This window comes from Nyctereutes procyonoides, unplaced genomic scaffold (genome assembly GCF_905146905.1).
Source record: "Nyctereutes procyonoides isolate TBG_1078 unplaced genomic scaffold, NYPRO_anot_genome, whole genome shotgun sequence".
Taxonomy (NCBI): domain Eukaryota; kingdom Metazoa; phylum Chordata; class Mammalia; order Carnivora; family Canidae; genus Nyctereutes; species Nyctereutes procyonoides.
In genome coordinates, this window is record NW_026575046.1 from 1846745 (window position 1) to 1917577 (window position 70833).

The window sequence follows — 70833 nt, forward strand, 5'->3', positions numbered from 1 at the left end:
CCAACATACAGAATAACACCCAGTGCTCATCCCGTCAAGTGTCCCCCTCCGTGCCCGTCACCCACTCACCCCCACCCCCCGCCCATTTTCTTAATAGAAGAAAAGTATCTGGGGACTGACGCGATGGGGGTAGGGGAGACACTGCAGTGTGCAAAGGGACAGGGAGCTGGGATGGGAGCTCTTTGGGTGACGGAGGAGGTGGTTTTCTCCACCTGCCTCTTCTCTTGGGCAACACTGTTCCGGTGTAGTGCCAAGGCCGGCCTGCTCCTTCCGATTCGAGTCCGATGCCTGGTAGTAAGCACGTGTTTGCTCGGGGCTCCCGGCTAAGGTTTTACTGGACGGAAAGGGGAGGCTGGAGCGGGGAGGCCTGGAGGCCCGGCTCTGCCCCTTGCTCAGCATGCAGCGACCCAAACTGGAATTCAAAACCCCTGGTGGGAAGGAAGCTGGGCCCTGCTCTGGAGGGACCGCTCAGATTGTGTGAAGGTGCTGCAAGGTGGGCGGCGGCAGGCTCGGGGGGCCCGGAGGGCCCGCTTCGGGGAAGATGTGCCCCATTCACGCCTCCCACAGCCACTGCCTGTGAGACACCCCGACCCACAGCCAGAGGCAGCTTCCCTGCAGGATGTGCTCTTAAGACACATCGAGTCTTTTCCAACTTCATGCTCTTTTAAACCAAGGTTTCCCGACCTTGTCATTACGGGCATTATAGCCCGGATAATTGCTGGCTGCGGGGCGGCTCTGGGGGTACTGGAGGGTACTGGGCAGCGCCGGTTTTACCCGTTAGGTGCCAGTGGCCCCTTCCCGTCATACCGTCTCCCCGCAGGCCTCTGGGTAGGACCAAACGTTCCCTGGAAGCCGAAGGGCACCTGCAAAGGCAGTTCCTTCACGGGGCCGTGTGAACGGTGAGGTTGGGATGGGGGGGGCATGAAATACATTTACAGATGTCCGCATCCTCCTTTGATTGAAAGTCACACATGCATTTTAGGGGAAAAAAGCTGCACACGTTCAGACGTAACAGCACACCCGCCTTTATAACTCGCAGTTTGCAGGTCAGGCCTTGCGCACGTCTACAGCCGCCCGCTCACCCAGCCGGTGCTTCCGGCTAGAGCCGCGTTTCCCGGATTCTCTGTGTGGGTGTCACGGTGGCCTTGGTGGCCTTGAACAGGAGCTGGCCAGAAGAGGCCCGGCCACGGCGGCCGGGGTCACGCGGGCCGCGCTAGGTCACCGCGCCTCTGTCTCACTCACGTCGGTCTGCATCTTTGATGTGGGATCTCACTCCCTTTTCCCACAATTTAGGAGAGAAGGAAGGGGAGGCGAGGCAGACGCCGGGCCCGGCTGGCTGATACGGGAGCGGTGGGCGAGGTTTGGGGGTGAGATGAGGTCTCCACACGAATCTGTTGTACACGCCTCACTTGACACGCTCGCTAACAATCTGGAAGGCCGGACACCGGAGTTCTTGGAAACTGACTAGTAATTTAGGTGACAGTGTGCCCACTATCTTGCAAGCAATTCTTTGGCGAATCTTTTAGGAAAGATCAGTGGTCACTGCATAATTTGTCTTTCTGATGAGTATTTTCGTGATGCACGTTATGCTCCACTGAAGCAAATTATGCAGGCAATTGAAAATGACAATAGAATTCATTTTACAACCCAGGAAGTGCAGCTTTGTTTATTAAGAATATATTCATTCCGTTTGGAGAGTGAGGCAGTTTTTATTTTCGTGTGTGTAATGTCGACAGGTAATGAAATTTGTCACAGATTCACTTTACCATATGCGTCCAAGTCCATTAGTTCATAATCTAAGCAGCCAGTGGCATCCACAGTAGTTAATGTTAACAATTTTCTCAATTCCAGAGCTTCAGATGCTTATTCCTGAAGTCCCTGAGTGAGTTGTTTTTAAAATTTTTTCAAGAGCACGCACATTAAAAATGTAAGATGTTGGATGAACGAGTAAAACTCAGACTACAAACGTCACCGTGTTGGATTTTATGTAATAACGGATTGAGATGTGACATTTTGGTCACCATTTGATGCATGTCGACAAATTCCGAGATCAGTGGCACTATCGGCCCATTACGTCATGATTTCATTAAAGAAAATTCCTAAAAAAAAAAAAAATCCTTGAAGAGGACAGCGAAATCTGATGGGAGACCACACTGAGGAGACACACTGTCGCCTTGGCGTGAGCCTGTACCTCTATTTCTATGGTAACCTGTGATCTGCTTTCCAGTCACACCTTTGCAAGGCTGGTTTTCGCCCTCACGAACACTGCGCCAGGAGCACTGGAGGTGAACAGACCTTCCTTCCTATGTCGTCTCTTTGTGGAAAAATCGGACAAAGGGAAAATAGAAGGTAATATTCGGAGGCTTCTCATGAGAACACAATAGGGACGGACGCTCACTAATTTTCAGATGACTTACACGTCTGAAAGATCGCAGAGCTAAAAACCGAATATTAAAGAAACAACTACTCAGGGGCCCTCACAGATCCATTCAGTGGATGTCTTGGGCTTTAATGAAATTGCAAATGCTCATCTGATCTGATAAAGTAAACACTTAGAGGCTTGCCCAGGATGGTTGAAAATTTTATTTTGGTCCAGCAGTTCTCAACCTGGAGTGATTTTCGTCTCCTGGGGGTCGTTTGGCAATGCCTGGAGGCACCGTGGGTTGTCACAACTGGTGTCCTGTTGCTGGGGGTGGTGATGGTACTGCGCGCGCGCGTGTGTGTGTGTGTGTGTGTGTGTGTGTGTGTGCCCGCAGGTGCATACTCACTACTGACAACTAGTGGGTAGAGGTCGGCTGTGATGCTCCACATCCACAAGAGCCCTGACACTACCCCTTACCCGCTCCCGCATCCAAAATAAAAAAATTACCCGCCCCAGACAGGAGGCTGAGAAACTCAGCATCCAGCCTCGGGGACGGGGGTCCCGAAGGAGGCACGAATATGGGACATACGACATCACTGAGCATAACCGTTCAGAGACATGAAATGCTCGGGAGACACCCCCGGTAGCAGTCCTCTTCCCTGTCCTTGTACTGCGCTTACTTCTTTGCTATTTCACTTAAAGGGCAAAGAAAAGAAAAGAAAGGGGGAAAAGGAAAAAGAAAGTACCCGGAAACAAACAAACAAACAAACAAACAAAATCACCGTTTTTTTCTGACGGCCTTTCGGTTACAAGGCGAACACTCCCGGCTTGCAGGCCTTCGTCCGTTGTGGCCGCCTGGCCCTGCGCCAGCAGCCTCGGGCCCGCACACCCGGCAGGCACAGTCCTGGTGGACCCTGGCGCCCTGCTTGATTTAACTGTAAGGTCCGATACGTTTTTTTGATTTTTCCCCCTGTTGACTGAAAAGGCACTTACCTCCCCCAGTTGCCTGCGGACGCACCTGCCTGTGGCATCCTCCCCTAAGGACCGAGGCCTCTCCCTCCCTCCCCGGGCCTGCGAGGACGCGCCGCCCCGCCCGCGTGAGGAGGGCGCCGCGGGCTTCCCGGGGCCGCGGGTACGCCCAGGCCGTCCGGGCGCAGCCAGAGGGCGCCAGCGGGCCGCAGAGAGGGGCCCCCAGGTCCCGGCGGCCGCGGGCAGGTGACGCGCGCGGGCTTTTGTCTGAGGACGCGCAGCCGGGGTGAGCGTCGCCGCGCCGTCTCCCGCATCCGTCCCCGCCGACAGGTGAGCCAGGTGGGTGGACGTCCCCGCCCCCGCCCCCGCCCCCCGGGCCCCCGGACCCCCGGACCCGCCGCCGCGCGCCACCGCGCAGGACCCGCCGCTGCCTCTGCTCGGCCGCCGCCTGCCCTCCGCCCACAGCATCCTCGCGGGGCGCGGCGCCCACCCCCCGCCGGCGCACCTGGGCCGCCGCCCTCGCCCCGGGCCGCGCTCGCGGACTCGCCCTGGGTCGGCGGCCCCCTGCGGCCGCGCGGTGCCCGGGTCGCCCTCGGCCTCGGCCTCGCCGCGCGTCCAGGCGTGCGGGTGTCTGGGTGTCCGGGTGTCCAGGTGTCCAGGCGTCCAGGTGTCCAGGCGTCCCGGTGTCCAGCTGTCCAGGCGTCCGGGTGTCCAGGTGCCCAGGTGTCCGGGTGTCCGGGTGTCCAGGCGTCCGGGTGTCCCGGTGTACAGGTGTTTAGGTGTCCGGGTGTCCCGGCGTCCGGGCGTCCAGGCGTCCGGCTGTCCAGGTGTCCGGGTGTCCCGGTGTCCAGGTGTCTGGCTGTCCGGGTGTCCCGGTGTTCAGGTGTCCGGGTGTCCGGGTGTCCCGGTGTCCAGGTGTCCGGGTGTCCCGGTGTCCAGGTGTCCAGGCGTCCAGGTGTCCGGGTGTCCGGGTGTCCAGGCGTTCGGGGCTCCTGCGGGCGCGGCGCGCGAGGGTGCGGGGGTGCGGGGGTGCGGGACGGGCAGCAGGTGCAGGGGGCGCCGTGGGCACCGCGGGGCGGGTGCGGCCAGTCCAGGGGGAGACGGAGAGAGGGAGGGAGAGGGCGAGGCAGAGGCAGAGGCAGAGGCAGAGGCAGAGGCAGAGGCAGAGGGAGAGGGCGAGGGCGAGGCAGAGGGGTGCCCACGGACGCGGGGCTCGGCTCGGCTCGGCGGGGGAGGGGCGCGGAGGGGGGCGCGCGCAGGCCGGGGGAGGGGCGCGGAGGGCCGGGGCCGGGGCCGGGGCCGGGGCCGGGGCGCAGGGGAGGCGGGCGGGGCCCGGGGCGGCGCGGAGGGGCGGGGTTCGCGGGAGGCGGGAGGCGGGAGGCGGGAGGCGGGCGGCGGGCGGGCGCCGGGGGAGGGCGCTGGGCAGGAAGGGGAGGGGGAGCGCGGGCGCGAGCGGCGCAGGGGCTGCGGCGGCAGTAGCGGCGGCGGCGGCAGTAGCGGCGACGGCGGCGGCGGCGGCGGCGGCAGCTCCCACTCGCTCCTCGCTGCGGGCTCGGCCGTCGAGCCGGGACTCAGCCTCCGCCCGCGGCCAGGCACCCGCCGGCCACGCCCGCACCCGCGCCGCTCGCGGCACCGCGCTCCCCGGGGGCACAGCACCCGAGCCGGTAAGAGGGCGCCCCTGGCCCGGGCCCCGCGCCCCTGCCCCCCGCGCCCCTGCCCCCCGCGCCCCTGCCCCCCGCGCGCCCCTGCCCCCCGCGCCCCCGGCCTTTGTTCTCTGGACGGCGGCCTCCGCGGGGCTCCCGTCGGGCGCGGGGCGCGGGGCGCGGGGCGCGGGGCGCGGGGGGCGCAGCCTGGCGCAGGGGTGGGGGGGGGCGAGCGCGCCCGGGGCCGGGGGGCGCGCGGCGGGGACCTGTCGGAGCGCCGCGGGGCCGCGGGAGCGGATGTCACCGGCCGGGGAGGGGCGCGGGGCGCACGGGGCGCGGGGCGCAGAGCGGGGCGCGGCCCCCCGGGCCAGGGGCGGGCTTGCTCGGGGGCTCCCGTGGGCGCCCCGGGGAGGCTGCGGGGGGCGCGGCGGGTGCGGCCGACAGCGGCAGCGCTGCGCCCCGACGCCCGCCCCGGCTCCCCGCGCCCGAGGCGGGGGGACTGCGGGCCCCGGTGGGTGCGCCCCGGGCCCTCCGGGAAGACTCGCCGAGCGCCCGCCTCCCCGGAGACGCCGCCGCCCCGGGCGGGCCTCGAACCCGCGCCGCCCGCGCGACCGCCCCGCGGAGGTGGGCGCGGCGCCCACGGGTGCAGCCCGGGCGCCCAGCTTGGGGGGACCCGCTCGGGCTCCGGCGGGGCCGGCGGCGCGGGGGGGGGGGCGGGGGCCCCCCGGGGTCGCCCCGGGGCTCGGGGGCCGGGCGCTGCGGGCCGAATGAATGAACCGGGGCGGTGATTACCTATTCCTTTGTCTCGGCCTGGCGCATGCGCCGGAGAGCTGGGTGTGGAGGCCCCCGGCAGCCCCAGCCGAGCGCCCCATCACCCACCCACCCACCCCCTCCGCGCGCCGGGGAACAAAGGCGTTTGCCCCAAATGTTGCGTGAAACCCCTGGACGCAGAGGACCGGGGCTCCGCGCGCGCGCGGGTGTGTTTCTTCTTTTTCCAGGTTGCCTCTCGCCCTTGGCATTCTTAGTGATGAAAAATAAGATTATCCTTGGTGCTGAGAGCAAACTGTGGATTATATTCGTGACCGAACACTGATTTTCCTTCCTAGCACTGCCCATTGTCCCCCCCCCCCCCCCCCGCCCCCATGGCCTATTGCACCGCAGTGATGGAGGCCCCCTCGATTTGCATCACTTAACCATTTGACAGATTTTTTTTTTTTGCTGCTGGTCCTTTGATTAAGGGACGCTGGTCCCCAAACTGACAGCGGCTATCGGCCCCTAGTGTCACTACTTGGAAGAAATTAAGACATTTCTGGCGCTTGTGGGAACAAGATGGCCTACAGAGCGGAGCAGGGGGAAGTGGTCACCTTGTCAGAACCCGAACCCAGTCTGTTCTTCTCTGGATTCCTGCCTCATTGTTTCACTAGGGATCCCAAAAGGCCAGCCCCATGGAGAAGGGAATCACGGATAGGGGAGGAGGAAGAAGGCAACCGGGGCTGCTGGGGTAAAGATGCTTGACTGGATTCATGATGCTTCCTTTTTTTTTTTTTTTTTTTCTTTTTCTTTTTCTTTTTTTGGCAATATCTAACAGAAGCCATGATACACGTACCTTTGATGGCTGATTTTCTTCAAAATGATGTATCATCCAGGTTATGGCCATTCAGACTTCTTTTTGACTTTAGGGGCTACTTTATTGTACCATCCAAAAGGCCACTTATGGAAAGAAAATAGCTAAATGCCGTGTTTTTGCAATGGCCCATTACAAATTTTCTGTTTAAGTATTCTCGGCACACCCTGGCAGGACAACATGTGGCAGGAAAATGGAAGTCATGTCTTTTGTTCCTTTTAATAAAAGGATATTGATACTGATCACGTTTAATATGGCCGGGCCCATCCTTGAGAGGGTAGCTGCTGGTACCCTCTCTATTCCTTAGTATTGAGCCGCTTATTATGGTGTCGAGGGCTGTCTGCAGGTTTTTTCTTTTTTTTCCTTTGAGGTTATGTCTTTTGAGGGAGAGGTGAGTTGGAGTAGATGGGCTTTGATAGCAAATATATACCAATATGCCCCCAATTCAGTAAGTCTTAGTTTTTAAGCAAGATAATTTTTAAACCGGATTTGCAAAAATCATCAGTTCCCTTACTCTTTTATCCAGCTTGGTTTTTGGCAGTCCCTGGCAGGTGGAGAAAGGGAGCTAATGGGCCTTCCGACAAAAGGCGCCCGCGATGAGCATATCGCAATGGCATTTTTGTCTCTTAACTGGTGCTCGTGCTTTCATTATGGCGTGCGGAAGAGAACCTTCTCTCCTGCTGGACCACCCTAATTTGAATGTCCAATGGAAGAGCTCTAAGGGCTTCAGCTGCCTATCCTTGGGCGCATCTCTACAATCTTACTGAATTTACCAGAACACGTCACAGGATAGCGTGAGATGTGATGCGTTCCGTCTCTTTAGCTTTTGTGGTTTTTGAAACAAATTTACATTAAGAACACTTTAGAAACCATTTTCGCTTCATGGCCAAGATAAGCAGAGTATGAAAAACTGACATTTGGGGGAGTTCTAGTCACTGTAAAATGGATGTCTGGGTGTTATACACAGTAGTTTTGTAAAGACTTGCAAAATCCAAGACTGTTTTTTAAGGTGCCATGTCTAGACACACATGCTTACACACACATATGTACACACATACACACACGTGCTTATATGTACACATGCAATAAAAAATGAAATCTTACTGATGATAACGAAACTAAGTTAGTTGTGTAGAATATTACTCAATAGTGCTTCGTGTCGGTCTTTGGAAAGTAATCAATTTTGTTCTTTCTAAATATATGTGCGTACATGGGGGCGTCTAGCTAGGGTCCTAAGAGGCTCCTTTCCAGTTTCTAGCGGTGTAAAACGAATGGGCTGCTCTGAACGTCTCGGATTAAGATGTCCATTTACGGGTTTACAAACTCACGTGAGGCACTCCTGAACTTTAAAAGCTGTAGTGAACGATGCTCACAAAATAAAGGACTTACAAAATTGTTCTGTCTTTATTTTTCTAATCTCTTGTTAAAATCGTGTTTTGAAAGACATCCCAAGAAGGCCTGTCAACTCTCCTGTGTCAGAAGCAATCGCTTTTGGTGTCTGATTCTGTTGAAAGAAATGCCCCGATTTGCTTAGGCCTTTATGTTGCATGTGGTTGGACCTGCCCGATTGACCCCTTCTGTACCAGGGATCAGCGTCTTCGTGATCATTTTAGCTGGTGAACGGGAAGCCGGGGGGCCACTGAGGACACTCTGAGATGTAGACGAGCTGAAGTTCTCAGGGAAATGGGTGCAGCATCTAGCATTCATCAGGTCTGCTCGACCACCCTTGGCTTTGAGGTTGTGAATAGCCCGGAATTGTTTTCGAAGAGAAAACCCTCTGTGTGTCTGGGGCAGGCACCCCGAGGCACAGTGCAAAGTGCCTGGGTTTGAAAAATCCCTAGACTCCGTCCGGCTCAGCCCCGGTGGGCAGACTACTGGAGGCCTCCGTGAGTTTCACTACTTCAGTTGTAGGGTTGGGGTAATAATTGTTCATTTTCTCACGATACTAAGGACCACCCATACGGCTGAACAGCGCAGAAGCACAATGACTGGCTCTCCGAGGCTTCCTGACCTCGCCCTTGCACCTCCGCACGGTCCGCGTGATTGACGCCCTCACCCACTCTGTGCGTGGAGCTGCAGTTGTGGCCCGAGCTGATTAATCAAGGCCTCGGGGTTTCAGGCTTAGAAATGGGGTAGTTCGCTTTCAGAGACGCTCAGCTATCATAATTGCTAACTAGTGTCCTCCTACATGTGCGTATTTGACATTTAATGAGACCCTGTGGGAATTTGCCCAAAAGTGGATTGGACGAAGCCAGGTAGCCACCCTCACTGAACTTCCCAGGGCCGCTTACGTAACTCAGGAGGTGGCACTGACATTCTTTTGAGAAAATACAGGGGTAGTCCTGAAGCCCCGACGCCGCGGCCTGCCAAAGAAGGGTCTCGGTGGCAGGCGCTTCCGTCCGCCACTGTTTCTCTAGACAGACACCGAGGTTAAGTGTCCGCTGAACCTTACGAGAGCAAAAGATGAGCGTGTGGCATCCAGTTCTTACCAGCTCGTAGGTAAATTGTGATCTTGAGAAGACTCGGGCCTTAGCGACGCTGATCCAACAGCATTCTCCTCCCCCTGGACGTCAGAAATGGGGTGACGTGGAGGCAGAGGAGTCCTGTCGTGCATTTTCCTGCTTCTGCAACCCGAGGATTTAAATAACTTTAAAAAATCAGGCTTTCCAAAGGCAGTAGATCTTTTTTTTTTTTTTTCTTCAAACAAAAACAGGGAAAGCAGAGAGTTTTTGGACTAGCCAAGGCCATCGGTGAGGGGAGGTTGCAAGCGAGCAGGTTTCAAAGTCTAGGAATAAATTCCTGAAAGCTTTGGAGGCTTAGAAATAGAAACCATCTGCATGCACACCAGGGGCCTGGGGCATAAGGAAACATTTCAAGATATAGAAAAAGGGCGTTTCGTGGGGAAGGCAGTGCATTCACACCATATTTCCTCCTTATCACTTAAACATTTTATGAACTTTGTTTTTGAATCGATGATTTTTTTCTTCATTTTAGAAAGAACTGGGTTTCATCGGTTTGTTGCTTAAACTTGTAAATACACATTTCAGCCGTCGCTTGTACATTGTGTGGGGAGTATGATGCCTAGAAAAGCCTGATACGGAGGGCGGGGTGTGGTGGACTTGGACTTGGGGCCCGTCACTGGGTTAAGAATCCGGTCTCTGCTGTGTGGCTTTCTCGGCAGATTGCTTAGCGTCTCTCTGTGCCTCCGTCCTCATCCACGAAATGCAGGTTACAGCTGAGTCTCTGCAAGGATTAAGTGCAGTCGTCAAACACCCAGGACACTGCCTCACGTATTCTGTATGTCTCTGTAAAGCACATTCACCATAAAATGGTGAGAGAACCCGCCTTCCCCTCCGCCTGTAGCCATTCACGTGCTCCTTTCAGAGGCCGGGGCCCTGGGGCCTTGGGTGCAAGTTGGTTGAATGTAGAAGTACGAGGTTTAGGAAGACCCTCCAGGTGTAGCCCTGGTACCTTGAATAGGTTGCCAGGGCACTTGTACTCGTTTCAAAAGTCCAGAGCGGGTTGATTAGTACAACCCTAGCCTCCATATGGAACTGATATTTAAAAAAAAAAAAAAAAGAAAGAAAGAAAAAGAAAGAAAGTCCTTGCCAGTTCAGAGACCTTCGGAGAAAGGCTTACTGTTTTGATAATGTTGAGATCTGGGTAAGGCTGTATGACCTGGGGAACAGACATAATTCATTCAGATTCCTGAGCCTACTAGCTTCTGTGGTGTCCTGGATCCAGATGCGTTCGTTTGCATTTGAAAGGAGTGTCTTACTAGTAAGTCATTAGGACTAAGATTGATAGAAACCGCTCTTGATATTTGAAATTCCGAGGACACGTGGTATACACTTGCTTGTTGCGCACATCGCCACCAGCCTATGCCAGGAGTTGAACTTTTATTATTCAGGAATGTAGAGGTCGTCACCTGTTGACAAAATGCTTGGAATTAATTATCCCCATGGAGACCTTGGTCACCCTGGCTTCTTAAAAGCAAAAAGGAAGTTCATTGGACTTTCAGATATTTGGGTTTGATGGATCCTGGAATCAGTTTGAACCTTTCAGGTATTTAAATTGGTGATCTGCCCAAGTGATTTGTATTTGACCTTCTGGACACTGAGTTTTGCTCTTAGGTGAAGGTAAAGTCATTTCCATTTTGCTTAAATCATTTTCTTTTCTTTCTTTCTTTCTTTCTTTCTTTCTTTCTTTCTTTCTCTTTCTTTCTTTCAAGGATTTATTTATTTATGTATTTATGTGAGAGAGAGAGAGCGCGCATGTGCACCCAAGCCGCGGGAGGGGCGGAGGGAGGGGGAGAAGCAGACTCCCCCTGGGCAGCAAGCCCCACCCAGGGCTCCATCCCAGGACCCCAGTCATGACCTGACCCAAAGGCAGGCGCTTAACCGACTGAGCCAGCCAAGTTAAATCATTTTCTAACGGTTTTTAAAACAGGTTTTTGAATCTTACAGATGTAGGAGGGAAATTGTATTTTACTTTATCTGTCAGGTATTCACCATAGGAAACGTTTCGGATAGGGATGTTGTATCTTTTAAGTGTTTTCCTCTATGAAAGTTTGGGTATTTTTTGTTGTTGCTTAATCTGGAGAAGTTAAAGGATGAGATTGGACATTTGTTGATATTTCCTTGTATATCCTATGCTCTAATTGAATTTTATCTCCTCAAACAAATTGTAAAATGCATCTTACCCAGGCGTAAGTGGAAAATGGAGGGCTCAGTAATGACCATAAGATTGTAGGGCTAATAGAAAGTCATAGAATTCACATCCATATCGATGGCCCTGTTCTGCTCTCTGGTGCGACACTGTGTTTTCCATGAGCCTTGGCCATTTTGTCTGGAATATAATGGGTGACCTTCTAATAGATTAGCATCTTTGATATTCATTTAGAGAGAGTTGATCCTAAGTTTTTCAAGAAAAATTACTTACTATAGAAGGGATTCAATGCAGAATAAATATTGAGTCAGTACATACGTTAAGTGACCTGCAGATTAGAAGTGCTTCTTGTCATAGTGAACTTGGCCTAGTGTCCTTAAGTCATCCTTTTCTTGGATGGTGATGATGATGGTGGTGGTGGCCGCTCCGAATAAGGACTCTTAGATGGATATGGCCTTGGTTGTTCCCTTTGCTTTCCTCAATACACCTCGCAAGGGGAGATACACACCTAGATGCCTTACCTGTAATTCGCCCAGTTACTAACCAGGGATGCTACTTGACCTCCTTCCTGCTATGCACTTAGGGTCGCCCAACGAGAAGCAAACTGAGTCCTATCGTTGTGAACCCATTTTCATTCTGCCTCCATGTAGGATTCATTTGCAGAAAATTGGTGACTGCTTTCAAATACCACCCTAACTCCAGCCTCAATCTTTTGTAAATACTTGTGTCATCCTCCCAGAATGTTTGAAAGCTCGTGACCTAAACAATTATTTTTGGAACTCAAAAGGATCTTAGAAAAGTTGGTGGCTTACTCAAAGTCTCATGAGCTGGTTAGTGGCCCAGTGGAAAACCAGGTTATTTCCCAATAAAGCCTCCCTGCTGCTGCCCCTCCCTTCTGTGGAATTGAGTCAAACTCTTACTCAATGTCTGTAACTTAAATTCTTACCATTCTTTGACCCTGGTACCATTTTTTGAAAATCCAGTCCTGATCCTGTATGCCTCTCCCTGCCGCCCTCTCCTCTGCACAACGAATCTCTTCTGCCATTGATGGGGACCACTGGTGCCCCTTATCTGTGGTTGGTACCTGCTATGGCTTTACTCCATGCCATCTTTCCCCTTCAACTTACCTCGCCCCTCTTGCATTATAGGACGTGACTTCCTTCACATGCCAAAGCATTTATGGCACGCATTAAAATAACGTTGCTTATAAGAGTAAATTTTGGGGTCACATCTTTGCTTTCTTCCTCAAATGAACAGTGGTGCTGGCTGGGGGCGGGGGGGGGGGCGGAGCAGGTGCTATGGAGTGAGGGGACACATTGGAAAAGAAAGCCAGTTGGCTTTAGGCTGGTTTGGGGGCTGTGAAGTGGTGCATAGCCCAGTGCTGTGCCCCAGGAAATGCTCAGGGAGGCCCTTGGAAGATCCAGGGTGTCGTGGGGAAGGGTGGACACCAGCTCTTCCGTGGATTGCTGAGGTTCTCTGGCTCAGTGGTTTGAGAGCTGCGTAAAGCCCGAGGTTGAATCTTTTTTCTTTAGAATTACCACGGATAGCACCGGGGCCGAGTTAGAGGATTTAAGAGAGCTGCAGGTTCCTGAAGTAGCCGTTAAAATACGGCCCTTAAGGCCTTACGTTGTTAAAACACACTGGAGAGCTTAATAATCGGGTATTTGGAACTTATTTGAGCACTGTGAGTTGTTTGTGGGCATTCACACTTGGAGAAACGGTGGTAAGTTTACTTTGGGTGAGATTCAGTTTTAATTTCATATTTAAAAATGAGCTAGACACTCCGGTAAGTTCACTTTTGATGAGATACGGTTTTAATGTCATATTTACAAGGATCCATCTAGACGTTCCAGTAAGGGGAGAGCAAGCGTCGACGAACGTACGTTCTTTCCAGGGAAACCTGCAATCCGTGTGACTTCACAGTTTTTATAAATGCTTTTAATTATTACCGCTTTGTAGGTCAGAAATACATTCCTAAAATAAATCCAAATGGAAACTTCTTTTTCAAGTTTATGAAGAAACACGAGAGAACAGCCTTTCCTGGTTGAGCTTTCTAAATTACAAGTTTCTTGGACGGCTTAGCAAACCGATTTTGCACGGAGCCACCTCATTTACCTGTCGACACACACCCTCTGGACTAGACTAATACACCCGCCAAGTTATGTAGTAACAGGGTCTAGTTGGGGAAACATTGTATCAAAAGAGACAATAAGAGCAACCATCTAGTAACTGTAAGAACATCCCTATTTTCCTTTTTTTTTTTTTGAATTTTATTTATTCATGAGAGACACACAGAGAGAGGCAGAGATACAGGCAGAGGGAGAAGCAGGCTCCATGCAGGGACCCCGACGTGAGACCCGATCCCGGGACCCCGGGGTCATGCCCTGGGCCAAAGGCAGATGCTCAACCACTGAGCCACCAGGTGCTCCAGAACGTCCCTATTTCTCAAGAATATATAGAAGAAAGGTCTTCCTGGGCCTGTGGAGTACTGTCCTAGCTTCTCTGAGCTTGTCTTGAAAACAGTAGGGGCTGAAGGGATGTTTGCCTCTGGCCTTTACAGATGTTCTCAGCTGTTTGGATGCAGAGTAGGGGCGTCTGTATTTGCCTCGGGCATCTTTGAGCCGAGATCGGGAGAAAGGAAAATCTAGAGAAATCGGTGATGTAGAGGTGGGAAGATGAGAGGTGACTTTCTGCCCTCCTTCATCCTGCATCGCATCAGGAAGGTAGGGTGCGGGTACGTGACCACGTCGGCATTCACTACAGACATTCATATGATTAGAGAAGGTGGTCTGGAATCTTCTCCAAGTGACTCATGAAAGAATCTCAACAGTTGCTGGTGACCCTGGCTCCTGGGGCTTCTCAGGATCTCCCAGCCTCAGTGAATACCGCCCTGTTGACAGGTCAGGTTTCCTCAGTAGCCCTGGTGATCTTTTGTCGAGACCTCTAGTCTCGAATTCCCAGGGCTCACCCAACTGGACTTGGGAAACCTGGTTCTAGAATTTCCAGGGCTTGGCTCTCAGACACATGGTAACAGGTGTTTGTAGCAACGTTCTCTACAAGGTTGTTAACGCAAGATGAATAGTGGTTTCTCAGGTATGTGTTTTCTTCACGCGACCGCCGTCTGCAAGTTACTTTTGTCCCTCATCCAATCCAGTGCTTGGCTGATGATTGAGAAGTTTCACGGAAGGTCTCGCTGGTGTAAGAAATAAAAACATTAATAGTTCACTCCATTTCCCTCCTTCCTTTCTGGTCTGACTGGGTTTGTTCCCACCATCCAGAGAGTTTAGCTTTATTTCATCTGTCCTGGAGTCTCTTGGGTGGGTGGCCATCCTAGGAGACCCCGACTGGCCACAATGCAGACAGAAGTGACTTTAACACAGTGGAATTCTATTACACAGGACTTCACTAAGGTAAGAGTGAAGTATTCCAACTTCCATGGTAGTTGGAATAGGGAATGGAATTAACGCGGTGGGAAAGGAGCTCTCGTAATGTTTCTAAGATCTTAGGTTCAGCATTCAACCAACTCTGAAGCAGAGAGTGTAACAAAAAGTGAATTAAAAAAAAAAGATTTTATTTATTTATTTATTTATTTATTTATTTATTTATTTATTTATTTATGAGAGACACAGAAAGAGGGAGAAGCAGGCTCCCTGCGGGGAGCCTGATGTGGGACTGGATCCCAGGACCTGAGCTGAAGGCAGACGCTCAACCACTGAGCCCCCCCAGGGGCCCCAAAATGTGAATTTTTGTAAAAGTGACTCTAAATGTCCATCAGCTTCACATCACCCCCTCCCACCACCACCACCACCGAAACAACAGTGTTAATTAGCCCGTCCTGCTTACAGAAGGCCACTCTGTCGCACTTTGAACTTGAGTGCTGCCCATGGTAACACAGTCTTTGACCGAGGCCTTGCTTCCAGCAGCAAGCACCATGACGTTAGCAGGTGCTGCCTACAGGGAGCAGTTGGCCCCCTGGGACAGGTGTACTCCCGTTCCCCCTTTAACTGCTCTTCTTCAAGCCAAGAGCCACTGCTTGCAGTTCTCACTTCTGAATCGATGCCCATTGGCTGGGCATAGGACCAAAGGAGGACCTTTTGTCACTCCTTTCTATAGTGAGGTAGCCAAGAATCTCTGATAAAAGGCAAGGAAGTCCAGAATGATGTAATATTGCGAAAAATGTCACTGCTGTTTCTAAGAGGAGTGAAAAAAAAAAAAAACCTGAAGCCAGTTTTGCGTTGGGCCGGATTCCTATTGGAAGAGGGTGTAACATGGGGAGTGGGGGGAGGGTTCTGCAAAGCCCAAGCCAAGGCAACCCAGACCCTTGGGGCATTGAGACAGTTGTTAGTAGCAGCAGTGCAGAGCGCGACCAACCCAGCAGGCCCTGGCGTGTTGGCAATTGTTTGCATAGTTTGCCCGGCAGAGAAATCATCTCACTGCTTACACAACTGTTTTAGAGGATTAAAATGCACGGTGGTGAGTGTGCGGTTTAATTGGCATTCCCATTTAAACCTGGTTCTGAGAACGTATTGAACCATCGCCCTGCCTAATTAAGCGGTCTGGTCCTCAGGGGGCCGGGGGGAGGGGGCACCTGTGAGCAGTGGCGTTACTTGTTAAACGGAGGTTTGTGAAACACTTCTGAAAAGGATTGGAACGGGCCGTGCTTGGAGGTTCTTGTTCGGTAATTTTGCAGCTGGGTTTCTGGCCGGAGAGAGGGGAACACCATTCCTTTCTGTTCTGGGCATATCTGGATTCCCCTTGTGTGGGCAGGACTTCTGGTAAGTAGAAAAAGCAAGCAGAACCGCATTGTTCTGGGTCAGCCCTCAGTGACCCGTTGTTAGTATGCCCGCTGCTCCTTTGTCCTGGTGTCTGAGTGTGAGGAGGGAGGGACGGGGTGTTCCTGTCTTGGTCTCCTGGGGCTCCCACTACACCACTGTCTGCATGGCTGAGACAACAGAAATTGATTTTCTCATCATGTACGGGCCTAGAGGTGCAAGATCAAGGTGTTGGCACGCTTGGTTTCTTCTGTCCCTCTCCTTGGCTTGCGGTGGCCGCCTTCTTGCTGGGACTTCTTGCATCTGGTGCACACACCCACCCCTGGTGTCTCTTCCTGATTTCTATAAACACACCAGTCCTGCTTGATTAAGGTCCCCCTCCTCATGGCCTCGTGTTACCTGAATCATCCTCTTGGAGGCCCGGTTTCCAAATAGAGTCACATTTTGAAATACTGTTAGGAGGTTAGGGCTTCAACATATGAATTTTGTGGGAACACAGCTCAACCTGTAACAACTCATGCTCATTCATACTAGGAAAGGTGGTCTATGGTGAGGAACATTCCAAAGTCCCGTGTGAAAAGCTGCTTCACTCGCCCTGCCCCTCAGAAGAGGGTGGAGAGAATCGATGGTGCTTGAGCCCCTGGTTTGGTCCTCACCAATCCATGCGGGACAAACCCAAGTGCCTCCATGTGACATGAGATGCAGGGAAGTTAATTTCCCCCCAAGATTCACGTCATTAGAAAATGTCAAGCCTGGCGTAAGGTTCAAAGTCATGTTTTTGTGGCTTCTTTGGACTGGGGATGGCAAAGGGTGTAGGCAGGTACTGTTTGCTCCCTTGTTGTCATGGTGGACATTGGTACCTGCAAGAGGCCTTGGAATTCTCGACACCGTGCCCTGGGCAGTTGCCACCAACCGGCAAGTAGTAGTGTGTGGTGAAACCTGGGTTGTACTCTGGCATCCTGTTAAGATTCTCTGCCCCTGCCCACTGGCTTTCCCATGTGCAAGGACATGCACATACCGAAATATTACAAGAGCACGAACAAAGGACGTGAGAGAAAGATTTACTTAGTACAGTGTAAAGAACTAGCTAGTCTGAGTAAATGAAAATGGAGTTATTTGGTGGTAAACCCTCTTTAAAAATGTCTTACCAAGGGCCCCTGGGTGGCTCAGTGGTTGAGCATCTGCCTTCGGCTCAGGGCGTGACCCCCGGGTCCTGGGATTGAGTCCTACATCGGGCTCCCTGCATGGAGGCTGCTTCTCCCTCTGCCTGTGTCTCTGTGTCTCTCAGGAATAAATGAATAAAATCTTAAAAAATTTTTTTTAAAAATGTCCTACCAATCGTGACAAATGGCAGAGAGACCTTATTGTAAAGGAAAGAGTGGAAAAGATGTGTAGGCTGATTTAAAATCCTCCTCTAGCATCATGGCTTCCTGGTAGGGATTCACCACGCGCAGTCTCACCATGGAGCAGGTTTCCATGGCTGGAGGTGTTGGAAGATGGGTTTTAGCAAAGGCAAGTGTGTGAGAAGCAGTTAGAGTTTTGATGAAAGGTTTACCTAGCATGCAGTTGGGACACTAGGGAGTGGACGGTGAGAAGTGTGAGGAATTGTGTCAAGTCTTGATGACTTCAGAAATCAAGGCTAATAAATTTTGGGTCTTTCCAAGCAACGAAACAAGTACTGATACTTATGGGATTTTTTGAGGGGCATTCTCAACAAATGTGGATGTGGGCATATGCCTGTGCTTAACACTTTTGAGAGACTTTCTGAAAAAGCAATTTGCAGGGTTGGAGGGTGTCCTCTGGAGTGACTCACCCATTGCCTCCTTGTATTTCAAATTTCAGGTCATGTCATGTTGTGTTAACTATGGCAATAAAAATATTACCTCATTAATCCACCACGAAATTGAATATAACAATTCAATTTTACTACACCAGATAAACCACAGACCCTGAAATAATTGAAAGTTGGTACTATTTAGTGTCTTTTATAAAAGCTTATACGTGGTCAATTACTTTCTGCATAAAATGTGTTGCAAGTAATAGGATTTTTAATTTTAGCTCTTTAATTTATGCAACGTCTATTTTCAAGCTGATGTCCATGGTCCTCATTTCATGCTTATTCTTGGTCAATCCTTTTTCCTCTGATTCCCCAAAACTGGGCTCTTCCTGGTGACCCAGCTCCGTAAGCCTCCCTTGTCATTGTCTCTCTGTATGTTCAGTACCCTCTGCTCTAAGCCATGAACCTCACAGAAGCTTCTAAGGCTTCTATTCCTCTCCTTGATTACTGCCCTAATACCCTGCTACATCCCTCTACCTAAGACTTTATATCATGACTTTCTGGTCCACTTAGAATAAAATATAAAAATCCTTGCCAATCTGTAAATTCCTGCACATGTATCTTCTAGTTTCCTCTTCAAACTCCCTCATCCTTCTCTCTCGTCCACCCTCGTTCTCTCAAGGCTGCTGCATGCAGGCTCTTGCCTACTGTTCCCTCTGCCTGGAATACTCTTTTCTCCCACTGGCCAAGAACCCTTCAGTTAAATGCCACTTTCTCAGAGATGCCTTTCCTGCCTGTCCTCACCTTGTGTAGCACTTGGCATTTTTGTTCTTGCATTTATCAAAGCGGATGTGATTATTTGCTGTCTCCACTCCTCTGGATGAAAAGGATAGAAGGCGGGAGCATATTGGTTTTTTGCCCCTTCTCAGTGTTCTTGTAGGACGGTTGTGGTGCATACCACGCTCGCCACGCTTCACAGGGTGCAAGGTTGTCTGTTGTTCATTCTATTCATGGGGGGCCCTCATCTTTGGAAAATCACTTTTGGCAGCTGAAATGGCTTCCATTTATGGACACCAAATTTCACCTCAGGGTTGTGCTTACTATGAAGATGAATATGGGGTGAACTCCAATTAGTGTGATTATTCTGTTTCCAGGCAGTAACTTTAGTAGTAATTGTCCTAAAGCCCTGAGACATTACCAATAATTAGTACTAATGGCTTATACATCTAATCTTCCTCCCTAGGTAGAGTCTCCAAGGAAGAGTGAAACTGTATTATTTGTGGGGAACAAGCACTGTTACACTATGGAATCTTTTCAGAAATAAACCACAGCGAATGGAGGCTGGGGCTGATTTAGGTTCAGTCCTCACCCTTTCCTTCAAGTTACCAGATATCATGGGTTCAGACTGGATCAATCATTATCGAACGACTTCACCCATGCATTTTTCATAAGAGCCTTTGTGAGGTTGGGCGTGGTAGGCCCCCAGATGCCATGTGGCTTTAAATCTTTACACATTTTGTTGGTTATAACAAAGTGAAAATAAATTTGGCCCAGGTTCTGTGCTGTAACCACTTATTCCAGCTTGTGCATTCCTCCAGGCCTGGAGCTAGCTAGCTTCCTTCATCTTTGGGTGTCAGTTTCTAGCTCAGAACCTGTTGGTTGCGGAAGGGGCCGAATGCACAGAAGAGCATGTTCCGTTTGGCCATTTGGCATCATTCTGTACAAATTAGGCCTATTTTGGAATGTTGTTATTTGCTTTGCCTTCAAGTTCAGGCACCAGCTGATAATGAACCTTTAGCAAAGGTCATAGTGTTTCCTTTAGGGGGCGGGGGGCACATCATTTGTGATTCCTCTCCTCCTTGTTTTCATACACTTCGTGATGGCCAGCATTCAACTGTCATCGTCTCCTCCCTGAGCATTGTGCTTTAGTTTGAACCAAGGCGATTAGAGCAATAAATACTCTCAGTGTCAATTCTGAGATCTCTCATAGATCTGTGTCTGGTTTCCTAAAGCCAAGTCTTAGTGATGGAATTCTTATGAAGTAAAAAAAAAAAAAATGCTTCTAGTTCTTTACGTTGATACAAAATGGATTTCTGGATCAACCTGTATGTAAGAAATAATAATACAGGGTTTCAGTACACCTGTATCTGACCATCACAATTCACTCATTCTAGATAGTGTTATTTTATTTGCAAAATTTTTGTTATAACAGGTTTCTTTTTTACACACTCAAGTGTAGTTATAGTTGAGATGATTGGGATCCTTAATGCTACATTTGTGAGCTGAGTTGGGGTCTGAGACCATGCACATGATTCATACCCAAAACACTTGCTACTTATACTGACTGTTAAATCAATACTTCGTCTTTAAGTGGTCTCATTTTAAATGAATTCAGTTTATGGGTTAGCCAGTGGCATTCTCTGCCACCGGGACCTCCTTCCCCTAATGCCCCTCATTCCAGGCTACAGAAGGGCACTTCCGTGTCCATCAAAGAAGTTGGCCATCAGGAAAAGGGAGAGAGGGCAGCTGTAGGTTGTCCGATCCATAGGGTCAACCCAGGTTGGTTTAAATTGAGTAGTAGAATAGAAAGGGCAGTGATACCTCTTTACAGTTAACTTTTTTATTCTTAGGAGGCACCATTTAGTCTCCCTAACTTCATATTCTGTTTGGAAGTCTTGGCCTCGTTGTAGGTTAGGTACTTGGAATATGTAATTAGCTGGAATGACATGGTATTGATGGTTGAGCAGGAATTTATGACACAAACTGGATGACTGATATGCCTTTTGATGTGTATTTCCAAGCAGTTTACTGGATGATATTTTCCATCCTTTATTTTTCCTTAAACCCTCTGATGTGACTTGCATTAAGGAAGCCCACGCAATATTGCTGTAGAGGTTTAGATTCAGTCATCTTCGAATTCTAGGAACATTCACCTGGACCTCTATCTTCAGCCGTTATGAGCACGTGCTTCACCTCACCCTCTTCAGTTTTGAAGATTATTCTATTTCTGCTCCATATGTCATTATTGGGGTGGGTGCACATGAGGTACACTCACACATTTGCAGCTGTAAGTAAAAAAAAAAACAACCACACATCATATAGTGAAAAGATACAAATACGGCTTTTGTGATGAATGTATCCTTTATGTAAAGATCTGAGTCAAGACTAAGCTTTTTTTTTTTTTTTTTTTTTTAAGACTAAGCTTTTTAAATGTAGTTCAAATGAGCAGCCAACGTGGGATCTTTCTGTTGTTAAATGCAACGTGGGGAAATACAAACCACATTAAACCCTGCAGAATTAATGTTTGTTTATTGAATGAGCTGGGAGATGCAAAGACTGGTGGTTGCCTTCCTTTAAGGAGCTTCCAGTCGGTGACAGCAAACAAGCACACCAGTAATTACAATGAGACAAGTGTTGGCCTCTCATATATGGGAGAGGCATCGGCCCGAAGATAGCCATCAAATTAACCACCTGGATTGGATCAGTCATTGCTTCTGTCTTTTCTCTGTTCTACTGTAGGTCAGATGACCCCCCTCTTCACTTGACTAAGCCACGTGAGATATTCCAAGTTCAGTTGGCAACTATTTTAAGAGTTTTCTGTGACTATCACTTTTGAGATATTCAGGACTGATTTTGTTTCATTTAAAGGTCTTAATTATCGGATAGAAAAGCCATTGATACAGCTTACATTTCCATCAGAAACAAAGCACTTTAGGGATGAGAAATGGAAGGAAGGGCCTTCCAAAACTAGTTAGTAATGAAAACAGTGAGAATATACATCGCGTCTCTGCCACACGGTGCCTGAGGGAGGACCTCTTGGGGAGATGTCCGCACCAGGTGCTCCCTCCTGGCAGCTTCGCTCCCTGACAGGGTCCTCGGCTGGAGAGAATGACGGAAGAATTGCTGTTTCTTCTGTCTTCAAGATTCTAAGAAAATCTCACAATGGTTTGCAGGACCCTTCAAATCTTTATTCTAGGGAGGCTAACTTCCTGAATCTAAAGTGTAAGTGGCATTTGTCCTTCATTCTGGAGAGAAGTGTAATCGCTAGGAACACGAATTGGGGGTGCATGGAAATGACTCCGAAATTAACACATGACATATGATGAAAAGAAGCGGTATCTCTGGGCAAAGAAAACGTTTTATTCTGATAAAATCTGCTTTGGAAAATGTTAATTCCAGAGCCTCTTCTGAATTGGGTCAGTTTGCAGCGCTAACGTAGATAACATATGATTTTTCCTCAGTGCTTTGTTATGGGAATTCTATTTTCTTCCATATCTAGTCCCTCTGGCCCAAAAGTGCTGGATTCTCTGGACTCTGAGGTTGCAAATAGTTTACAGAACAAACTGAGACTCTTGAACATGATTTTTTTTTTTTTTTTTTTTTTTTATCTCAGCAAGCTTAGGGCAAGTGTGGTTGCCAATGTCTTCTCGTTCCTCCAGCCTTCCGCTTCTGGTCAGATTTGTATTATCTGCCATCCGTCCTGGCTGACTGGCAGATGGTCATTTCTCATGGGAACCCTGTCTGCTCAAGTGTGGGTTCCCTAGAACGTCAGGCAGTAGGTGGCCGGAGTAATTCCTCAATGTGAATCGGTGTATTAGTCCTTGAGATTATTCTATTATTCTACCTCTCAAAGCAAAAATGACTTCTCATTACAGGTGTTAAACCAGTGAATACATCGGTGGTGATCTTGGGCAAATCATTCAGAGAGCTAATTTCCCGGCTGGTAAATAGGAAATTCCCTTTGTGTTGATGTTCCGGCCTAAATAGTTAAATGGCTGCTGAGTATATTCTGCAAGTATGTCTTACGGGTTTAGTTTTCATGTCATTGTTAAACAAAAACAAAAAACCCAAATATTTTAATACTAAGAATTAAAGATTTATAAGACCTCAGAGATTCTGATATTTAAAGGTTGAGTAGTTTAGATGTGGTTCATGCACATGTTTAATTAGATCCATATTTAAAAAAATTTTTAACAGGCAGTCTTGATATAAATAAGTCCCAATTCTGTGTATCAAAAAAGCTGGTGTGTTGCTGTGTAATTCCCCTGAAATTTTCAAAAGCTCTGGAATTTTTCTGTAGAACTTGAAAGCTTGTTCATGGAATCTTCCAGCCCATACTGCAGTAAACACCCAAGGATTCTTCACGAAAGTGTTGAAACAAGGACTGATAGGGCTATCTGATTAGGGACATGAAGAACCTTCCTCTGAGCTCACCAGGAATGCTGCTCTGGATTGAAGCACAGGCTGCAGTCCTTTGCTCTAGTGACTTGGAGAGCTTTCAATCTGGGGAAGGACAACCACTCAAGTCTGTGGTTGAACTTGCAGGCCTTTCAGGTGTGGACCCGTGCGTGGGAATGAGGTATTTCAATGGGGCTTCCATCCCCTAACTGGCTGGATGTTCCCTGATGTTGTGTTCTCAAGTCAGAGCACCTGTGTCCCCAGCCCAGAGCACAACACAGTGTGTGTGTGAAGAGGCTGCATAGTTATGTGAATGCTTTCTGGGGGGGGGGGGGGGGGATCAGTGTCTTTTCAACTTGGCACTTCAACTGCTACTATATTTGGTTTTTGACTTGAAATATTTTTTGTCTATTATCTAGGTGCCTTTCTGTTTTCTCTGTATTGAAGTTGCTTTTTTTTTTTTTTTTTTTTTAAAAAAAAAGAACAGCACTGGACTTTTCCTTCTTCTTAAAATCTTAACAGATCCATTCGGTTCTCACCATTTCAGCCTTCTTACACAGGAACTGTTTTCAACCAACTCAATTGACATAGTTGTCAATTTCTGAGTTTTTATTGAAACCAAAATTAAACTTCAAAGACACTGAAGAAGCTTGAGTCTCCCGTCTCTCCCTTTCAACTAACACCTACCAATGTTTATCTTGGGAATGATTTGATGTTTATTTGATGAAACGTGTAGTTAAGTGTTAATGGAGATGAATGTCAAGTTTCAGAACGGTGTGCAGAAACCTTTAATATTCCGTGTTGAGCATTTGATGCTCTGTGGTCAGGGGTTTCTGTGGAATCCATGAAAATGAGGAGAAATGCTTGCCTGGCCCCCACGTGGTCTCAACTGAACATGCCTGAGGGTGACCATGGCCCTTTCCCATCAGACTTGGTTCACCTTTTCCTCTTTATCCCCCCCGTCACTCTGCCTGCCTCACATCATCTCCAGCTTGTCATCCTATTTCCTAGTGCCGGGAACTGTTCATAATTTCTGGTAAATATCTGAAGTGTGACATAAATGATATTGCTATTTAAACATGACTCATTATGAATTGCATTTAAATATTGGTGTGACAATGACTTTTCAAAGAATACATGGAAATTTCTGTTTGAGTATGAACTGTTAATCATCTGCTTTCTGTTCAACTTTGGTAAATTTTTGAGTATCTTTCCACTCAAATGAGGAGTGTCTAGTTCTGATAAATGCCTAGGAAAGGAGGATTGGCTTCGTTCTTCTTCATTTTATCCATATAAGAAGCCAGTGGGGTGGCTTCATCCAATAGAATATATAAATGAGTTGACATAAAGCCACGTACCTCCTTCGTACCTGGATAACCCATCGACACACGACTAAATATTGCACATGGCATATTTAGCTCCTTCTGGAAGAAGATATGGCATATATGAAAAGTCTTCTCGCTCCCTTTGTTTTTTCTTGATAAACCATTTTTGAAGCCTCCAGATTCAGGATCCGAATAAACAGGTCAGTGTTGGTACCTGTAGCAGAAGGCCGTAGATTTGGTGATCATTGTTGACCTCACACTCATCCTGGGATGGGATGAGGGATGGAGGCCTCAGTGTCCCCAGGATGTGTTTAGGTGGCCCAGGCGCTCAATCCAAATTACAGCTTCATTCATCTCCCTTCCAAGGCCTTGCAAAGCAAGGCTGATTCTCATGAGGGCCCAGCTGGGATTTCGGATATGCATGGCATATTTGCGTCTCCTCTCGTCCCCTTACGGTTGAAAATCCAGGCTTCAATTAGTGAGGCAAAACTCTTCTAGTTTGGATTCCCTCCAAATCTGTGAATACGTACTTATTGAGAATCCTTTTTACTACTAACTACCATGGTGGCGGTGAAGCCTTTGGAAGTGTCATTCTCACCATGTGATGATGTTTGCATTTCCTCTTTCAGTCTGTAGTCCTGTAGTTGGAACTGTTAATAGAGATGTAATTTCAAAGACTCCTAAATAAAAAGCCTGGCTTGATGTGATTTCGGCTCTAAGCTGACAGCATAAAACCATCATTACAGGGAAGACAAAACTCTGCAGAGAGTTCATTTTTTAAATGATATTTTACAACATTTTATATAATCTCTTTTAATTATGACACAACCAAATAAAACCTTTTGGTTCCTGAACCAGGCTTAACTAGGTGCCACGCAGGCAGTGCTCCCAGCTTTCCAGGGACTGACATTCTAAGGTGGAGCAACCCGATGAGGGGGGTGTTGTTGTTATCCCATTGTACAAATGATGAAATTTTGACACAGAGAAAGAAGTAAGAGATTTGTGGCCACTGTGACTTTGCCCCTTCTTTGGTCCACATTCCAGGCTAGTAAGTTCCCGGAAGCATTCCCAGTCAATAGGAAAAGTTACCTGTTGCCTCCAGTTTGGGTAACTTTTATTCAGCTTCATTACTTAAGCACTGTCCATGGGCTGCATTTGCTGGAAGTGAACTAGATCCTGAAGCTCTCATAGATCTGCCCCAGAACTCGAGCAGAGCCAGGGCACATGGCTACCGCTGTGTCTGAGGGCTCCCGAGGGCCACTGGTGTCCCCGATGCCCCCTGCCCTGGCCCCTTTGTCTACGTGATGAAGGGGTGTCGTGATAGATCCACCTGGACCTGGGTCCTCACTTCACACCTTGTATGTGTCTACGTTGGCTGGAGCCAGTTCCTCCACCCTCCTCAACTCCAGTTACTTTTGTGTCTAATTCACATGAAAGAGGTCTAATTCCAGTTATTGTATGGATTAGCCAGGCGGGGGGGGGGCACACGTGAAGATGGAGTGGTGGTTACTGTTATTCTTTCCCATCTCATCTCTACATCTCTGTTTCCTTAGAGCATTTATGACATGTTGTAAATCTTTTGTCCATGAATTTGTCTTGCTGATTCACGGACAGTGTCTTATTGTGAGATCTTATTGTTGGTGAACTTGTCTTATTTGTGCATGACTCTTAACCATCTCCCCTGTGAGCCTGTAATGTCAGCTGTGTGCTACCAGCCCCAGCTGTTCCATGTAGGGCTCAATTTCCAGCATCCCATACTTCGTATGTCTTCAATGAATATTTATCCTCTACCCACAAAAAACAAAGCAGTAGAGCTCTTGCCAGAATGTTCATCAGGCACACTTTCTCCAGCGTAGTATGTGCTGGGTACGATGTGCAATCAGGTAAATTTAATGCTTTGCCAATATTTGCTTATACTGTTAACTGAAAAACAGAGTTTGAGGTTTCTTTTCTTTGTTTTTTAAAATATTTTTATTTATATATTTTTATTTATTCATGAGAGAGAGAGAGGCAGAGGCACAGGTAGAGGGAGAAGCAGGCTCCCTGCAGGGACCCCGATGCGGGACTCGATCTCAGGACCCTGGGGTCACAGCCCGAGCCAAAGGCAGACGCTCCACCACTAAGCCACCCAGGCATCCCAAGTTCGAGATTTCTAACTGATATTTTAGGTTCTCAAACCTAAATAGAGGTTAAGGTTCTATTCTATGGGAATCTACATGTTAAATATTTCCCATAGATACCTTCTTGATAAGCAAATGTACATTACACCTTCCCAGGGTCTGGAGGACGGAGTAGTAAGATGAAAGGTTGGCCCAGCAGTGTGTGTGTGTGTGTGTGTGTGTGTGTGTGTGTGTGTTTAACAAGTAATTTAATTCATGCCAGTATAATTGGATTTATGCTCATGAGTGATCTGCTTTAACTTCAGACTCAATTTTATATAGTTGTCGCTGCTGTTTGCTTTGTGTGTGCAGGTAAAAATTGTAGTGAAACTTAAGCATGAATAAATTGTAAGAGTGTCACCTAGTATCAGGAAAACACATGCTGGCTTAGGACTGTGTTACCCGCGAGTATCAGGGGACCTGTGTGGTGCTTGGTAACTCCTGCGGTCTGGGGTTTGACTTTGCATCCTGCGAGTCACCTCTTCAACCTGCATTTTAGGGAGGAGAGAACTCATGGTAAAGGGGGACTCCGGGTTCCCCTCACACACACTACGATTGTCCATACTGTCTGACCCTAAGGGGTATTTGAACTTAAGTAGGACTTGATAGGAGTATGTCATGGGATATATATTTGCACTGACGTGCATTGACGATACCATAATTACAGTTTTTAAAGAGGTAGTTAAATATCAGTGTGGAAATAAGACATCGCCCCCCATAGTGGCTATCAAATAAATTGCGTTAAACTGTGTTCACGTTTAACATTTTAAATTATTAATATTAAAATTATTTTAAAATTAAACTGTCTTTTTTTTTTACGAATTATTTTTTGTTCCCTCATTTTGAAGACGGAGTGTATTTTATTATCCTTGTTGATGCTATTTTTGCCTCAGTGGAGCTATTCCATTAACACTATTTGGTTTCACTATTACATTCTAATTGTTAATAGACATTGTGTAAATGCGAAATTAAATGCCAAACGTGATACTTTGTGAATAAATTTATACAAATCTGTAAATACCACTTTGCCTGTATGAGTAATTCCATTTCTTTTGTAAACATTCTCACCTCAGAGATTTAATGTATAAAATTCTGAGATTAATGATAAATAAATTGTATGATTTTATAGGCTTTTAGAAATTATTAGGCTCTGCCTAAAAAGTTACAAAGTTGCCCCCCCCCCCAGGGAGGGGGCAGAGTATCTCCCTTACTGTTAGAAAAATACAGAGGAAACTTGCTGGGGTGAGAAAAGACAAAAATACAGAAAGGGGTAAGGGAGGGAAGAAAAGAAAAGGAGAGAGAGGAGAAATTGAGATCATAGGGAATAAATTCATTGTGTGGGGATAACTCAGCTGGCATCAGGATGGATTATTTGGAAGCATCAGGATTCAGAAGGGTGTGTATGTGATGCTTGAGCTTGTGTTCGCTTTTGCAGAGTTGAAATATAAAACTGGGCAATTTAGTGAATTACCAATAAGTTGAATAGTATGAGTGACACGTGCGGACAGAGAAAAAAATGTCAAGAAGAGTGTAGAATGGGAAAGACATTTTCTAGAGTTTTTCTAGAATTCTTGGAAAGGGCTTCAGAGTAGAGACCATCATACTCAAAAGTATTTGGAGGACGGGGCCCCTGGATGGTTCAGGTGGTTAAGCATCTGACTCTTGATTTTGGCTCAGATCATGACCTCAGGGCCCTGGGATCCAGCCCTGCATCGGGCTCCACACTCAGTGGGGAGTTTGCTTGAGATTCTCTCTCCCTCTTCCTCTGCACCTCGTCCCGAGCATGCTCTCTCTTTCTCTCTCAAATAAATAATTACATCTTTCTTTAAAAAGCATTTGGAAGAGGTCTTTTAGCCAGAAATAATCACCATAGCTTGTCCCAGCATTGAAGACAGGCTTAGCGTCTTCAGAGAACAGTCTCAACTGTACTGACAAGAATGGAACCCTTCTTGTAAAACACCTCTGGGAAGGGTAGGGATTCTAGATCGCCGCGGCCACATCAACCCTGAAAACTATATTGAAAACTGAGCCGCCATAGATGGCGATGAGGGGGAGCCAGTGGGACTGGTATTTCATCAGAGTGTGCATTCTAACAGAGCAGCACGGAGATTCCCAAATCCACGGCCCTCGGATGCGAGTGTTGTCACGTGGACAGTGGGGGTAACACTCATGCCAGGTGGCTACCCTCCATGCCAACTAGTGGACTTGGAAGGCGATTTTTAGATTTAGAGTGGGGTTCTGGTTATTATTTCAACTGTTGTTAATAAATTCGAATTCTGCTGAATAGGACGTATATTAGAGGAATGCTACTGTGCGGGGTATTTGCAACTTAGAGGAATCGTAAAGAGGAGCCTCAGTGAATTGCCTGTTTTCACAATTTGCTTTACAGACCCCTCCATGAAAGACCTTTTCCCAAATTGTGTTTTTACTCCCCACCCCCCTCACCCCGGGTCTCTGGGAATCTGAGCTCTGGCAGCAACCGTGGAGGAGAGGCACCCCCACTGCTGTCTGTCATCTTGCCTTACCCTATAAATGTTGTTTCAATTTCTGAGTGTCAGATTCTTATACTTGGGTTCAAGGTCTGGATGTGGATCCAACAGGCTTTGGATCGACAGCCCTGCAGATGCTCGAAAGGATGTGGATCCCAACTGCATACACAGCACAGCCAGGTCATGGTGATGTTTTCTTTTGGTGCCAGGAAATGGAAACCCTAAATGTTACTGTGTCTTCATCCAACTGTGAAGACATAGTCGAGTACCAGTTGTCCAATGGGTGTGTGTCCGTAGACTCTGCTCTGCAAGTTGCAACTCTTATCTGGAATCCTCCTTCAAAAGGTGCGCTGGGCTGGGAGCCACCTTTGATGTGGTCTCTGAAGTTCCTGGCCCAGCACGTAAGCTGGTCTTTGACGGAGTCACTCCTTGGTTAATTTTAAGAAAGTGTACCTCTTTCAGTGTAAGACAGTGGCCAGAATTAAGCACGTGAGAATGGCAGTCTAAATCCATCCTGGCACGGCCCATGTCCCAGATTCAACTTAAAAGAATCGGTAAGACTTTGTGTTATGAGAATCAGGGGATAAGTGCACTGCAGAGGATTTGGAACATATTTAGCATTTTTGTGGTCTCTTTAACAGTGCCTCACTGTTTCCTGGGGGAAAGGCATTAGTGAACAGGGAAACTGTGAATCTCTGCAACTGGGCCACCGTCGAGCTCTCTTGGCCACAGACTGGCCAGTGCCCCAGGGTCATGAGTCTTCCTTTGTCTTGTTCTCAGTTACTTAAGATTGTCTCAGTTCAAGCTGATGAGGGATATTCTAGACCTGGGGTAGTGAACAGGTGGTTTGACTCGAGTCAGTACTGATATTGTGGGCCGCCTGGCGCCTGGTGGGCTCAGTCGGGAAAGCATGTGACTCTTGATCTTGTGGTCATGAGTTCAAGCGCTCCATGGGGTGTAGAGCTAACCGAAAAAATGTGTATGTATAAAAAAAAAATTCCAGTAAATATATTGTAGATGGTTGCCCATAGTCACAGTGTTAGAATCCTCCCTTCAGCTGTGCAGCGGCCTCTCTGGCTCACACTGAACCTTCAGCCACTGTTTGGGAACTGTGGGGATGGCAAGACCAGGTTCCTGCCCAGGGTTTGTTCCCTGGAGAAGGTGACCAAGAGGTGTGCCCATCAGAGCAGCCTCTCTTGGGACCTGGTTCTGCTGCCACTTCAGCAGGATTATTTAAACTTAAGTCCAGCTTGGGTTGGACATAAGCCTGGGAAATGGTGCTGCTTAGTGATTGTTACGGTAAGGACCGTGCTAAGGACAGTGTGACGTGTGCTCTGCAGGGTAAGGACCGTGCGTGCTCTGTGGGGTAAGGACGGTGTGCGCTCCCCAGTTAAGGATGTTGCGTGCTCTGCGGGGTAAGGACCCAGTGTGTTCCTCGGGGTAAGGATGCTATGCACTCCGCGGGGTAAGGATGATGCGCACTCAGGGTAAGGACCCTGCGGGCTCCGCAGGGTAAGGACGTTGTGTGCTCCTCGGAGTAAGGATGGTGGCGCTCGCCAGGTTAAGGACAGCGCGCGCTCCTCGAGGTAAGGACGGTGCACACTCAGCGGGGTAAGGATGCTGTGCACTTTGTAGGGCAAGGACGCTGTGCGCTCCACGGGGTAAGGACGGTGCCCGCTCCTCTGGGTAAGGATGGTGCGCGCTCTGCGGGTTAAGGACGGTGGGCACTCCCTGGGTTAAGGACCGTGGCCACTCCACCAGGGTAAGGACGGTGCGCACTCAGCGGGGTAAGGATGCTGTGCGCTTTGTGGGGTAAGGACGGTGCGCCCTCAGCGGGGTAAGGATGCTGTGCACTTTGTGGGGTAAGGATGGTGTGAGCTCTGTGGGGTAAGGACGGTGCACACTCCCTGGATTAAGGACGGTGCGTGCTCAGCGGGATAAGGATGCTGTGCGCTCTGTGGGGTAAGGACGGTGCGCGCTCCCTGGGTTAAGGATGCTGTGCGCTCCATGGAATAAGGATGGTGCGCGCTCAGCAGGGTAAGGACGGTGTGCGTTCAGCGGGGTAAAGACGCTGTGTACTCTGTGGGGTAAGGACGGTGCAGCATGGGCTCTACGGTGGAACGTTCTCATTGTGTACACTTGAGCATCAAGGTAGCCAAGTTGGGGCATTGACCAGGTTCGGTCGCCAAGGTGTTCTTTCAAACCCAGAAGCGAGGAGACAGTGTGTTTGTTGCACTTGTAGGACGTGAGTTGCTTTCAGCCCAGAGGATGGCACAGCATCCTGAAACAAGCACGTTAACGGGTGCCCCCATTAAACAAGAGGACACTGGGTGATGCCCTAACATCTTGATAAAAATACAGGCCACACTGCAATTGTGCTTTTTAAATAACTTTTAAAGTGTTTTTACAGGGGCGTGGGGTGGGGGGGCTCAATGGTTGAGCATCCACCTTCGGCTCAGGGCGTGATCCCTGGGTTGTGGGATCGAATCCTGCATCCAGCTCCCTGCAGGGAGCCTGCTTCTCCTTCTGCTTCTGTCTCTGCCTCTCCCTCTGTGTCTCTCAAGAATAAATAAGTAACATATTTTAAGAACAATAACAAAGTGCTTTTACATATTGTTGCTGCTTGGCTACCTTGTTCTAGTCATGTACCACCTCTCCACAAGTTCTAGCATCTCTTAATGATGGAGTGCTAATACCACATCATATTAGACTTGAAAATGCTCACACTTGAAATTAAATACATCTTACATTAAGGATAAATCTACATGTGCTGACTTGGAGGAGCTCGGTGGGACATCTGTCTGAGCCCATTCGGGCAGCTCTAACAACAGCCCCGGGAGCAAGTAGCTTAAGCATGAGCATTAATTTCCCTCAGCTTTGAGGTTGGGGAGTCTCACATCAAGGCACCAGCAGGTTTGGTGTCTGATAAGAGCCCTCTTCATGGTTGATTGAGGACAGTGTCCTTGCCCTTATCCCATGTGGTAGAGGGGGCCAGGTGCTCCTTGGGGCCCGTGTGAGAAGAGCACTGATCCCATTCATCAGAGCTTCACCATGGGGACCTAACACCGCCTCCTGGAGGCCCTCCCTCCAGGCACCATCACACTGGGGATGAGGTTTCCTTATGAGAATTTGGTGGGGCCGCAAAAGCATCCAGTCTGTAACAGCACGTAAGTGTTGACTCCTTAAAGTCTGGAGCTTTTTTTTTTTCTATTTTGGAGGCTCTATTTTCTTTCTCGGAGATCTCTAACTTTTGGACTTTACTGGGCCCTTGAGAGCTGACTCCCTTGGCCCATGGCTGCAGGGCCTGCCGATTAGAAAATGTCCCCTCACAGGCCTCGCCTTGCCTCACCTCTTGGTGGGGGGATCTGACCTGAACTGCGGGGTCAGTCTCACAAAGCCTTGTTTTTTCAGCCAGAAGAAAATCCAAAGATATTTCGGATAGGTGCTCCTCTCTTGTTGGATGTGTGCATGTGGCCACAAGTCAGTTTCATCCCCTTGGGTGGCAAAGTCCAGGGTCTGGGGCATGGTCGTCTGGGCTGGGGAGGGCGGCTAGCAAAAGGCTCCATAGCTGTGCTTTACGGACATGGAATTTGAAAAGCCAGACTCAGTTACTAGCTCCAGAGACCTTTTTCAATCCTCTTCAATCAGGGTGAGGCAGTTCCCATCATCTTTTCTTTCTTTCTTTCTTTCTTTCTTTCTTTCTTTCTTTCTTTCGGGTGAGGCAGTTCCCATCATCTTTTCTTTCTTTCTTTCTTTCTTTCTTTCTTTCTTTCTTTCTTTCTTTCTTTCTTTCTTTCTTTCTTTCTTTTCTTTCTTTCCTTCCTTCCTTCCTTCCTTCCTTCCTTCTTTCTTTTCTTTTTTCTTTTCTTTTTTCTTTTCTTTTCTTTTCTTTTCTTTTCTTTTCTTTTCTTTTCTTTTCTTTTCTTTTCTTTTCTTTTCTTTTCGGTAAAGATTTTGTTTGTTTACTCCCTGCAGGGAGCCCTATGCGGGACTTGATCCCAGGACCCTGGATCACACCCTGAGCCCTGAGCTGAAGGCAGACGCTCAACTGCTGAGCCACCCAGGGGCCCCCCTCCTTTTAAAAATCCTACTTAAAATCACCTGTGACACAGTCTCTTCTTGAGTCTATGCATTCAGTGTAGACTCTCATGTTTTCTATATAAATGGCTTTTTTCTTGTAACTAACATTTCTCTGTCTTTGCCTGCTTTGTACCTTCCTATTTTGTTAATTTTTCTTAAACCCACAATCTGATTTCTTTTTTCTTTCTTTATGTCTTTTTTTTTTTTTTGACCATCCCTAAGCCTTCTCATTTGCATGTGTTTTGAGGATTCTGTTTACTTTGACTGATTGCTAAGACTTGCCTGTGCTCTTTGGTCTCCATACTAACAGACACCCATGCCAATTTGGTGTTTGTTTCATTGACTCTAAAATATCACTTAGCTCTTTACAAAAACTGAGTTTTATAGAAAATGTCTTCTTTGATGCATGTATCTCTTTTGTGACATTAGCTGCTTCACAGGAGGTGCTTAAACATCAACCTAATTTTTGTTACTATTTATTTTTCACAGCATCAGTAATATTTTTTTGTGGTGAATTCATTGAACAGATTCGGTATTTTCAGGTGCTACCATACTCTGACCACCAGTTGTTGGGAAATGTATGTGTTTGAGAGATGGCAGGGAGGGGAGTCCCATGAATAATTTTATCACCACGTGTTGAGATATTTTCACCTGAATTTTTTGCTGCTTGAAGAGTGGTTTTGAGAAATTTCACTCTGGTAGAATTGGGTTCTTTTGCATAGATAGAGCAGAAAATTTTAAATTACAATGGCTTAAATGAGAGCGAAGTTTGATTCTCTTTTACATAAAATTCCAAAGATGGGCTCCAGGGCTGATGTGGCGGTTCTGTGGGGTTTCCAAGGTGCCAGGCTCCCATGATTCAGCTTTCCTTCTCCGTGTGGATTTCTGCCCTCATGGTTCAGGATGGCTGTTGGAATGCCAAGCTCTCTTTCTTCAGAAGTACCCAGAACACTTGAGGCCGTATTTTGTCTGCCAGCACTTAACTAGTAATGGAGTTGGAATGGAGTTGGATACCAGATTGGTGGTGGTTGCAGTGGTGTATGTTGGTCCACAAAACGTCTATACGTCTGCCTGGGTGGCAGGGGATGGGGTAGGGGTGGTTCTAATGTCGGATGGGAATATGGGAAAAGGAGTAGGTTCAGGTAGGTGGAAAAGGTGGTGATGAGTTCACCTGGAGGAATCTTGAGTTTGAGGTACCCAAGGAATGTCAGGGTTGGGTCCGTAGAATAGCACAGCTTACCTGAGTCTGTAGCCCAGGAAGTAACAGTGGGTAAGCTTGTGTCCACAAGACAGAGGAACCCTCAGCATCCCAGAAGGCTCTCAGGACTGTGCCAGCGAGTGAGTCTCCCAGGAAAAGCAAGACAGCTGAATTGATGAGGACCAAGGGTGATACCTCTGTGAACCTTAGAAGGAAGTCCTGAGCAGAAGAGAGAAACTTAGGTTGAGGCTTGAAAGTGAGAAAGACAGGTCTTTGGAAAATTAGAGGGAAGCCATAGCTGTGTTTTCTCTTTTTGTTGTTGTTTTTTTAAATTTAATATAATTTTTTTAGAGGAGCAGGGAGGGGTGGAGGGAGAGGGTGAGAGAGGGTCTTAAGCAGACTCCACAGCCAACACAGAGCCTAGTTTGGGGCTCAATCTCATGACCCTGGCCCAAAATTGGACGATTAACTGACTGAGCCACTCAGGCTCCCCAGTGGCTGTGGGTTTTTTAGCTTCTCTTTCACCATTGGACTATTGTTTGATATTATGGAAGCATCACAAAGATGAGCATTTTAACTTCAGAGAAGGCTAGGTGTGATGTAATCCGAAGGGCACCACAAGCCCATACTGTCAGTGCAAGAAGCACGTTGAAGTCTTTGTTGTCTCATTAAGTCATTAATAGGTCTTCTCAGTAAATCTTCTCTCACCCTGAGGTATTATTATCACCATCTCATGCATATGAACAACAGGCTTACGCGGTTAGGCAACACACTCTTTGCCATGCAGCAGACGGGGATAGGACTGTGGCTTGGAAGCCTAACGTGTTTATTGTTTCCGTTATTGGTTTATTGGTTTATTGGTTTATTGGTTTTGTGCTTCAGCTTCCCGAGAGGTTCAGTGACCTGTCAGGAGTTTTTGACTTGGTAAATACTGTGTTAACACCACAACCTGAGGCTCTTTGCCCTCAAGTGGTCAGAACACACAGAGTAAGCGATGACAAAAAAGAAAACGAAGAAGAAGACGACAAGGACGACAAAGACTATCTTGTTTTCCAATCTTCAGACATTCCCATGTGACCATCTTCTTTTCTGATAATATTATTGCAAGCCAAAAAGTGCCTGATTGATCTCTGTGGCATCTCTTAGACTTGAATCACACCTTCATCTGATAGTAGGCATTAGGTCACTGGTTGGTGTGTTCCTCTAAGACTAGACAGGGAAGAGATCCGCAAACTTTTCCTCCAAGGATCAGACGGTAAATGTTTTGGGCTCTGTCAGCCGTGCGACAGATAGCAGCTGTGGTGCAAATGGATGGGCTGTGTTCTAATTAAACTCTATTTTCAAAAACAAGCAGGTGACCCAGTTTTGCCAACTCCTGTTCTGGAAGAACAATAAATGCCAGAATTTCTGTGTTTAATTCTGCAAGTAAAATCATTTGACAGAATTGTGGATGTAGTGAGTTATTCTTTTTGATTTCCGGAAGTCAGAAAAGTATTTAGCTAGTGTTGTTTTCAAAATCAACTGTATCTCTGTAATGATCTTTTCTAAGTGTAATGACAGTAGCTGGGGGAGAAGAGAAGAGATGCAAAGTAGGAAATCAGAGTCCCTGTTTTGTTCTCTCCTATTTTGTCCTATGTAGTCTTGATAGAATTCTGAGCTAACCAGCATCCTTCCAAATGTCTCAAAATAATCTGTATTTTCCAAGTCAACCCCATGATCACCAGACTGAGACTTTTGAGTTGTTCTGATCACCATCAGTTTGCACTCCAACCCCTAGTGTTACAAGCTGGAAAGAGGAGAGTTGGATACACACACTATTGGCAGGTTCTCATGCGTTTTATTTTTTATTTATTTGTTTGTTTATTTATTTTTTAAGATTTCATTTATTTATTAACGAGAGACACACAGAGAGAGGCAGAGACATAGGCAGAGGGAGAAGCAGGCTCCTGCAGGGAGCCCAATGTGGGACTCGATCCCAGGTCTTCAGGATCACACTCTGGGCCCAAGGCAGGCGCTCAACCACTGAGCCCCCCAGGTGTCCCCCTGCGTTTTATTCCCCAGTGGTAAGAAGACTCCAGTGCATTCAGGAGGCTTCAAAGAACAGAAAAACCTTCTACATTAGCTCACCTGGTATTTTTTATTTGTATCCCGCAGGTCTGCAGGGCTATGTTAGAAAAGCATTGCAAAGTGGAATTCACATGTTGGTAGTTTTACAACGTGTCCAAATCGCAGATCTTTAATTTATACCATAGTTTAGAGTTTTTAATTTGGACTAGACTAGAGTCTTAAGGGAAATTGCTTTTTCTCATAAAAGAACAAACTATAAGAGGACATTAGCATTTTGTATGCAAAAAAGTGCTGATTATGACAAACGAGCATAATTAATTTGTAAAGACTCCTAAGCAGATTCTTTTTTTTTTTTAGCTTTAAGTTCTCATTTATTTGTCATAGAGCAAATTTTTGCTAAAATAATTAGAGTTCACTTTTTATGTTCCTTTAAACGTGCCTTTCCCTCCCAGTTAGGCTGCATGCATTACAGTAACACAGGATGGCATCTTTTTTTTTTTTTTTCCAGATTTTATTTTGAGAGTGAGAGCTAGGGCAGGGGCGGAGGGAGAGGGAGAGAGAGAATCTCAAGCAGACTCCACACTGAGGATGGAGCACAACTGGGGCCTTGATCCCAGACCCTGAGGTCATGACCTGAGCCAAAATCAAGGTTTGGACACTTAAGCGATGGAGCCACCCAGGCGCCCATAAGGATGGCACCTTTAGTACCTGTACTCTCACAGCCTTTGAGTGCTGTGTGTCTGTGTGACCTTCGGCTTCTGCATGACTTACAGGACATAAACTATTTTCTCCTTGTGTAAAAGGTCCAAGTGCCTGGAGGGACTGTAAGACTGGGTATGGGCGATCGTAAGAGTCTGTGATAATCATGCATGACAGTCAAGTTCTGCTAATCCTAAATCAAAAAACCATTTAGCCTCGTCTACTTTCAGAGCTACCTTACAAGTGGAATAGATCTGTGTGAATAAGTAAAATGAAATAATTCAATAAAAACGCCCAATTTGCAATGAAACTCCCTTAGATAGTCAAGAACTCAGTGACCATTTTGAAAAACTACGTGTATTTCTCAGATTTTAATTTGATGAAGAGTTGCAAATCCCACATTTGAGTTGTCACAGTGTGAGTCATGTGATCTAGAATAATGAAGTTTTTTTCATCCGTCATGCTTGTACTGATTCCTAAGACATTTAAGACTTAAATTAGGTAAGGGGTTCAGTATAAAGTGGAGAGACGAAATCCTAGAGCACCATCTGTGCTGGGTGCCTTTATTTCATATATGCCGGGTTGGCCAGCCCGTTTCATTGACACTGAACAATGTTCTGACAACTGATTTTTATTTTAATGGGTGATCCCTCTTTTTATGCGTGGTCTTAGGTCCTTTTAATTCACACTCTGCGTCTTTTCAGTCTTCCAGCTGGCTAACGACATGGCTTTGATTTTTATTTTACATGATAATTTATTCTCATCTTTTATTTATATGTTTACTTATGAGGAACCGTTGTTCCAAACACATAGCTAGTTAGTCCTGGACCTGTGAATTTTCTATGTATTGTATCAATATCTTAGATGTCTCAAATTTTAGAGGTGAAGTAGCTGAGTCTGTTTGTTTTATAGAAAAACATCGTAGGTGCAGAGATGTGAGGGGAGGTGTCTAGTCAGCGGCGGGGGGGGGGGGGGTGCTGTCCTAACGAAGATTCTCTTTTCCTTTGATTCAGCTTAATCTATTTTAGGTTCCATGTTCCTGACATAGTAAAATAATCTGCCCACTTAATACTATAATAAGTTTGCTAGGATTTTCTCCATTAAAACAGACTCGTGAGTCATAGTTTAGCATTACCTCCCAAGCTTTTCTTGTATAGTCTCCTTATATCTAAGAGTCCTGTGGAATCTGTGGTACTAGGCCAGGCGAAGGCTGCGTGGTGTTTTGAAATCTCTTACCCCACACTGATGCCTAGTGTCAATCAGGAAGTGTTGCAATTTGTAACCCACTGCTCTGGATGGTGTCACAGGGTAGGAAGCTGTGGGAATGCAAGGTGGGTGGCAGGAAGGAGCAGTAGAACTCTCAGAACCTTTCCTGAGGCCGAGTTTTGGCAGCTTGTGTAAGTCAGGTGGGTTTTGTCATGTGAGATACGTCTTCTCTCTCACTTCTGCCGTCTGTTTTAAATGGACATATGTTTGCCTTTAATTTTCTTACCAGGGCAGTGCACCTCTCCTCAAACACGTCTGTCAGAACTTCAGGACTGCCTAAGATGCACACCATCACTGGGGTATTCCATTTAGCAACGTTCTCCAGGCCAGAGCAGGTTCATGGACATGGAACTGCAGACGCCCACGTAGGAGACATGGGTTGAGTGCGTAGGATGACATCCTTTGCCTGTTCATCGGAAGGAATTTGTGCCTGATTGAATGAAATCTTTAGGTGTCTGGTCCCAGCTCGACTTCCCACCCTTGCCTTTAGCACACCTCACGTTAGCGACTTTCACCTTGTTCCACATCTTAGTGCATAAAAAATTTGGAAGGCATCCTTAGGAGAGCCCAGAAAGCCCCAGAAAGACAAGATTTGGGCCACCCCCTATATATTTTCTGCTCTAACTCTTGCAAAATAATTGACTGTTTATTTTAGTGCACTTGTTAAAATTGCTTAAGCCACGCTGTCAGAACCCAAGCCTCCAGGCCAGCGTTTACTTGCTTGTTACCTTTGACCATGTTAAGAGGTGTGGTGTTGCTGTGGTGGAGACCTGCAAGACCTCTGGACCTTGAGTCAGCCTAGGACAGTGCCTGGATGTTTGTGGTGGTCCCGGAAGAAATGTGTTAAGTGGGTTTGAATGCTCCATACAATCTGATCCAATACGCACACGATTATTGTACATTTGTTCAGAAACTACAGATATAGACCTAAGGGATGCAGTGATATAGTCACTTACATCACAAATGAAATAACCAAGCCTTGGGGAATTAAAAAAATGGCTTATCATAGGGGCTAGTAGTGGCTCTTGATGTGAAATGTTGGGGTCTGGGAGCAAACTGTCAAGAAAGAATTCTTCAGATGTCTTTGGCGCCAAAAAAGGTGATTTTATTAAAGCCGGGGGACAGAACGTATGGACAGAAAGAGCTGCCCCAGGGTTGTAAGATGTGACTGATTATATACTTCCAAGTTGAGAAGGATGTAGGAATAGCAGAAGTCTCCCAAGAATTTGGAGGCAAGGGTTCCAGGACTGTCATAGTCATGAGCCCCTTTAGACCAAGGAGCTGTAAATTGTCAGGAAGTTTATTTTTTTCTTTAAAGATCTTATTTATTTATTTGAGAGAGAGGGAGGGAGGGTGTGCACAAGTAGGGGAAGGGGCAGAGGCAGAGGGAGAAGCTGACTGTGCTGAGTAGGGGCCCCGATGTGGGGCTCCATCCCAGGACCCTGGGATCATGACCTGAGCCTCATTTTTTCTATATTTCTTTTACCTTTTCTCCACATCGGCCGTAGTGAGATTCAAACCCAAGTTGAACACATACTGTTTAAGATTCACGTTCACAAAATCATGCAGTTACTGATGTTAGTTCCAAGGAGAGTGATTGGGGTGAGTTCTGTTGTGGCCTGAACAGCCCGAGAGGGACTGTCCTGAGGCCTAGTGTAGGTGCTTGGTTTTCAGTTCACACATTGGGAAGGTATTTAGCATTTGGTCAGCAGGCCGGTAGCAACGTGATCTTGGTGTGGCTTGGAACGCAGCGAGTTGCTCCCTGATTCCAAGAAAACTGCTCGTGGACTTGGGCAATCAATTTTTTTGACTTGCTTTTTCTAAGCCTATAGGAAAAAATAGAGAAATGGCTGACTTCTTGCCTACGTTTTATGCTAAGATTAAGGAAGGATATGTGGTAGTTCTTTACTTTGTGTTTGAATATATTACTTTATAGCTGTAGATGGAAAATAAAATATTCCTAGGAAAAGGGTTTATTGATATTTCCATTTTAAAACTATCCTTGAACTCCAAAACAAGTGAAATGGACAAAACCGAGTATTGTGCGTGGCCCTTTGCCACAGCCTCCCAGTCTTACCTAAAGCAAGTAAGATGGAAATAGAGTTTGGAAAACTCTCTCTCTTTCCCAAAGTTTCTTTAAAGCACATTTCAAGACATTTTGATTTTTTTTTTTTTCTGGAACATTTTCCCCGTATATACTGGGCTCACTTAGTCATTTGGTGTTCCTAGTTGGCATTCATCTTTTCTCACCAGGAGGCATCTGTTCTTATCATTGTAAGGTTTTGCACATTTAGTAACATTTACTTGCTCTTAAAAAAAAAAAAATCTACAGATTATATAATAAGTATTGCAGGCTTTAATCTAGGATTGAAATGTTAAGGAAAATGATTATTTTGATGGTAATTGAATCAACTTCCATTCGTTGGGCCATTTTGAATGCGGTGGGTGATCTGTTCTACCTCAGTTTACTTCATCTTGAAATTTGAAGTTCCCACCCATGACACGTTAACGGGCCGAGAAATGGTTTCAGGCACAGAAGTTTAACCGGGTACATTTAAAGCTCTAATTGGCTAATTGGCCTCGTGGACTGATGCCTGAGGGAGGCAGCGCCCCATCTGGCAAGGGGAGGGGAGCTCCAAGAAATCCTGCAAAACGGAGGGTGTTCCTAGGAAGGAGGGTGGCCGAGGAGGCCCTGGGTAGAGGAGGGAGGCTGGCCTCGGGTAGGGGAGGCTGGCCTTGGGTAGGGCGCCTGGCCTGGGGAGGGGACAGCGGCTGCTGGGGCCGCTCGGGAGGGCTTCGCTGAAGTCCTCGCTGAGGCCAGCGCCCGTGTTGCTAGGGCAGGTGGGGGCCGTGGCTGGGTTGGGGGCTCAGCCCCGGGCCCGGGCCTTCTTTCTAACCGGGCAGGGGAAGGTGGCTGCAGATGGCCTTCCCAGTGCCCGGCCGCCTGTGGTCTCCCTGCGGAGCTGCTCAAGGCCTCTGACACCCCCACTCCTGTTGCCCGGGTGAGAGCGAGCAGCCGAGGCCCGGGGGAGCCACCAAGGCTCCGGAGGAAGGGGGGCCCATTGCCAGGGGGTCACGGTGGTGCTCCTGCAGGCAGTGTGGCCTGGGGGGCTGCGGGCCCAGCAGGCACCCGAGGCCCGGGGGGGTGGGCAGGGGGTCCCCAGAGCCACCGCTGGCCTAGTGCAGTGCCCCCGGCCGAGCTGTGGGCCCGGGGCCTTTGCAGCAGGGGATCCCCGTGCCAGGGTGTGCACCCAACTCCCGTGCAGCTGCCAGTGCTGCTCCTTGTGTGGCTGCCCCGAAGCCGGGGGGGGGGCAGGGGGTGAGGGCCCCGGGGTGGGTGGTAGCAGGTGTCAGGATGGAAAGTGGCCGATGGTGCTCAGGGGTGGGCCACCGGACAGCAGAGCCGACTGGGCCCTGAGCTGGGCCGGTAGCTGGGGGATGCGCCCCCCGGTTGGATGCAGCGAGCTGTCCTTCCAGCTTGGTCCCAGCCCTCAGGCCGCCAGGAGCCACCCTGGTCTTCAGGACTCTCACGGTTCGCTTTTCACGGATGCTGCAGAAGCTTGCCCTGCCTCGGTGGCGCTGCGCATTCCGGGCCACACTGCTCCGTGCGTGGCCCCCGAGCCACCGCCTTCAGCTCTCACAGGGTCAGCTGGTGGAAAAATAGGGTTTGTGGTTGTTTTTTTTAGGACCCATAAAGGGTCTGGAGATAAAAGACCCAGGGACACTGCTCAGGGCGTGTTGAGAAATTTCAAGAGCCAGGTGGCCATTCCTAAAAGGGGGGGACCGGGGTGCATTACGAGTACGTTACATGTCACGCTGTGTTTAAAACTCGACACTGTAGGGGCCTCTTGAAAACAGCCACCGCGTAGTGTCCGCCTGTGGATTTAATACGTTCTTTCTTAATTCAGCAGAGGTTTCCTAAACCTTTATTTGCTTTCTGGTAGGCCTAACACCAAGACAAAAAGCAGATTCCTTGTTTAAAAAATCAAGGGCATGTATACAATATTTTAGGATGGTTTTCATCAAAAATGATTAAAATATGAAATTGCTTCGGGGCTGGAGATACTGCATTCAGTACCGATGCCAGAACCACAAGGTACGTTAAAATGTCAATATGGGGCAATTTTAAATGGTCATAAAACGTGTGAAGCAGCCCTTCGTGATCAGAGATGGAGAAACTGGCAACAAGCTGCAGTTCCTCCCCGCGGAGGTGGACCTGCTGCCCGCGCCTTGGCCCTTCGTCCGTCTGTCCGTCCGTCCGTCTTTGTCCAGCGGGCAGCCCCGAGCAGTCGGTTGTGGCTGCAGGCCCAGGAAGGTCTGTGTAGTTCAGCAAGAAGCAGCAGAAATATCTCCACTTCTAGAAGTCCTCCCCCAGCCCTGTGCTTTATTTAATTCTGTCTCGAGAGTCTGAAATTAGTTACCGTGATAGGACATGCCGGTCTCCCGGGTCTGTGGATGGGAGGAGTGGTTCTGGAGTGATCTTAGCTTGCATTTCCCGAGCTGGTTGTGGTTCATGTACTGGCTCTTACTGATTAAGCCGACGGGTGATCCCTATGCAGTCGGATGTCAGGACGCTGCATGTAAAGGGCCGCTCGTTACGTGCACACAAATAACGACATAAATGCACAGCAGACTCCGAAAGCACATGTGACTATTGACCAGATTAAGTAACACGTGTTCTGATAGTGTGGGCTGCATGTGGCAGGATGCTTTAAACAGGAGGGGAAAAAAAGACCCTCTGCGTTCAGTCAGCTTTATAGTCAAAGACAAGCTTAACCGTCCTCTGTGGTAGCGTTAGCACCGTCATCAATTTGGTTTGATGGGTGAACGGACAATCGGTGGGAGGTAAACTTTGAAAAACTGGTTTCTACATTACCTATATAAAAACTTCAAGAATATCTTGTCAGTATTATTGCAGTGACTTGTGCATCCTCCTCTTTAATTATGCCATGAGTCCTATTGCCGTAGAATTTGCCATCCTGGGTGATACCTGGACCTTGGCCATGTCTCATTTAATGGAACGGTCGTGTCAGTTATAATTGTGCGTACCTCTTTCTACTGTTAAGTGACAGCTGAGTTTATATGACGGGATTTACACTCATGGTTCTTCCATTTGAGAAGTTCATACTTTGGAAATCACATATTTCAGTGTGTGCTGGGTCTGCAATCTTTATCGAGAAATGATCGTGAATTAGCAACCCAGTATGAAATCTTTGTTCGGGGGTTTTCAGATACGTGTTAAATACACCTGAAGAAACTCTTTAGGTCAATGCTCAAGGAAGGCAAGATTGGTTTTACTGCTACAACTGCCCACCCGGTACACCAGAATACGACGAGCTAAGCAACGGTGCTACTGACCACTAGCCACAGATGGACGGCCTCCTGAAGGCTCTAGACCAGATTGCATGATCAGGGAAGAGTAAGTGTAGAAAAGTAGTTCTTAAGAATTGGCGTCCTCCTTATACTTACATGGAACGTAAGTATCTAGAGACCAACTGGCTTCCCTTTAATAATGCAGGGAACCTATTTGCTTTACTTTTGCACATCAAGTTGTTCCACAGTAAGACCTCACTGGGGTCAGTGGTCAGTGGTCACCCTTAGCATCTTAGTTGATGAAATGTCTTTTTCCTCCTTGCCCTGGAGAAATCCTAAGTGTTGTGACATGAAAGAAGCTAAGTGATAAAATAATAAATGACGTAGGTAGATAGGGACCTAAACTACTAAAAGATAAGCAAGTGTTTCAAACGTTCATGATTTAACATTCACTACAGAGAGGTCTTACCGAGATCGTAGCGAGTCTTTGTTCTGGAATAAATCCGAGTTGACCACACTGACCTGGAAGAAAGTGATGTGGGTGCGGGGTCTGGGCACGCCCCTGACTTAGACTTGCCCTCGCTCCTTCCCCTCCCTCCCCATCTGTATGGTAAGTAAACTTGGCCAAGCTCGACTTCGACTTCCGTCCTGAGTTTTCCAGAACCTTGAACCATCAGTGATGTCTCCTCCTTGTTTCTCCTTTAGTCCCTTTCTTTATTCCTGGTCTCTTCCCATCCCCCATCCATATTTGCAGCTCTTCCCAACTCTGTCTTGACAGCGTTGCAAATTCTTGTCTTGACTTTTGCTGTTGCTTTAGCAACGCTCTTTAACACTGACCGTTGTGCATATGCTCTGGCTCCTTTTGCACTCCAAGCCCTCTTTAAGGGACACTGTCCTCACTCTTCTACCTGAGTCACTCCAGGGTCAGTAGCTGACAACTCCTCACCAGACCGGATTGCACAATTTCTGTCCTCATCTCTCCTGACCTCTTTGCAGCAGCATGCACAACCTCCACGCTGCCTCCTAAGACCCTCCCTTGCTCAGAAAGCAACTTTCTGAGACACACACTTTTCTTCTTTCCCAGCTCCTTTAAGAGCTCATTTTCCACTCCTGCCACCTAAACATCAACATCCTAGTAGACAACTTTTATAGATTTATATTCCATCATCCCTCCCTCCAGGTAAATACATCCTCCCCTCGCTCCTAAATCTCGAGGGTTTTCTTGCAATCTGAACTAGACCTTCCTGTTTTTCATGTACAGACTTTCTACTTTCCTATTTTTGTCTACGTGTAGTGTCGCCGTCTTTCAAGGCAGTGGATCATGGTGGCTGGGGCCTCGTGTAAGAGCCAGCATGCGTGGGCCCCATGTCATCTCCAGGCTAGTAGTTGCATGAGCATCCTAGGTGAATATACCTGCAACACGCCTTCGTGTCCTCGGGGTAAAGTGAAGGTAGTAACAGTTCCTTCCTTGTAGGATTGATGAGGCAGGTCATGAGTTTAATACGCCTAAAAGTTAAGTGGTAAGAGTCCTAAGCAGACTGAGAACGATGTAAGTTCTTTCCGTATTTCTACCATCTCCGATCCCGTCTTTTCTATGAAACTTTCCTGATACCCTGACTCCAACTAAAGATAATCTCTTTGGGGGAAAACTATGATTTTTCGCTAAGGACACTTAACTTACTCTCATTTTAATTGTCTCTGTATGTCTTCTCCCCTGTCAGGCTACTGGATGTGTTTTGCTCACTTGTCCTGTTCATGGCTTGTTATACTTGTACCCACTTAAAAAAAGTTGTCTTCCCATTAAGATAGGTCTGTTTTCCTAGAATAATTTCTGAACACTTGAAGTTCTTGAGGTCACTCTGCATGTTTGTTTTTTTTTTTTTTTTTAAGATTTTATGTTTAAGCAGTCTCTGTGTGGGGCTAGAACTCACAACCCTGAGATCAAGGGTTGTGTGCTCCACCGACTGAGCCAGCCAGGTGCCCCTGTCTGCTGGGTTTTTGCGGAGAGATCCCCAAAGATAACTTGAGGATGCTTCTGTACTTCATGAAGGAGAATAATAGAGACGTCACTTGTGGTTCATTTTCATTTGTATCAGAGACCTCTCTGATTTTATAGATCTAGTTCTTCTTAACTCTTTGGGAAAATTGGGTTGTAGAAGTATGAGTGTGTCTGTCCTTTTTTCCAAGTATTTCTTGCACATTTTCATAGTATACTTTCACAGTGCTTTTTATTATGACAAAGGGATAAACTCTCTTAAATGTTTTAGAAACTTAGACATGGGTTGACAATTCTTGCTACAGTTCCCTCTCCCCAAGGGACATTCCCATCCCCTCTGTGGTAGTGATCTTACAGTTGCTGACTAGAGAAGCTTTGACTCAACCAGACACTGAGAACAGTAATTCCAACAATGGAAATCATCACCAGGCATTGATAAAACCTCACAGCAAATCACTGCGACCAAGCGCACTTTGGTAGGAATCCCAAAAACACATGTCGGCAATAGGATATTCATTTCATTTATTTCTCTTTTAGAATAAAAGTTATAACTATTTAAAAGAAAAGGAGTAGTCGTTTGTTGATATCAGAAATTGTTGGACTTAACTGCCTTCTTTCCTCTGTTCTTATTGAATATAGCTTTTGGGTTTTTTTGTTTTTAAACATTTTATTTATTTATTCATGAGAGACACAGAGAGAGGCAGAGATACAGGCAGAGGGAGAAGCGGGCTCCCTGCAGGGAGCCTGATGTGGGACTCAATCCTGGGACCCCCAGGAATACACCCTGGGCCAAGGCACGTGCTAAACCGCGGAGCCACCCAGGGATCTCCTGAATATAGCTTTTGAATTTGTTGTGTTTCTTCATTCTTTGTAGATTCTTTCTTAAAAGGCCAATTCTACCCCCAGTCTTATCCTATCGTTTGCTTTGGCTTGGATGTTTTTGTGACCAGAGTCATTATAAACCCAGTTGGTCTGGTGAAGAGTTTGTTTGCAGATGCAATTCATGAGTCAGTTCTGACTTTATAGATTACATTAAAAAAATCAATAATGGATCACTTTGTTTATAAACCTGTTGAAGCTTTGCAGCCCTGAATTCACAATCGCTTGTTCAAGGATACAGTTCTTATGCTCCGGCTGTACATTTAACTTTTTCAGGAAACATTGATTCATTCTCAGCATCCTTGTGAAGCAGATAGATTTTCTTCTGATTATAGAATGGAACCAAAATCACAAAGAGACTGCGTCTTGCACTGATCGCACCATGAAGCAGCAATCAAACCAGGAATAACACTCCAGTCTCTGACGCACGCTGTGGCATGTTCATGTTGTGTTGCTATATATGTGGAGTCATCGTCTTCATTCTGTGTAATCTGTTCGCTATCATCCTTAAAAACTCCTTTGCCCTGGTTCTAGGTAAAATGGTTAGTTCATCCAGATTGACATTTTCAAAATCAAAACTTGACAATGGATGGGACCTTTGGATGATTCAAACTGGCCTATATAGGAAGGTGCCTAGATATTATTAGCACAGAGAAAGAAGGCATAAATAGGAATAGCGTGTGAGGTTGTAAATATAGTAACTTTTGGATCATATGGGAGAAATTCTGTATTAGTCATTTTTTTCTGGTTTGGTTTTATATGCCAGTTAAGTATACCAGTGATTTTCATTGTCACAGAATTGTGTTGTTCACTGACCGAGTAACAAAAATGTGCTAATATCCTAATGAGAAATGGAACTGGGTGATGTTGTGGAGTATGTAGTGATTGGTGAAAGGGTACAGTGTATGGTTGTGAGGTAGTTAACGCCTGGAAACTATGTCATTATGCAAGGTTGCATTTGCTGAAGTGGGGCAGTGCTGTAACTGGGGCTTGCATTTTTGTTCCAAAGACTCTGGCAATGCTAATGGATAGAACCAGCACGGTGCTGCTGAAATAAAGAATCAGCCATCACAAGTGGTAATTCTCTGCACATCAGCACATCTAGAATTCGGTACATGGACAAAGATAGATATTAACATTGAACTCCCAATAATTTTGCTTGCCACCGAGACACAGATGGGTTCTTGAGAGCTATTTGGAGGGGCCTGGGGAGCTGAAGAGGAGATTGGGAGACCCTGGCTTCCAGTTACAGGTTGAGGGAGTCTCAGGGATGAAAGGTACAGCGTAGGGAATACAATCCGTGGTGTCAGCAGCGTTGCGTGCTGACAGGTGGCAGCTACATTGGTGAGCACAGCATAACGTACAGGCTTGTTGACTCAACTGTGTCGCAGCCCTGAAGCTAATGTACCAGTGTGCTTCAACTACCATTAAAAAAATCATCTGGGAAGTACGAGGCAGGAAACATATTTTTCAATTTAAAAAACTTTTAAAAATCTAGCAAAATAGGAAATCTTCCCTGCTACATAGAGGAAGAAAGCACAGCCTGGGAGAGAGGAGGTTGTCTGGTGACACAGGTAATCAGCAGAAGCAGACTCCTTCCCCGGTGCTCCCCTGAAGACACGCAGATTCCTCAAATCCTCCTTCTCTCCATTTCTTATCACCCAAGTCTGTTTTGATGGCAGTAGGACGATGGAGGTGAGAGGAGTGTCCTGGAAAAAGAAAGGAAAAAAAAAAAAAAAGGCGAGCAAGCCATTAGGATGACCCAGTTCTCCAGAGGGACTCTCCAGGGTGGCTGGTGGGCATGCTCCTGAGACCTGCCTCAAAGGATTGAAATCTTCAAGTTAGTCATGACAATGCCGCTGTTCCTTCTACTCAGACGTCCTCTTGATCCGACGTTTCTCCTTCTCTCTTTCACCTGCACCCCAACCACACTGTTCAGTAAGTATTGTATTTTGGGGACTCAGGAAAGGCAAGTGTGAATGATAGTGCTCCCAGAAGCCCCACATTTCACTGCCAAGCCAGAGGAACAACTCCATAATGGCTAAAGTAGCGTCCATAGGTGCTCTCCAGGTAAGCAGGCCTCTGCCTTCCTATGTTTGAAAACACTGGCAGTTTTCTCGACTGAAGTTGAAGGCCATCGAGGTGTTTTCACTCGTAGCAGCCTTAGGGCTTGAGAGTCCCTGCTCTGAAAGGGGGAGAGCTGTCTTCTGTCTCTGGAGGCTACTGAGCATCAAGGAGCTCCCCCACGCCACAGCAACTGGCGTCTGCCAGCCTGGGCTCCTTTCTGAGCACGGGGAAGGCAGGGTGGGGCAGAGCACCACGGGCTTCCTATTCCAGAATGCCACTGCCTTAGCTTTGGTGCACAGTGGAGTCAAGGTGTGACTCCCCGGAGTGTGAGAGAGATTCATTCTTCTGTGCCCTGGACAGGTCCTGCTGGAGAAGCTTGCAGGAGGGAATCTTGGGCTTCCACTGTCATAAGTTAAAAATGGCAGAAAACGATTGGGTCTGAGGGAGGAGTAGATTTCCAGAAGGATCCATGTACGGGAGGTGGAGAGAGACTTTACTCAAAATGAGAAATGTCCTGTGCCGCCTGTCTCATTCAGTCGCGTGCTTACTTTCTTGTTGATGTGAAGCCGATGAATCTTTGCCCTTACAGTGTGTAAAGTCACCATGACCTCACGCTGATGTTACCAAAGCAAAGTTGACATTTAAAACCTATCACTAGCCTGGACTCTTTCCCAACGCACAGACTCCAAATAAAATCTTCTAAAGTGTGGCTTTCTGGGGCACCTGGGTGGCTCAGTCGGTTGAGTCTCTGCCTTCAACCCAAGTGACAATCCCAGGGTCCTGGGATCGAGCCTCGCATTGGGCTCCCTGCTCAACGAGGCATCTGCTTCTCCCTCTGCCTCTCCTCTCCACATTCTCTCTCTCTCTCTCTCTCTCAAATGTAAATAAAATAGGTTTAAAAAAATAGAATGTTGCTTTCTGATAGCTTTGTAAAAATGGTGATACGTCCCAGTTTTGTTTTGTGTAGCTTCCCTGTGACAATAACTGTAGAAATGAATTCTACCTTGATTTAAAAAAAAAAGTTATTCATGAGAGATGTCTCAGGTAAACCTGTTTAATGAAGTTCTGAACATAGAATCTAAAAAGATACAGACCTTTATGAACAAGTTGGATTCTTTTTTTCCCCCCTTGGAAGAAATATTCCATATTTCTGTGCTCAGCTAAAGACAAAACAAACAAAAAGTGTCCTACCCAAGTAGACGGTAAAATTGATGGATGACAATAGTGCTTATGTGTTAAGCTCTTTGGATTCCTCAAAAGAAGGAAAAGAGAAGGAGTCCTTTGCGAAAACCTTCAACTTTGGCAAAATTTAGACCATTTTTATGGTACTGGGCAATCCATATTTATTCTGTCTCAGGAATTTAAGCCACCTTTTCCCATAAAATTCAAGATACTGTTTTTTCCCCCATGAGAAGATCAACCTCTAGGTAGAAGCAAAATTGTCCTGTGAATCTCAAATGCCGATTGCCAGCTCTTGGGTTTGAAGGAGTTTGTGGTTAGGAGCTTGAGAATTTTAGCACTTAACTGAAGAAGAAGTGAATCTAATCACTGCTTAGATAATTTTTCTCACCCGTAGCAAGTGGGTGTAAGCTGGTTTCTGGCAGACAAAATAGACTTTGTCAGGAGGCCACACATGACTAAGTGCTTCATGTTAGTGTCCCATGAAACAGTATAATCTTGCTTTAGAAAGAAGGCAGGTTCCCCATTTACACAAAGCGGTGTTCCTGAAGGCTTTGCAAACACCATTGGTGCTCTCTGCTAATTCTGGATGAGGCATTTAAGTCACTGACTTTTTTTTTTTTTGAGTGTTAAGTGGATGAATTGTTCTATTAAATTGGACCTAAGAACTCTTCCTTCGTGGTTTTTCTCAATATTTCTACACAGCACTAAATGGAATGTCATGGTAGCTTGAGGGACTTCTGAAGGATCCTCTGTAGATGGACTTAAATTCTATTGAAAAGATAGTTTAAAAATATTTTTAGCAATGCATAAAAAGGAAGATGGCTAGCCTTTGTTTTTAGAAAATGCTCCTTCTTAGAGTTTGGCATAGGGCAGATCTTGGCAAGCAGGACCACCAATGGTTGGTAGATGACCCATCAAAAGTAGGTCAAGGGAAACAACTGAGCATCTTCTATAAACACAACACCACAGAATAGTTCTGCATGAGCAAAGCCAAATAAATGTAATTTTTCTGACAGTTATGTCTGCATCTGACATGTTTTCAGAGTTCAGGTCCAGTCCCACTCATTACCTATGGAGCTGATATACTCTGAAAATGTTTCCTAAATATAATTGAAGGGGGGCCTGGGTGGCTCAGTTGGTGAAGCATCTGACTTTTGATTTCAGCTGAGGTCATGATCTCCGTGTCATGGGATTGAGCCCCATATTGCACTCCTTGGTCAATGGGGAGTCTGCTGGAGATTCCCTCTCTCTCTCCTCACTCCATGCACCTCCCTGTCTCTCTCTCTTTCTAAAATAAATAAATCTTAAAAAAAAATAATAATAAGTGTAGGGACACCTGGGTGGCTCAGTGGTTGAGCATCTGCCTTTGCCTTAGGGTGTGACCCTCGGGTCCTGGGATCCCACATTGGGCTCCCCGAAGGGAGCCTGCTTCTCCCTCTGCCTGTGTCTCTGCCTCTCTCTCTCTCTCTGTGTCTCTCATGAATAAATAGATACAATCTTTTTAAAAAATAAAAAAAATAAGTGTAATTGAAAATATCCAAAAATATTTCTTGATCTTTAGATGTTTTATAAATTTTTATTTCTAATTTTTAGCCAGCTTCATGTTTGTCAAAATTCTGGTACATTTATCATACATTAGATGTACAAAGAAATCCAATTGCAGCAGTAAACCAACTGATTGTCAGTGTCATCATCAGGGTGCAAGATGGGGTAAGTTTTTTGTGATGATCCTTAGCAGGAATATAGAACTGCATTGATTGTCTTAGTCTGTTCCAGCTGCTCTAAGAGAGTACCGTGGACTGGGTGGCTTCGACACAACAGAGATTTGTTTCTCACAGTTCTGGGGGCAAGGAGTCCAAGATCAGGGAGTAGCATGGTCAGGTTCTGGCTAAGGCCCTCTCTGCGGTTGCAAAATGCCGACTTCTTGCTGCGTCCTTACCATTATGGAAGGGGTGAGGGAGATCTGTGGGGTCCCTTTCATAAGGGCACCAGACCCATTCATGAAGGCTCTACCCTCATGACCTAAGCACCTCCAGTGGCCCCGCCTCCCCATACCATCAGCTTGGGGATTAGTTTTCAGCTTAGGAATTTTGGGAGGACACCAACATTCAGACCATGATATTGACCATACACATTTTCCACACATAGCATTTTGTTACGTCACAAGCATTCATAAAATACACACACACACACACACACACACACACATCGCCTGCCCCCCGCCCCCGAGAATGAACTTTAAATATCTTCATTTTACTGAATAGGAAATTTGAGACCCAGAAGGGAAGGTGATTTGCTCAGTGGTAAGCAAATTATTGACAGCTGGGGACCAGCACTCAGCACGCTTGCCATTTTTAGCAAACTTCATACTGAGTGCTAGGTGGTTTGTTTTTGACACATATTAAAGAAATTCATAATTTATTTAACTTTTTTCTAGATGACATTTTGTCCTCTGCCTTTCTGCCTTTATTTTCCCAAAATGAGAGACTAGATTTTAATTCCGGAGGCTGTGCTGGTGATAGATTGGTTTGTTTTAAGGTAAGAAGATTTTTCAGTGCCGATCAGGAAAGTTCTGGATGAGCTGATCATATTAGAGCTTGCAAGAATTGTTGTTTAATGAAATTCTGGGGGGAATTCGGCTTGTACAGAGGTGATTTCAACCCCATGTATCTGGGGGTTGTGCGTACAAAATAAATATGACTTAGGTGATTTTCAGTGGCTAAGAAGCATCTTCCGTGTGCCCTGATAGGCTTCCTAGAGTGGAAAGTAAAAAAGAATTGGGAGAACTTTGTAGGGGAGGGCATCTCTGTTAGAGTATGTTGATTACAGCAATTTCAAATTTCTTGCCCTTAATCCCCCAGAGAAATTTTTTAATGTAAAATTTAAGCTCTTAAGGGTTCATCCTTTTTTTTTTTTTTTTTTAGGTTTCAAGATCTATAGGATCACATTTTCTTTTTTTTAATGGATAGATGTATAGTATCCAATTTCCTAGTTGAACATGTAAACAGGATTTTGTTTTATAAGAAAAAAATACATGTCAGCTTCAAGACTCAACAGAATATTTGTTTTGGAGAAATAATTAATAACCTTATTTTTAGGCCATTTATTACTTTCCTTCATATACTCATTTGAGGCCCAAACCCATCACCTTACCTTGCCTGCCTCACTAGGGAGTTGCTCTTTTATGTGCTTTTCTCCCTCTGAAGGTGTTAGAGAAACACACCCTTGGAGTTTTCATGAAAGTTCATGAATACACACTATTATTTATTAGGAAAAGTCATTAGCTGCCAATAAACAGAGACACTGAGTGTGTAGTGGGAGGGCTGTGAGGTCAGTGTCAGGAGGTGGTGGGTGTGGAGGCCGCCCCTGAGATCCCTGACAGGTGTAGAGAGTGCACCACCACCACGGTCCCTCCTCTGACCTTTCATGGCCTCCCTTCTGGCTTCCCTCTTCCTGTTCCAGGTTGCTTTGGCCCACGAACAGCGCTAGAGTCATCCTTTCTCTCCTCTCATCACCGAAAAGCAGAACTTTAATTCTTCTGGGGTATTTGTGTCCAACTAGGGAGAGGTTTGGTTTTGTAAGATTAGGGGAATAAGTCACAGGACAGCTGTGGGAGATTTCAAACACTATGTTAGGACCTTCATAGGATTAGAGTATTGGCACTTTATAGGAGAAAAGATTCCTCTGCAGAAAGTTGAAAACAAGCCAGGGGGGCTGGGGCATTTGACGGTGTTACCTCCCTTCGTAAGAAATGGATGTTTAGCTGAGATAAGGCATAGACCCAAGTTTTTGGCCTTTCACATATATAATAGACAGTAAATGAGTTTTAACTGCAGATTTTGGGTCTGTCGTCATCCTGATGACTGAAAGGAAAATGATTTCTTGCTATAATAGACTCTTAAAGTTTTAAAGAGTCTTCTGTACATAAAACACTCGGATCAAAGAAATAGACCCTCTAACTATTAGAGCATGGTGACAGTATGGTGACAAGAGCTAGCTTCTCTTGCACACACACCTGGTCAGCAGGAGCCAGCTTGAAACACACATACCAAAAATCTTCTTGAGATGACTTGAGAGATCTCAAATCTTTTAAGATGACATCTCAAAATATTTTTAAATATTCTTTTAATTACAGGGCTTCTGAGGCCTGATTGCTGAGCTTGTGTGTTTGAAGCCCATGTTCTGCTATTCCCTTGGGGTTTACAAGCCCAGAACTACCTCAGAATTGGAAAATTAAATGATGGGGAAAGGAATTAACATTTATTGCAGACTCATGAAATGTCAGATGTTGGCCTGATGCCTCACATTAAATTCTCCTAAGGTTGGCATTTTTTTTTTTTTAACAATACAGGAAATGGAAGGACGATGAGGTTAAGCCACTTGCCCAAGGATTCCGGGCAGGTGAGCTGGGGAGGTGGGATTCATGGCAACATCTTAGGAGTCAACCATGACACAACATGCAAACACTCCATGAAATAATTCTTGTCCAGAATTTTCAGATTAAACACAGCCGAGTGCTCTCTGTGTTGTTGACTGTTACTTTCTATGCCAACATGAAGCCATAAATCTATAGTTTTGGCCCTTGTGACCTCAGATTGTAATGTTAAAGGACAACTCTGGAGTTTGCTTCCCTTTGACATATTTAAGCCAAGAGATCTACAGCAGTGTTTGATTATTGCATCAGCACATGGCGCTTAGCTTAATGCATCGGCGTGGGGCTCAGTTTTTAATGACAAGTGAGTGTCCCAGATGTGGGGAAATGCAAAGGTGGTCTTAGCCTTCACTGTAGCTCAGACTTAGCTTTAAATGAAGTGATTATTTGTTGCTGGGTTTTTTTTTAACTTTTTTTTTTTAAGCTTAGATGTTTCAACTTAAAACTTTCTACGTCAACTAATTTCTTTGAAAATTAGAAGTAGCCAATATGAGAGAAATAATTAAAATACATGCCCAGCGTTCTCCTTATTTGTTAAGGATCCTGATACAAAGCTTCACTGACAAATGGGACCATGAAAAGATTAGGGGCAGAGAATACCTGAAGTTCTGAATTTCATCATTATCTTGATGACATCTTGAGTTCTGAGTCACCCCATATCTGCATCAACCTTGTGACCCAGGGTGGGTCACATTCCTGAGACGAGCTCTGTCCGGTTATCAGCTTGTTTATGATGTTCCCTTTGATCTCCTGGATGGTGCCTTTTCGCCTTAATTCTGTTGGATTTGACCTTTTGCTTATAGTACTGCCCCATGAGCTAGTTAGAATTTCCATATGGGTAAAAGGAGGATGCTAATGGTCTATTTACTCCCTAATGGTAAATATCATTGAGAAGATTAAATAAGATCATTGAGTAATGTGTTTAGGATTAGTTTAGGATTAGGGTTTTGGGGGATCCCTGGGTGGCGCAGAAGTTTAGCGCCTGCCTTTGGCCCAGGGCGAGATCCTGGAGGCCCGGGATCCAATCCCACATCGGGCTCCCGGTGCATGGAGCCTGCTTCTCCCTCTGCCTGTGTCTCTGCCTCTCTCTCTCTCTCTCTCTCTCTCTCTCTCTCTGTGTGACTATCAGACTATCATAAATAAATAAATAAATAAAATTAAAAAAAAAGGATTAGGGTTTTGCTTGACACTCAGGAAACCATTAATAGATTTTTAAATTACAGTTAATTTGCCCCTGTGCATATGCAAGGCTTTCATCCACATTGTCTTAGGAAACAACCAGACTACCCTGCTTTTCTGGGGTTCTGGTGGATTCTATTAGCCTTCTTCCTCCTGTACCCCAGTGTAACAAACACAAGAAAGTTAGCAAAAAGTAGGGGTGTTTATTAACTTGGTGTTTGAAAAACAAATAGGGATGGAGACTTTCTTACGTACAACTTGATTATGTGCATGCATTTCCTACCCAGAAATGAATCGCAGCTGGGCTGAAAGAATAGAAAGTGGCCCTGTGTTTCAGAAAACCAATTTTAGTAACACAGATTTTAGGTTTGTAAACCAACATGATTTTAAGCCTCTGGGGATGACTATATAGAATTTCATGCTGTGTGTGTCAGAAAGAGGCACTCCTATGTTCTGTTCAGAAGGCACACCGCATTTGTACTCTGTCTTCTATTCTGTAATTTCTAAGTTGGTGTATGGGTTTCTATTATAGAATTGGAGAATACATAGAAAAAGCAGAGCTGTCAGGTGTTTTGTTTCTTAGCTCTCACCTATTGTACCAAAATACATCTCGAAATATCAGAGCTGGAAGTCCTGCACACTGGCTGGTTAAGAACTCAGAGTCATAAACTACAATTGAGAACACTGGTCCAACTTCTGTCTTTATATTTTCATTTACTGCTTTGTGATTGCTTATGTGATTAAAGTATATTTAATTGTATTTCTACCGCCGTATATATTTGCCCCCCACTTCTGAGGGAAAAATAGCCAAAAATTAAGTCAAATAGAGCCCAGTGGATGTCTGAAGTGGGGTGACCAAAGCCATTCGTTTTTTAAAAGAGATGTGTAAGAGAAATTCTTTCCTAACGTAATAAAGGCCTTCCTTCAGACTAGGAAATTATTTCGGTCATCTTTCAACTTATTGCTTTTTTCTTCCTCCAACATGAAAGACCTTCCAGACAGGAAATTCACATATAGGGTGGAAATGAGCAGATAGAGACAAATTTTGACTGAAGAATAGTGTTCTCCTACTCAACACCCAGCTTTTAAATAAGATAAATGTAGATTATTTAACTGCCCTGAATCATGGTTCAAAGAACTGTAAGGAATAAAATTTTCTGTTCTAAATGAATGACATAAAAAAAAAAAAAAAAAAAAGAAAAGAAAAAAGTGACTGGTCAATGAGAACTTTATCATTCAACCCAGAGTCCTTCACCTGAGACAGAACCAGGTCACCTGTGACCTGTACATTCTAACCCCCACTAGGGCCGGGGACAAGGCTGGCTCTCTCCTGGACTTTTGGATTATTGGGATTCGTTTTCATATCAGAGGAGAAAAATTAAGGATTCAAATACAGTTGTAGTTTCTAATGCCAGAATCAAAGGCCTCCAACGAGTTGAGGACTTTACCTGGAGTAGAAAGTCTGTTAATGACCATCGAATTAGTTTGAATTCTAATCAGGTAATTGATCACGAAGGACATTTTTATATACTACAGAAGTCTTTATTTTAAGCCAAAAAAATCTCAGAAAGCAATGAATACAGGTCTGACACAACAAGCTAAATGTAACTGGAGACACTATCTGTGCTTTTCATTTCTTAAGCGATAGTTTTCCTTTATCTGGTCCTGCTTAATCAGGAAATAGGCCCAATACTACTTGCCTTTGGTCTTTGAAGATACGTGTGCTTATGTGGGCATATATATGAGTAAGGGAGTTTCAAAGGAGTTTGTAGTGTGAGATTATTTTCTAGAAATTTGAGATTTGTGCTTCACTACAGCTCTGCCCTTTCTCTGGAAAGTATGTTAAGATGATGAAGCCTTTTCCCAGCTCCACCACCATGTGAAATGGCTGCATCTGCCATTTTGTGCACGGGTGCTCAACACCTAGTCCCCAGGCTGTTGGTCAGGAGGCACATGAGAAACAAACACTGCTCCACCTCTGTTTACCATCGATAAGCTTAGTGTTTAATCGCGGATTCTCTGATCTCGGTTGATTATTTCCTCAACTTGCTGCAAGGAGACACTGGATCACTGAGCTCTTTACTTTCTATCTTTCTATAATTTTCTTTTCTTTCTTTCTTTTTCTTCTTCTTTTTTTTTTTTTTTAGAATTTTTGATTGTAGCAAAATACAGGTAACGTGAACTTTATTTTATTTTATTATTTTTGTTTTCCTGGTAACCATTTTAAAGTGTAGGCTTCGAGAGCATTCTGGAGTCTTTATTGGTGAACTGTGGCCTCTTTCACTTTTCCTACTCAGAGGCAGCGTCGTGGTCCATGATGGCTGCTAAAACAAACTACCACAGACCAAGTGGCGTGTAAATCAGAGTTTATTTCTCCCAGTTCTGCAGGCTGGGAAGCCCCAGGGGAAGGTGCAGGCACATGTGGCACCGGGGGACCGTCGTGGGCGCTCTGATGCCTGTGCTGGGTCCAGGGACCTCTAGGGAAGGGGGTCCCTTCCGTGCTGCCCTCTGTGGGGGTGGGGGTGCCCCATTCACGGCCTCATCACCTCCTAAGGCCATCACCTTGGGGCTCAGGATTTCAGCCTTTGGGGGTGCCTGGGAGGCCCAGTGGTTGAGCGTTGGCATCGGGCTCAGGGTCGAGTCCCGTGTGGGGCTCGGGGTGGTGGGGGGCAGGTGGGGGGGCAGGGGTACGACCTTCCCTCTGTGTGGGGCTGGGGGCCGCGGGGGCAGGTGGGGGCAGGTGGGGAGCAGGGGCCGGACCTTCCCCCTGCGTGGGGCTCTGGGCGGCGGAGGGCAGGTGGGGGGCAGGGGCACGACCTTCCCCCCGTGGGGGGCAGGGAGCATGACTTTCCCCCCGCGTGGGGCTCAGGGCGGCGAGGGCAAGTGGGGGCAGTGGGGGTCAGGAGGCACGACCTTCCCCCCCCCCCCCGCGCGGGGCTGGGCGGTGGGGGCAGGTGGGGGGCAGGGGCACGACCTTCCCCCCGTGGGAGGCAGGGAGCATGACTTCCCCCCCGTGTGGGCTCAGGGCAGCGAGGGCAGGTGGGGGCAGTGGGGGTCAGGAGGCACGACCTTCCCCCCGCGTGGGGCTGGGGCGGGGCGGTGGGGGCAGGTGGGGGGCAGGGGCACGACCTTCCCCCCGTGGGGGGCAGGGAGCATGACTTCCCCCCGTGTCGGCTCAGGGCGGCGAGGGCAGGTGGGGGCAGTGGGGGTCAGGAGGCACGACCTTCCCCCCGCGTGGGGCTGGGGCGGGGCGGTGGGGGCAGGTGGGGGGCAGGGGCACGACCTTCCCGCCCCCCCAGCCACGAGTAACCCCTCCTTGTGCCCTGTCGTGTTCTGCTGTGTTACAGAAACTCCAAGATGGGCGGTAAGCTGAGCAAGAAGAAGAAGGGGTACAACGTGAACGATGAGAAGGCCAAGGACAAGGACAAGAAGGCCGAAGGGGCGGGGACCGAAGAGGAGGGAACCCAGAAGGAGAGCGAGCCCCAGGCGGCCGCCGAGAGCGCCGAGGTGAAGGAGGGCAAGGAGGAGAAGGCCGACAAGGACGGGCCCGACGCGGACGCCAAGCCCGAAGACAAGGAAGGCGACAAAGACACGGCGGCGGCCAAGGAAGACGCCCCGAAGGCGGAGCCCGAGCCCACGGAGGCGGAGGGGGCGGCCGACGGCAAGGCCGAGCCCCCCCAGAAGGCTGAGGCCGAGCCGGCGGCCGGCGACGCCCCCCAGGCCCCGGAGCCCGAGCCGGCGACCCAGGCTGCGGCTGCGGCGGGGGAGCAGGGCCAGGAGCCCGGGGAACCCGCAAAGACTGAGGCTCCCGCAGCTCCCGGCGCGCAGGAGACGAAAAGCGACGGGGCCCCGGCTTCAGACTCAAAACCCAGCAGCGGCGGCAGCAGCAGCGCCGAGGCGGCCCCGTCCAGCAAGGAGAGCCCGGCGGCCACGGCGGCCCAGGCCCAGAGCTCGGCCGCGGCCCAGGCCCAGAGCTCGGCCGCCGCCCCCGGCGCCCCCGCGGACGACGCGCCCCCTGCCGGCCACACCGAGCAAGCCGTCGCGCTGGCCGACTGACTCGACGGCCGGCCGACTGACTCGACGGCCAGCCGGGCCGCCGCCTGTGTCCCCCCCTGTGTCTCTCCCCTCTGTCTCTCTCTCCTCTACTAACTCGTTTCACATCGGAAGTAATGATATGTATTGCCCAAGGAGGAAAAACACGAAAGCAAAAAAAAAAAAAAAAAAAAAACCACACACACACACACACACACACACACACAAAAAAAAACAAAACAACAAAAAAAAGAAGGATGTTGTCCCATCGAGGGAGGGAGGGGGTGGGGAGAATCCAAATAGTATTTTTGTGGGGGAAATATCTAATATACCTTCAGTCAACTTTACCAATCAGTCCTGGATTTTAAAGCTCAATGTCTGAAAGTACAGTACATCTTTTGTACCTGAACTGCTGTCACATGCGCTCCGCCGCTAAGATCCGAGTATCTTGTCTTCTGCGAGGGGGTTGGGAGTGATGCGTTTGATTCTGCCCGCAGGGCCTCTGCCAAGGCAATCAGATCTTTATGAAAGCAGTATTTTCTGTGTTTTCTTGTTAATTTACAGCTTTTCTTATTTTGATATTTTTTTAATGTTGTGGATGAATGCCAACTTTCAGACAGCCCACTAAGCCTGTCCACATGTATCTCGATGCCAACACTCCATTCTTCCTCCCCAGGTATTTTTGGGAGTAACAAACATTCTCTCATCCTACTTAGCCTCCCTAGATTTCTCATGACGAGTTAATGCATGTCCGTGGTTGGGTGCACCTGTAGTTCTGTTTATTGGTCAGTGGAGATGAAAAAAAAAAAAAGTCTGCGTTCATTGCAGTTCCGGTTTCTCTTCCATTCTGTGTCACAGACACCAACACACCACTCATTGGAAAATGGAAAAAAATAAAAATAAAAAAAAATGTACAATGGATGCATTGAAATTATATGTAATTGTATAAATGGTGCAACAGTAATAAAGTTAAACAATTAAAAAGAAGTGATGAAGACTCTTGGTTTTCTTTTACCGCTCCTTCCTCCTGGGTGATCTCTGGAGACAACAGAGCGCCCTATTAGACACTTTCTTGGTAGTATTTGGTTAGGTGTCTAGAGCAGTATGCTCACACTTCTGGGAACGTTATCCGTTTAAACAATAGCTGGTGGATCAGTGTCAATAAATTATCTTGGAGAGGCTAAATTGAAAACTGACAATGGCTATGGATATGTGCCCTCCAAAAACAAGGGGGATTGATTTACTTGGAACAAATATTTTGAATAAAACAAGAGACAGTAAGTGCAGCTGACCTTGAAAGCTGGGAAAGAGAATTAGAAACGTCCCATGTATGTACGTTGTGAGACCAGTGATGATCGTGTTATTTTATCCATTTATTTATCCTCTTTGTTCAAAGCCTGGAAAGGGGACCCAAGGGCTATGAGGAGGCCGTCAGGACAGCATGTGAGAGCAAGTATGGACCTGGACTCATGGCGGCCGGATTCCTGTCCTGCTTTTGCCACTAATGACTTGTATGACTTGGAAGTCACTTAACCTCCAGGCCTCTCTGCTTTACCTACAAGAGGGTGAAGCCTCTATGATCTCTAAGGAAAGACCCCTTTCCCTTGGGAAATACTTAGTATAGTCTGTGTACCTGCCTGGCAACAGTTTTGTAGGATAGATAGATACGCAGCGACAAATGTGATGGCACTCTCTTCCTTGGTTTCTCCCCCAGAGCTTGCTCAGATTTCCATATATTCTGTGGAGGAGGAAGAGCTTGGAGAGCCGGGATAAGCAGTGACGCTTAGTCTCTTGGGTCTCTTGGTGATAATACTCTGGATCTTTTCCAATTGGATTCTGGAAACTAAATCTCAAATGTAAAAACTCTTGAAAATGAACGTAACCCTGGCCACAAAAAGGTTTCTCATGATCGAATCAGGTAAACTACAACTTTTGTGGGGGAGTGGGATTGGGCGGTAATTTAATCAGTGATAAGTATAGTTGCACACTCTAAGGAAAGTCTTCTGTAGGACTGGTGAAGGGTCAGTATCCTGGAATTAATTTCCAAAGAGACCTTAGTGATACAGGAGATGCACTTGAGCCTGGTCCTGTTCCTACGGGTGGAAGAACTTGTCTCCAGTCAACCTCTGAGAGGTCTGCAGCGTAAACCACACCTGAGATGTTGCCAGGGGGTAACGCTGGAAGAAGAAATGGTGAAACTGAATACCGGGCAAATATTATACCTGTTGGGTTCAATTCACGTCTATCATCGCCTTCTGGTACTTTTGGTTCTTGTTTCTATAGTGAAATGAGTTTGAATCTTCATGCTTGAAAGCCCAGCATACATGAAATATGTTATTACCTTAACCACCAGCAGCTGTTTTGGGTACAGAAAATGGCAGAGGAATGTCCAGGTTGTTCACCATGTGTCCTGCCATTGGTAAAATAGCTTGGGGGTTCGGTTGGTGGTGCTGGTGGGGAGAGAGCAGCTGCAGTGAAGTGTGGAGCACATTTATATGGCTGCTAATAGTAAATGCTGTCCATTTCTTACAGATAAATGTGATTGGTGGAAGCAGTATGTTACATATTCACAGACTTCTTTCCTCTTATTTTAATGAAAAATTGGGGCAGGTTTTTTGGTGGTTACTACAATCAAATGCAGGGCGCCTGGCTGGCTTAGTCAGTGGAGCATGCGACTCTTGATCTCAGGGTCGTGAGTTCAAGTCCCACGTTGGGTATAGAGATTACTTAAAAAATACAATCTAAAAAAATAAAATAAAATCAGCCTCCTGGATTAGCATTTATTACTTTAAATCACTGGTTAGGGATACATGAAACAAAAGATACTTTTTTTCTCAGTTGATTTACACTTAGATGTGTTGGGTAACATAGAGGAGAATTAAAATCTGAGCCAAGTATGCATTTTCTTTCTCTTTTCTAACTCTATTCGAATTGTGTTCAAGTAATTAAAGACATAAATGTGGTCACCAATACTTAAAATGCTTAAATCAGACTTTTAACCTCACCGTGATTCATGACATTCAATTTTACCATACTTAAGGAAATTTGAGATGTAGTCTGAAATTGTACATTCAGCAGAAAAGGTCGTATGTGTGGGAGTAATTGACTCAGTCAGGAAGGGAACAACTGGGCAATCCATGTTAATTTTGGAGTAACCTAGATTGTACCCTCCTCGTGGATGATCTAAACTGAAGAGTGTACAATACACAGGCTGTACTTAACAGGAAAGTCAGCACTGTCGGGACGCACCACCCACCTGGCCCACCAACTCGCATGGGCACAACATCTATGAGGAACAGAGGGCTCCAGGGTCTAATGCTTGGTGGGGTCCTAATGTGTGTCCTGTAAGGAGGAAGCAGGAATGAAGGTGAATTTGTCTGAGGTTGCCAGCTTGGTCCCTCTACCTTGAAGGTCCTGCCTCTGCATGATGGAAATGGACCCAAATCCCAAGAGCTAGGGTGCACCACATACCAGGGCGGCCCTGCCTGGCCTCAAACTAGCAGAAGACCATCTTCACCCTGTCCATTGAGGTGGAGGGCACCCCTGACCACAATCCGGGAACACAATTCACCAATCGTGGAGAGTCTTTCGGTGGGGTCAAGACCCAAGGCCTTGTGTACGGTAGGGAATCAGTGGTCAGTTCTGGTGCTGACAAGATCTAGACGTTCTTCAGCTGCCTGAGTTGGGCAAACTGGTAAGTGCTAGCAGCTATGTACAGTCTGTTTTCACAAGGCGTCCAGAATCCTTAATTCTCATTATGTGAATCATCACGGGACATTGACACACGCTGTCTTCATTGGAACATGCACACAACATGTCACTTAATGTCCTCTATCAAGGGGTGGCTTTGGGACACCCATCTGAGGTTGTTCCTTTACAGAGAGAACACAGCCAATTTCAGTCAAGTTTCATTTATGGGGAAAAACCTACTGTTGATAAAACTTACTGTTTTGGTGACCAGCTTCTTGCCTCAAAATTGATGAGATTAATCTTCATTCTTTTGATCGTTGTTTTTAACTAATTCCCTCAATACAGAAAACTGCACGCTTAGAAGGTAATGCTAAGAATATGCCAAATAACACTAAGAGTTGTGAGATTAATCAGATGAGCTTTTATGTGCATCCTCATAAAAGGAGGCAAGATTTACCTCATTCATAGCTGACACTGCTTTTGGTCTGCCAAGAAGTTAATATTTTAAACATTTAGTTCAGGGACTGCTATTTTTTTGTAATTAAGTTGAAATTTTAATTTATTATTATTATTATTATTATTATTATTATTATTTACCCTTTCTGCTACTGGAAAAGTGAAAAGGGCAATGTAGGGAGCTTTTCATGAAGATAAACGTCTTTGGTTTAAAATAAAAAGCTATACCTTATCCTGAGCCTGTGTGTTTCATGGCTTTTTTTTTTTTTTCTTAAGGATTTAAGCTATTTATTCGACAGAGAGAGTGCAAACAGGGGAGGCTGCAGAGGGAGAAGCAGGCTCCCTCTGGAGCAGGGAACCCTACCCAGGGCTGAATCCCAGGACCCCGGGATCATGACCTGAACCGTTGGCAGATGCTTACCTGACTGAGCCACCCAGATGCCCTCGTTTCATGCCTTTTTAACGATAGAGATTTTATTAATGTATGAAATCTCAAACCCCAGAAACCACTGTTTTAGTACATTCCTCTGAGTCTCAGTCTTCATTTTATTAAGAGCAATTTTCGTTTTGAACCTGTATTCTTCTAGCCACATACAGACTTGAGTAAAAAAGAGTGAATATCATTTTTGGAAAAGAACTGTTACCTGTAAAAAGAATCCTCTTAGTGTAACTGTACACACATTTCAGAAAAATCAAGTAACAATATCCTGTATCTCCATCTCATGTACACTTGACCTTCATATTTCTTAAGATCCAAATATAACATGTGTTCCTTATTTTTTTCCCTTTGAGTGTGGTTTTATGTTTCTCCTGAGTTTCCCTGATTCTAGAAAGTTCACTTTTAATATCATTCATTTGTAAATTAATTGGCCTCATACAACGTATTCATTTCTTTTGTTTTAGCTCCCTCTGGCCCACATGTTAAATTGTCAGATGACAAAGTGACGAAGGAATGTGCACCGACTTAGAATCACTCAGGGAGTGTTCATATTTGCCTTCTTCACATATGTTTTTGCTTAGATAGCCCAGGATTTAAGAGAGTAGGCGTAAAGGGACCACAATAAAAATGCTGTTTGGGGGCTTTCTCACCTTAAATATGATTTCACATACATTTCCTAATTCTGAAGCCGAGTCTCAGATAATGAAAGCAAAACCTGGTGGAGCTACGGGCTTCCCTGAAGCTATGCCTGCAGAAACATAAATTAAAACTTAGAAAGAAATATGTCTCTTAAAACTTACATAAACATTCTGGCAAATTAAAACAATATATATTGAAGACTGAGTTCTAATTCACTAGTGAGAAAGGCTTAATACTGGCAACCTCGCTATTTTGGCTTTTTAAGCTATGAATGTATTGAAATAGAAAATATGTTACGAGAGGCACCAAACACTTGCCTTGGAATAGAATAAATTAATCCCCACTGTGGCTTGGATTCCCCTTAAGAGGGCCAAGCAACCAGAAAGCCAGCTCATCAGGGTGTTACTTAGAAAAAGGTGACTTTTTTTTTTTTTTTTGACCTCGAGGAAGATAATTCTCTTGTAACACATTTTTGTTAATAAAAAGGATGGAAAAGAAAAATGAAAAAAAAAAAACACACACAAAACCTTCCAGCTCCTTTGAAAAAGTGGGGTCGTTAAGGGAAGGCCAAGGCCAAGACCCTGCTGAGGACCTCCCTGGCCAACCTTTGCCCTGAAGAGAAGGGGGAGGCCTGTGTGATTCTCACTGTCTTTGTGCAGGTTTGGGGAGTTTGTTCTGACAGGTGAAGCCCTTGAGCTCAGTGCCCAGTGTCCACCGTTCTGTCCCAGCTCCCCAATCTGAGAATAGACCTGTCCCCCCCATCACCCACCACAGTGCACCCAAGTCTGACTCATATGCAAATTCCCCTGAGTGGGCTTTTTCTTCTTTTTTCTTTCTTTCTTTCTTCTTTCTTTCTTTCTTTCTTTCTTTCTTTCTTTCTCTCTTTCTCTTTCTTTCTTTCTTCTTTCTTCTTCTTCTTCTTCTTCTTCTTCTTCTTCTTCTTCTTCTTCTTCTTCTTCTTCTTCTTCCTTCTTCTTCTTCTTCTTCTTCTTTTTTTTTTTCAGGCCGAGTATAATGGAGGCTATATTCCACTTGGTACCTATTGAGCTGCCTCCTCTTGCAGGAGCTGAAATTGCCTGGACATTCAGAGCAAATCCTACCTTTTCAAAATAAAACACACGGGTAACAAGCAACAGAACCCATAGGGACACAACTCGGAGACGCACTAATCAGAATACGTCTAAAGGGAGCTGCTTCCATTCCTGTTGCTCGTCAGAGCCTCATTAGAACTTCTTGCCTTTTGTTTCCTCTCTTCCTCATCCCTGTCCTCTGCATCTTGTCTTTCCCCTCATTTCCTAGGTGGTGGTGTGGGCGTGGTGGCTGTTTGTCAGCCAATGAAATACTGAAGTCCTAACTCGCCCCCTGCCCTCCTGGCTCCTTCCCTCCTGCTGTCCCTCCTCACTTCTGTCCCTACATGCAAATGCTGACCCTGGGCCAGGACTATAAAGGACACACATCCTCAGTGTGGCCTTGGCTGCTGTTGTCACGTGGCTGACGCCCCTGCCGTACTGGGTGCAGGTGCAGGACACAGGGCCTAGACAAACTGGTGTCTGTGCTGTGCTCACTGAGAGCGGAGCCACCAGCCATCACCCAACAGGGACATTACGGGGCCATTGACTGTGTCCCCTCTGCTGTGCCTTGTGCTCCTGTGACTGCTTGTTCCCAGGCTGCAAGCCTGTGTCTCTTACTCCCCTTCTCCATCTGACCCCCTCCACCCTCCTTTAGATGTGTGGTTCCTGAGTACACGGCAGGCGTGCTCTTCTTTCTGACTTTGCATAACCCTTATTATTCATTTGTTCAGGAAGCCGGAGAGTTTACTCGGAACTCACCTGCCCTTGACCCGTGTGTCTCCACCACCACCATCCCCCATTCCCCAATCCAGCTGTAACAGGGACGTGAGGAGGATACACCCAGGATGCAAGATCACCTGGAACACTTTCTGATGTGGATGCTTGTTAAAAGAGCGTCCTGCATGTCTCACCACAAGAAGCTCTGCTCCAGTAGGCGGGGCAGGGGTTCCTGGATGCCAGACAACCTGCGGGCATGAAGTCTTCTTGGATGTTGGCATAAAAACCTCCTGGGCTCCTAGCCGTGACTGTGAGTCCAGAGTTCTTATGGAAGGTACGGGGATAGGAAGAGTTGTGTGAGGCCCTGTTCTGGGGGATGCACTCTGATAGTGTGACTTCCGCAAGATTGCAAAGGCACCGGGTTAAAATCCAAGTTTTGTGGCTTTATACTCTGATCTGAAGTAATTCCCTTAACATTCTGAGGTTCGCTTGCCCCCTTAGAAAAAAGGGAATAATAACACTAGGGTTACTGTGAATATTTTCAGGATGACCTAGGAGTAACCAGCTCAGGATATGTTCTCTGTGAGCCGCAGTGGAGGCCTCAGTTCCTTAAAAAGACTAGGCCCGTAAGCTCTGGCCTGATTGTCCACTTAAATTACACAGGAAAATGTGTTTCTTAATGCTTTCTTGGAAATACAAAGGCAATAACGGTGGAATTGAGACCCTCGTTATCCTAGAGAAGACAGCCTCCTTTGTAAGAAAATAATAAATGACCTACACGGTGTATGGAAACCGTTTGGGGGGTGGGGGTGGGCATCAGAATTCAAGATGGTTTTCCTGAAAATATTCAAATTACAGAGGTGGCACAGATGTGAATAAAGGAGGGAGAACCAATTACCTTTGTGTATGGCAGGTGAAGTCATTGGGGTCCCGCCTCTATACTCGGGTGGCTCTGGGACCTGGGGACAGATGTAACTTTTTGACGCTTCAGAATGCTCATCGGAGAACTAGACAATGTTTCTGCCTCAGGGGCTGGTGGTGAGAAACAAAGGTTTAGCACAGGGCCTGGTACTTAAGTGCTCCTCAAATGGATATAGTACTGGGATGTGCGTTTCCTTCTGGAACCAGTGACAGTGAAGATTGGGGCAATTTCATTCTTCCCCTTGCCTTGATTTTTATGATAAATCTCTCTTTTTAAAGCAAAAACATATTTTACAGATTGAGCCTGGTATGGTATTTATTCATCCTGTGTGTATGATGGGTCCTGTGCCCAGTGGCTTCAGTGAGGCAGGACGTGGAAGGGAGGGGTGCTCCGAGAAGAGTGTTGAGGGTACAAAGGAGTTTGCTGGCTGTGATGCTGTGGTTCCACGGCATATGGTGGCAGAAGCTGGGGTTGGGGAGGAAAGCCAGCTAAGTCTGCAAGGAAGCAGAATCCATTATGGAGGTGATGGAGTCACAGCAAGAGGGGACCCGTGATAGCTGACAGCTGGGAGTTGGCCGACGACTGGAGGTGAGAGATGGAGATGAGGCTCTTTCTTTCCCTTTGAGGATGGAGAGTTTTGGCCCTAAAGGCCGTGGGTTTTGTTTCCTAAGACCTGGGGAGAGGTCCCTCCAAAGCATTGGGTAGGGAGGCCATCAGTTCTGCTCCTGCATCTCTCTGGGTGGTGACTTCTAGGAAGTAGATGCTACCTGAGTGAGCAGAACGGAGGAAGCCCTTAATTTTCTCTAAGATATCCACTCTTCGGCCTCAGGAGCCCTAGCAGGCTGGCCCTCATGTAAACCATGGGGGTGGGGGCGGTGGGGAGGGGGGTGGACCCGCTTGGCACTACCCACCTTAGGATGGCTAAGCACGTGGCTCCGATGGCCTGAAATCTCTCTGAAGACCTCCGGTGACTTTATGCTTCTTGACCCTCTCTGTCTCTCAAACAGCATCCTGCTGGCAGGTCCCCTGGCTGGAAGCTTATCTTTGAGACTTTACGAGCGCAGGGACCTTGTTGTGCAAGTTCCTTGACCTCTCAGTTCTTCACCCTCCTTTATCTGTAAAATGGGACTCATAATATCACGGTGCAGCCTTGTCTCTTCCTCTTTCCCAAATGTTCCCTAACCTACAGGCTGACTGGATACGCTCAATTCACCTGTCACCGCTGCTCTGTCCTTGAGGGGCCTGCACTTCCTTCCCTTCACAGTCCCCGCCCTGTGTAGTTCTAGCCTTCTCGGCCCCTACCCCCAGGGCCTGCAGGGGTCTACTCCTTCTCCAGCGGTCCTGTCCCTGGTTCTGAAGCCCCTCGGCCTCAAGGAGACCGGAGCGTCACAGCTCCCGAGGGCCCCTGCAGCTGGCACACAGCTCCCCCCCAGCCAGAGGCATGGGCTTCTAACCCACTAGGCTGAGTGACCGGAGGGCAGGCACATTCCTTGTTTCCTTATCTCTAGTGCTTTGAATGTTGCCTCACTTAGTATTTTAAAAATATTTGTTGAGATGTAAATGATTTGTGTAGTATGACCTCTGTGTCCTCTCCCAGACTTCTTTGACTTTTAAAATGAGTAAAAAAAAAAAAAAAAAATAAGTAAAAATGATTCCCAATTGTTCAATTTCAGATAACTGGTCAGGCAGAGGGGAAGTAGTTATGGGGGAAGAGTGGGGTGGCTTTGGGGGCGCGGGGCAGTTATTGTTAGTGAAGATCATCCTAGAACCACTGAAACTGTGTCATGCTTGCCCATTTTTTTTTTTTATGCTTGCCCATTTTTAACTCAATTAATATAGCCAGTCCTGTATTTGGTAGCAACATAATCCATTATCTTATTAATGAATTTAAAATGTAAATCATATTTGGAAAAGAAGGGATGTGAGGGCTTGTCCTAATTCAGATATTACAAATGACAAACATGTGTGACTCACAGACTGAAGCCGAGTATTATTACTTAATGGAGATGTTGGAGAAATTGCATCACGAAGCTTCCATCTCTGACTGGATCCCAGGGGATCTCCAATAGTCTCCGCAGGGGACCGGGCAGGCATTGAACAGAAGTCCTCACAGAGATCCTGCTGAAAATACTGTTGCTCAATTTAAACTTGGCCAAAACAAAAGCAATAAGCAAGGCCTTTATTTTGCTTAATGTTCTTTGGTCAAAGTAACATTTATTGTTGGGTTCTTCATGATTCCTGAGAAATTTGAGATCCGTTTCAGTGTCTGAGATTCAGCCTTTTTTGAAGGTCCCCTGGGAAGTTCAATGGGCTGCTCTAGACTGATTAGAAGAGGTGGTATTTTCTTACCTAATTCTCTAAGTCTCTCTAACGACTAACTAATAATCATTAAGTAACTATCTTTTTTTAAAACAAGGAACTAGGAGTTTACATACCAAGTCTATAATCAATCCATTAAAGTTATTAAATAACTAGAGAGTAAGTTTATTCTGGCAAAGCCCCTACAGTAAAGTAACATAAATGTTATCGTCTCTCTGTATGTTACACACGGTGATTTGGTAAACTTCCAGTGAAAACACACACGATTCTTTTATAGATTTTCTTTTTATGAACCATGGTGTTTTTTTTCCCAATGGGAAAAAATGTGTTCATAATCTCCATCAATTAAAGCACGTACTAGCATGCTGTACCTACACACCTACCTATATCTTCATTATGTATCAGTGGCTAGAGAAAAAATCCTTACTATTCTTCATTTACACAAGTCATACAAAAAAGATGCTTCACCTTTGTTGCACTTTAAAAAAAAAAGTACTGTTATCATTCTCAAGCTTGTTCAGTCATCGAATTTTTTATACCATGGAAACAATCTGTATGAAAATTATAAAGTACATAGATTATTCTAATTAACAAAAACGCGCACATCGGTAGTTTCTTCATATAGCCTGGCATCTGGGTTTAAGGAGAAATTGTGGCCAATCATGGTACTTAGCTTGGTTGATACTGTCTTATAATCCCAGTCTCCAAGGAGATATCTGGATCTATCCGTGGTCTATAACTTTGATGAAATCTTGGTTGCCTTTTCCGAAGGCCGTCATTTTGTTGGCTTCCCAACCGTCTATATTCCATAGTTCAGATTCACTCATAAGAGGTCCTCCTGATGCTCGAATCAAATTCTTCCAATTTTTTCTATCTCCCTGTTCTCTGGAGCAAGAGCAAATTCATACTTATGAGAGATTTCATACCAGCTACAAGCCGCCACAACTTTCAAAAGCAAGAAGACCAAAATGTTGCTGATGATTCAGTTTTGTTAAGTCTAAAAGTATTTTAAATTGTGGCCCCCTTTTTATATCTCAGACCATGGCTCTGCATTGTTCCTTGAGAATGAAAGAGGAAGAGTTTATGGAAGAGCTACAAGCGAGTCTCATGTGATCTCTGAGGATTTGGGAAGGCCAAGGTCCTGAGCTCAGAGCTGTAGACGGGACAGATGCCTGAAAACGGATAGAGCCCAGAAAGGAGCACGGCAACTGGGAACTAGCAAGTC

At 46.5% G+C, this 70833-nt stretch overlaps 2 protein-coding genes across 6 annotated transcripts; one reads left to right on the top strand and one right to left on the bottom strand.

Annotated features, from left to right (window-relative positions):
* Positions 1-3058: 3058 nt before the first annotated feature.
* LOC129509698 (basic proline-rich protein-like) lies at positions 3059-7202 on the bottom strand. The gene is made up of 4 exons (XM_055325533.1): positions 7173-7202; positions 5283-5730; positions 3837-4553; positions 3059-3297 (listed from the first exon to the last, which is right to left on the bottom strand). The coding sequence occupies exons 1-4, from the start codon at positions 7200-7202 to the stop codon at positions 3059-3061; spliced, it is 1434 nt and encodes a 477-aa protein (XP_055181508.1).
* On the top strand, positions 3289-60343 carry BASP1 (brain abundant membrane attached signal protein 1). 5 transcript variants are annotated; one of them, XM_055325886.1, is made up of 2 exons: positions 3289-3670; positions 58672-60343. In XM_055325886.1, exon 2 carries the CDS (start codon positions 58682-58684, stop codon positions 59378-59380), a length of 699 nt encoding a protein of 232 aa, XP_055181861.1. In that variant the 5' UTR covers positions 3289-3670; positions 58672-58681; the 3' UTR covers positions 59381-60343. The 5 variants fall into 5 exon arrangements, with proteins under 5 accessions (XP_055181861.1, XP_055181859.1, XP_055181858.1 ...); XM_055325884.1 differs by having other exon boundaries at positions 3289-3661; XM_055325883.1 differs by lacking the exon at positions 3289-3670 and adding an exon at positions 4796-4995.
* Positions 60344-70833: the final 10490 nt, after the last annotated feature.

Excerpts from the sequence above, each read along its gene's own strand:
- LOC129509698 (XM_055325533.1), bottom strand. The coding sequence starts at position 7,202 with ATGCTCATCGCGGGCGCCTTTTGTCGGAAG. Across the intron at positions 5,731-7,172 it reads CGGGCGCCTTTTGTCGGAAG|CGCCCGGCCCCCGAGCCCCG; the intron begins GCCCATTAGCTC and ends TTCGGCCCGCAG. Across the intron at positions 4,554-5,282 it reads GCGCCCCGCGCCCCTCCCCG|CCGAGCCGAGCCCCGCGTCC; the intron begins GCCGGTGACATC and ends TCCCCCGCCGAG.
- BASP1 (XM_055325886.1), top strand. The coding sequence starts at position 58,682 with ATGGGCGGTAAGCTGAGCAAGAAGAAGAAGGGGTACAACGTGAACGAT.